Here is a 71,840-nt window from a genome sequence, read left to right on the forward strand (position 1 = left end):
GAAAACAGCCTTCAACAAGCATTTATTAAATACCTACTGTGTGCCAGATACTTGTGCTAAGCAGAAAAGACTAGGCTTAGTCACCCACCTATTCATTCACTAAGCATTTATTAAATGCCTGCTGAGTGTAGGGCTCTGTGCTGGTATCTGGGGATAAGATAAAGTTTAGATAAGATTCTGGGCTTTCATTCCCCCATCCATAAAAATGAAAGGTGTGATTGATTCATATGGTACGAAGAAATGATTGGAGACAAAGACCCAGGTTCCAAGTCCAGTTCTGTGACTTACTGCAGTGTGCCTCTGGGTAACTCAAAGAATCATTGATAACCTTAAAGTCTACCTACTCCAACCCAAGATAGGCAATATGAAATGCTGAAGGTGGCGGAGCCTGGATAGTCCTCCGCTATAAGTACACTTCACTTTCCTGGCCTCAGTTTCCTTCTCTGTAAAAGAAGAGAGTCAGACTACATGATCTTTACCATCTCCATCGATGTTCATCTTACTAAATAATCTCTAAGGAATCTTCCAGCTCTAATGTTCTTCAATTCTGAAGTTTCCATCATTCCATCACAAGACACCCTTCAGTACTCCACTCCAGGCTTCTGTCTGTCATCCCCAAACACCGATCCATGCATCCTGGTCCTCCTTCCTGATGCCCTGAGTCCTCAAGGTGGAAGTGGGGTATACTGGGATAACCTGGTGTCAGATGAAACCTGAGTTAGAATCAAGGCTCTGATGGTCCCTAAGTGTGTGGCCTTTGGCAAATGATCACCTCTCAGAGCTTCTGTTTCTGTATCTTCGAAATGCAGACAGTAATACCTGTGGCACCTGCCCCACAGGGGTGTCAGGAAGCTCAGATATGCAGGTATCTTCTACCTCCCCTACCTCAACTAAAGAATTAAAGAATGCTTCTTTGAATTACAGACATTGTCTATGCCCTGAGATACAAACTTCCTTGGATCAGAAAGGGGAAGGAATGATTGGCCAATCAAAAAAGCTAACTATGCCTCTGGGATCTTTAAATAACTGAGGAATTTCAGTATTTCTCCAGTCTGGAGCTGAACATGGCAGGGGTGGAGTTGAGGATTCTCATTAGAGCCTAGCCCCAAAAAGGACTTGCTTTTGGTGGAAAGGAGAAAGTTTCCTTCTCTTCTTCTCCACCTTTGCTTCCATTAGTCACTGGAGAGAAGGGATCAAAAGGAGACAATGTATCTAACCAGTATCCAACGTATCCAACCAATAAATAAATAAATAAACAAATATTTATATTAAAAAAAACACTCTGAGGACAGACACAAACAAGGACAGACAGAGAGATACAGCAGAATCCTTTTTTAAAAGCTAATTAAGGGGGCAGCTGGGTGGTGCAGTGGACAGCGCACCGGCCTTGGAGTCAGAGGGACCCGAGTTCAAATTCAGCCTCAGACACATACCACTCACTAGCTGTGTGACCCTGGGCAAGTCACTTAACCCCATTGCCTAGCAAAAAAAATTTTTTTAAAATTTTTTTAAAGCTAATTAAGGCTACTGGCTGATAACCAATGGGAAGAACAACAGAACTGTAAACCCAGACCCTCAGAGTTACCTCCCAAAGCGCTGAGAGTAGGCAGTCAACCAGTCCCTTGAGAACTCCTACTCGTGAGTGTGAGTGAGGGTGGGGAGGTAGCGCCGGGGGGTGCAGCCTATGGAAGTGCTGTATAAATGCCAGCTGTTATGAAGGGGTGGTCAAGGGAGAAATGGGGGGCAGCTTGTTGGTGGTCTCTAGCAGAGTGTCTGGCAGAGCTTTGACCCCCAAAGTCAGCCGGACACAATTTCGAAGAAGAGCAAGCTCTCCCCCATTCTGAGTAGCAGAGTCAAGCCCACACTCTGTGCTGTGGGAAGCTGGAGGAACGCCCGAGCCCTGCACAGGTGACCTTCAGGAACGAGGCAAGAGCAACCAGAGAAGACGTCAAAGACTCCTTCAAACCCCCAGGGAAGGGGCAGAGGAGCTGGAACTTGCATTGACACTAGTTTGGTTCAGGCACTCATCACCTCTGGCCAGGACGGTTCCCATACCCTCCTCCCTCACTGGGCTCCCTGCCTCTGGAGGGTCTCTCCTTCTGCAACTCCACGAAACTGCCAACACGATGCTCCTAAAAGGAGATCTAGCCCTGTGGCTCCCCTGCTCATGAAACACCAGTGGCTCCCCATTCCCTCTAGGATAAAATACCAAAATCCTCAGACTGACACCTGGAATCTGGCTCCCACCTACTTTCCCAGTTATTCCATATTATTTCCCTTCACACATTCTCCATCCAAATCAAACTGGGCCATCGTAGGGCCCCCACCAAGGGCTCTGCACAGACTGTCCCCCAGGCCTAAAATTCACTCCCTTTTCAGCTCTGCCTCTCCGCATCCCAAGCTCCCTTCAAAGGCCAGTCATCATCCCATCACACATAGAAGCTGATCCTGGCCCAGAAGAGCAGGGCCTTAGGAGCACGTCCGCCTCTCAGGGTCTGGTTTTCTTTGGTCTGGGTCAGTACTGGCCTTTTGCTTCTCTCCTCAAACGGTGTTTAGCTTGTGTTGATTTGGGGATGGAGCACCAGATAAGACAAAGAAGCAAACATGTTGAACACCACCCCCAACACACTCACACCATACACACACACACACACACACACACACACACACACACACACACACACACACACACTCATACACCTACAAGATCCATACATTTGAAATCTCAGCCAGACACAGTAGCTCAGTCTCTCTGGGCACCAAGGTGACTGGTTAGATCATTTAGGGTTTTTTTCATTCTAAGTCTTTCCTTCCCTCCTTCCCTCTCATCCTCTCTTTGCTTTTCTTCCTTCTATTCTTTTCTTTTCTCTTTCTTTCCTTTTCTGTCTGCCTTTTCTTTTTTCATGCTTTCTTTGTCTCTCTTTTTTTCTTTCTTTTTGACTTTTTCATTTGTCTTTCTGACTTCTTTCTGCCTGCCTCAATCTTTCTTTCTGCCTTATTCTTTCTTCTCTCTGCCTCTTTTTTCTTTCTACCTTTATTCCTGTCTCTCTTTTTCTCTTTCTGCCTCTCGATTTTTCTCTTTACCTTTCCTTCATAAGAGAATTGGTCAAAACAGTGTACCATCATCGAGTCTGATTTGTTGTTACATTCTTGAAGAGGCACCTTGGCATAAATAGTAGGAGAATTGACCCTGGAGTCAAGAAAGACTTAGGACAATCTTTCCTTTGGCACTTCCTAGCTGCATGACCATGGGAAAGTTGTTTGCTTAACCTCTCTGGGCCTCAGTCGCTTCATCTTTAAAATGGAAACAAAAATACTGAGGATCAGATGATCTGTGTTAAGAGCTTCATGAACCTTAAATTGCTCTCTGGATAACAGCCATCTCTGGAAGAGCTAGGATTGCAGACTGTCTCAGACAATTACTAGCTATGAAACCATAAGCAAGTCCTTCCACCTCTGGACCTTCCATTTTTTTTTCATCATTGGGAATGGGAACAGACTTGTGATTTCTTTAGTATAGGGATCTTCCAGTGAGCTTCTCCATACAGGTGACTCTTCTGGTGACAGCATACTTCATCAGAATGAACTCTATCTGCAGAAGCTGGAGACTTTCCAATTCTGCCCTCCCTATCTGTGTGTCCTTAGGCCAGTCATTCTTCCTCCCTATGTTTCGCTTACTTTCTGGAAAATAATGAGACTGCCTATCCCCTCCCTCCAGAGGTCAACAATAGAAAGAAAAGAATAAATATGACAAAATATTCCACCTGGGTAAATTGTGGCATATGAAAGTTTGGGGATGTTATTGTGAGAAATAACAAAGAAGTAGAATTCAGAGAAGCATGGAAGATGTCTTTGGACTGATGCAGAGTGATGTCAGCAAAGCCAGAGGGTGAAATGGACACTCATTACACTCATGTAAGTCCAAACAATGCCAAAAGGCAGCTGGATGTCTATCGACTATAATGACCAGACAATGAAACACACTTTCCTTTTGTTGGGAAAGCGATGGGGGACTCCAGGAACAGAGTGCTAACAGATTCTCTCTGAGACAGTCACTGGAATCTCTCAGTTTTATTTAGATGTTTTTCTTTGTTCAAAGGAAGGGTTTAGTGGGAGGAGATGATTATATCAAGTAATTACTGTGGGATAAAAATCAAAAGGCAGCAATAAAATGTTTCTAATTAAACAACAAGTTACAAGCATTTATTAAAGACCTATGTGCCAGCCACTATGTTAAGTGCTAGGGATACAAAGAAACTCCAAAACAAAACCAAAAAAAGGTCCCTGCTCTCAAGGAGGCCACAGTCGAATGGATACAGTCAGATATACAAAATATAGTCAGGATAAACTAGGATAATCCCAAAGGAAAGGTAATAAACAAAATAAAGTTGGGGGACTGGGCTAGATGATTTGTGAGTCCCCTTCCAGCACTAAGCCTTAGGATCCTAAGAGGACATAATGTGCGAACCTGACTTCAAAGACAATAACATATGAGCAAGTCAAAATTCATCTCAAAAGTGTGGCTTCGAATGCTGTTTTAACTTCTGTTTGTCCCTCAGCAGGGAGGGGCAATATGAAAAAAGCAAAGTTAATTCGCTGCTCAATGGGTGCTCTTTGTTCTGTCTTGGATCAGGACCCGTTGTGCAGGAAATAAATGTGGCCGTGGTGGTACTAGTAGGGCAGTGGCTGAGTACAGTGGGTTAAGGGAGAGACAGAAGATCTAGGTGTGAATCTCAACTCTGCACCCTGCTACCTTTGGGACCTGGGGCTCAGCACATATTCACACATCTCCTCCCTTTAGAGTGTAAGCTCCCAGTGGACAGGGGCTGTTTCTCTTTTGTCTTCGCATCCCAAAGGCTTAGCACAGTGCCTGACAGAGTAAACAAGTGGCTGATCATCCTTCCCTCTCCAAGGCTGTTTCCTTTTTAAAATAAGAAGGTTGTACAGGATGGCCTCTAAGCCTCTAAGACTAGCTCAACAGCATTGCCGCTCCTAGGCCGCTAGCTACCATCTCCTCCCTGTATTTGTCGGGCCTTTTTTTCTCACAGACCCTGGGTCTTGGGGGATTCTTCGGGGGTCACCTTCTTACCCCACAGTCTCCACTCTCAATGCCCCCCAGTGGGCCCCACTCATGACTCTGCGAACCAGTTCTCAGCCCAAATGTCGATTTTTCTTTCCCTCTGTCTGCACACACAGCCCTGCGGTTTGGCTGTTCTCACTTCCCTGCTTGCTCTGATGGCAATTACCAAATACCCAGGACCAACTCGATGTTCACTTCAGCCTCCATTAAAACAAGAAAAGAGAAAAGGAGGAAAACAGCCCAGATGATATTTAATCCTCCCAATTAGCATTTTGTAAGAGCAGACACTCCCTGCCTCCAGACTGTGGCCAGCCTACAGAAATAACAAAGGGCCGGTTACATCACCCAGTGGCTGAAGGAAGCCCTTTGAGCCTGGCCACTGGGGACAGGCCAGCCCTGGAAAGCCAATACATTCAGTCACTTTGACCTACAGCAAAAAGGATCCAACAGCCAGAGTGGGTGGTGGGCAGGCTGGACAGGCCACACCACCAACCTCATCCAGCCCAATGGGCGGACCCAGAAGTTACAGCGGGGGTCCAGGGAAAAGAGCGCCTTGTGTCTGTAGAGAATGGGGCTGCTGAGATAAATAATACATATCCCATAGCAGCTGGAGCAGGATTCTGCTGAGAGATCATAAAACTGAAAGTTAGAAGGGAAAATAGAGCTCATCTAGCCCGACTCCAGCAAATGACATATGGAGAAACTGAGGCCCAGAGAGGGCAGACAATGTGTAGCAAGCGAGAGCACTGGATCTGGAGTCAGATGGCCTGGATTCAAATCCCTGCCTTGATACTGTCCTTGGGATTTCTCTCTGCCTCAGTTTCTCTGCAAAATGAGGTTAGACCAGGTGACCCCTAAGGTCTGCTCCTGTAAAGTGATTTCAGGATTTTGTACCAGACCTGTGATCTCATTGCTATAGAGAACTGACAAGGACACTCCCATAACAATGCAGAGAGCCATCTTCTCTGACAGCCGTGAAAAGGACCCCGGGGTCACCCAGCCAGGGCTTCCTCTCTAGCCACTGCACTATACTGCCTCTCTCAAAGGGCCCGAGTCATGGCTACATGATGCCCTGACTTCAGATCCCAGGATCTCATGCCTGGAAGGGACTTCAGGAAGTCCCTGAGATGTCTCCAAACCCAGGGAGCTGCCCACTGGGCCACCCTCCTCCCTCCCCTTTTTCATCTCTAAGGGAGCCCAGGATAGAGCCTGCAATCTTTTGGGTGGGTTCTGTGATGTCAGTGTGTGAATGGCCCGAGTGTTCACAGTCGGGTAGGGAGGAGGAGGGAACAGGGTCAGGGGAGGAGTTGACCTCTCTGGGCAGCTTCCTAATCTGCCTTTCTTGTATTTTGGGCCTTCTGGACTCTGCCTCTTTCTGCTTTTCACAGGCAGCACCCACCTTCCAGCCCAGGCAAGCTCCCAAGCCTGGAATGCATCCCCTCCTTAGCTCTACCTTACGAAGTCCCTGTTAGCTTCCAAAGCTCAGCTCAAGAATTGAATGCGGGCCACCCTGATCCCCCGGCTAATGGTGTCTCCCTGAGGAAATGACTCATCTTGTATATACTTACATGTACATGTATTGTCTCCCTGAGAGAATAGAAACTCAGGGACTATGTTTTTGCCGGTCTTTGTATCCCTACTGATTGGCACATAGCAAGGATTCAATTAATGTTTGTTGATTGACTGGGTGATCCAGATTCAGCTCCCCCAGTCTTCCCACCCTTTCCCCATTTTTCTCCCCAAGTAAGATCAAACTGTTCCTGACTGTCCTGGGTCCCTCTCTCCCCCAAGAGCTGGATTCTGGGCAACCTCTTGGGAGAGACGGTTCACTTAAGAAAAGGAGAGTCTTTGTGGAGAAAAGGGGAGAAGCTCATTGGTCAGTCTTTGAGCCCTCTCTCAGCTGCCTGATATGAGAGACCCCTAAATCAGTCAGCCTCATGAAGAGAGATCATCAGAGCCCATTGCAAACATCAGAGATTAAGGATGGGGTTAAACCATGGACAAGTAGAACATCAGGGAAAAGAGACATTTCCTTGAACCTATTACATCTCTGGGAAGCGATTTCAGAGCGTTGGGGCCAATTTTGCCAAAAATTCTAGATGGAGCAGCTGGGATGGTTAGAAACACTGCTTGGGCCTGGGCAGAGAGAGTGCCAGCCCTGGTCTGTGGTTTCTTAATGTACTTTCCCTCTCCCAGCTGAAAGTTCAGACGATGTTTCCCTTCTTCCTAATGGCTGGACTCAGAGGCTGACTGTGTCTGGAGGGCTGCTCTTTGGAAGATGACTTCTCCAAAGCCGACCATTGGCTCAATGGCTTAGTCACCCACTGGAGCTGTCAAAGGCCTCAGGATAAACCCCCCGAGCTCAAAGAATCATTGAACAGGAGAACTGGAGCGACATGAAGTGAATCCTCACTAGAATATTCTCAATGAGAGACCCCCAGTGAAGAGGAGCCCGCCGCCATCTTCTTCTGCAAGGAAAGCCTACTTCAACAGAGGGGTGCAATGAGGATTTGGTGGGAGTGGCAGAGAAAACATGTTGGGAACCCGACAACCAGGCTTCAGATCCTGGCTCTGCCCCAGTGGGACTTCAGGCAAGGTACTCTCCGGAGGGCCTCAGTTTCCTCATTTGAAAATGGGGGAGGGGAGGGGTGGGCAAAGGATCTCTAAAGTCCCTTCCAGTTCTAGATTCTCAGATCTGAAGCTGGAAAGAAAAAGACCAAGAGAAAAACCTGGTTTGCAAAGAGACAAGAGGGCACTCCCTGTCAGCCGTGGAGGCACATCTGCAACAGGGGCGTTAACATGTTTTTAAAGATTAGAATGTACAATAAAGGGTAAGAGAGGCAGTATAGCACAGTACTTAGGGAACCAGCCTCCTCACATGGAAGAACTGAGTTCTAGTCCTGCCTTTGATAAACAGACTGGCGGTGTGACTGTGAGCAAGCCCCTTACCCTCTCCATGCTCAAAGCTACTCTCTAAGATGATGGGTTGGAGAGGGACTAACCCACACTGGTAGAGGGTATCTCCTCACTTGCGAGTTCCCTAGCCAGTGAAGCCACTGTGGTCCAAAATAATATAGATGAAGGTTAGAAATGATGAACACCTTAGCAAACAACTCATTAGAAGAAAGATGGCCTGATTCAGTATTTGCAGGGGGTCTGTGATTCCAGCAGCATCGGTATTTCTCCGCCAGTGAAGCTGGTGGCCCCTCCAGGACCAAAGTCTTCTCAAAGTGTCGAGGCCCCCCCCAACAAGTGCATGACCAGGTGGCCCAGCCACCAGGAATAGGGCTTTCTCACTCACCAAGTTCCAGCCTATCACTGGACCTTCTCAGCTCGGAAGGGCCCACCCTAGAATGCTTGGGCCCTAGCCTAGAATGACGGGTGTGGGGCTTAGGAAATCTTTGGGGGCCACACAGATATCCTGTACATGGTAGAAGTGCTAGATGTTTACTGCTGCTGCTGCTGCTGCTATTATTACTACTACTGGTGTTGCTGTTGCTAATTGTTGTTTCAGCCCACACAAGCAAGCCCAGAGGCATCAGAGAGAATTTCAGTGAAGGCATCTGCCTAACCCAGAGGAACTCACTACAGGGGATGACCACCAACCAGCATTTATTCAGCACTTACAATGTGCCAGGCATTGGGCCAAGCACCAGGGATACAAAGAAAGGCAAAAATGGCCCTCAGGGAGCTTACATTCTAATGGGACAAATAAGCGTGAAGATAAGGGGAAACCAGAGAGAGTCATGCTTTTAGATTTCAAACAAAAGTTTGATCACCACTCACGTATCACAAATTGTCCAGCCATTCCCTGATCCCCAGCACCTACTTTTTTTTTTCCAGGTCTTTGCTTCCACAAAAAGCACTTCTATGCCAACCCCTTTACAGGAGTGGGGGACTGTGAGTGTGAATAAAACCTCAGGCTGTTTCAACATCTGTCCTAGGGGACTTTGGCCTGTTGGTGCCTGCCTACCCTCATGCTTGGCGCTGGCCTCTCAGTCTCCTAATTTTACAAAAACGGTGGGCTGTCATTTGACCTTGTTCTAGGACTGACCCTGCACCTTTTCCCAGAAGCTCTCTGGTGATTCTTCTTTGTGCATAAGCTCTGACTGGTAATGTGCCATCAGCCATTCAGAATTACTATGAGTCTCTCCTTTGCCCTTTGGTTGACCCTAAATCTTTAGTCGTCAGAACTTGTGGCACTCCATGGTCAATGGTTATTTAGCATCACTGAATTATTTGTGCTGTTAAAGATTTCTTTTTGTTTTGTTTCAGGGAGAAGCTTGGGGGTCATTAAAAACATCATTCAATTTACCAAATGTAATCCATACCTCTCTTCATCCTTCCTCTTATTAAATTCTGGGTTTATTCATTTTCCACCTTCAATTCCTGTCCAAGATGTTGGAGTCAGGGAAACTTGAGTTCAGACCTTGCCTCAGACAGTTACTAGCTGTGACTCTGGATAAGTCATTTAACCTCTTCCAGCCTCATTTTCTCTATCTGTAAAATGGGGGTAAAATAGCACCTACTTCCCAGGGTTGTTGTGAGGATCAAATGAGGTTTTTACATTGTAAAATGCTTTGCCCACTTTGAATAGCTACATCCTAGCTACTACTACTACTACTACTACTACTACTACTACTACTACTACTACTACTACTATTACTACTACTCACAGACCAATTCTGTAGTCAATCCATTCAACTGCATGGCATAGTCTGAACAATAGACAGTCTTCATCCGCCTAGGTTTTTCTAGTGGATCGTTAGGTTCATCTCCTTTAAGCAGGGCCAATGAATTTCACTGAAGAAACCTGTTCTACTCTGAGGCTTGATACGAACAACACAGTATCATCCACACACAGGAGCGTCCAAAGGACGTCACCACCTCCAGTGGATTCCTCTTGCATCTTCACTCTGTTCGGGGCGCTCCTACCTCCCACAGGAGATCACAGTCTCAGAGGAGCCAAGATTTAAAGCACATTTCCTTCTCTATGGTTGCCTCATGATTTTCCCCAAGAAGGAAGAGTTTCTGTATTCATTTCTCAAGCTAATTCCTCAACTCACCAAACCAATATGGTGGCACATTGAGTCCCATTCTGCATAAGCCTAAGGCACTAACTAACTTCTTTCTTCCTCCTAGTGCTTTCTCCACACCACGTCTTCTAGGAAGACACTCATTTCCTAGCCCATGGGTGATACTTCTTTGATGCATATAAGCTCAAGTTTCAATAGTGGGAGCTCAATGATAAGCCAGTCCTCAAACTGAGGATTTATGAAGTAAAATAAGGCTTAAGTGGACTCAGGTAAAGAAACACATTGAAACAGCAAACACTAAATTAAATTAATATTAATTGGTTGATTGATCTGGTTTGATTAATATGGAAGTAATGAACACATTCTCAAAGACATAGCATCTTTCCACTCCACTCCAATCCTAGTCTGGGACACTGGCTCCCCTAAACTCACAACCCCAGTAGTGAAAGCATGGGCTTAGTGGCCCTTTGTAGCCAAAAGGGACTGCTGAATGGTCCCTGACCTAAAAACTTCAAGGAACGGGCCAATCCAGGCTAGGACTGTCTGCTTCCCCCACTCCTTTCAAGGCACCCAGGCTGGAACCAGTCACTCCCCATATGCCTCCCAGATGTGGTGTCTCCATATGGGTCCCCAGCTCATTCCTTCACTCCCTGAGCAAAGAATACTCTTCCAGTATATGGCAGGAAGATCTCTTCAAGCCTTCCCCATGCATGTCAGCCTTGAGTCTCTCTCCTTTCTGGGCTAGAAGGGAGAAGGAAGAGAAGGAAGGGGCTGCCCTGAGGTCAGACACCCGCTCCACGCATGAGAGCCTGAGTGTGAAAACCACCTGCGATTATCTGAAGGCAGGGTGGGGGAGGAGGAGGAGAGCTGCTCTAGAAAACCAAATGAAATTGAGAACGACATTTGGGAGGCACTAACTAGCCTTCCTGAGCAGTCGCCACGCCCAAGGAGGTTCAAAGCCCTCTGACTTGTAATGTGGAGCTGTTCCAGCTGACGTGGCCATGCAAGAACCTCTTCTGTGCCTGGCATGTCGGTTTGTGTGGGATTCTCATTGCAAGGACACAGTGAGGAAACCCACTGGTGTTTGGCACAAAACCAGGATGAGACAGGGGTACCATCTTGTCACCTACCACATGGGCTGAGGATTTCCTTAGCCTCTTCTTTCTCCTGCAGCCCAGCGCACTAGGGCATGAATGGCGACTAGCCCTTGTTGGTAGAAGGAGCCTTGGGCACAGCAATGGAGCACTGGGGAAGAGGAGGCCCTGGAGGCGACAGAAGCTGTTGGTTTGGGCCTTCACTGGGGGTTTCTTCATCCAAACAGCCTCTCAGCTCCTGTGGGGATGGACCCTGAACAGCAGCCCAGAAGCAGCATGACCAGGAGAGGGCCGTGGCAAAGTGACCCCAGAACATGTCTCTGGGCCCAGATGGTGAACAGGCAGAAATCCCTGAAGGTGGGAAGGAAACCCAGGCTCCTGTGTCTTTGCTTGGGCTGCTCGATGTAAATACTGCTAACTTTACTGCCCCAAACAGCTTGTACATTAGCATAATGATGGGCTTGGGAGGCTTTCCAACACCTCTGCTAGCCGGGAGATAGTTTTAGTTCTCCTCCTGAAACCTGTCAGAATTTGTTTTGCTAAAGCTAACAGAATGATGCAGGTCAGATCAATTATTCCGAACAATTCAATTAAGATGGAGCCATATGCAGCGCTATAAAGTCAGCTACTGCACATATGGCCAGGGCCAAGGTGGTTGGCTGAGGGACAAGGGCCCCCGCACCACACCCACCCATGACAACAAGTCCTTAAAAAGGCTTTTGTCTCTTCTCTCTTCTCCTCTCCTCTCCTTTTTTTCTCTCCTTCGTTTTTTTGATCTCTTTCCCTCTTGTTTCTTCCCTTCTCTCCTTCCCTCTGTCTCTGTCTTCTCTGCTTTCCTCTCCTGTCTCCTCATCTCTTCTCTCCTCTCCCATTATTCTCTCTTCTCACCTCTTCCCTTTTTTCTCTTTTCTTCTCTCCTCTCTCCCTTTATCTCTTTCCACCTTTTGTCTTCTGTCCTCCTTTCGTCTTCTCTACTTTGCTCCTCCTCTCTTTCCCTTTCTTTGTTTCTTATCATCTCTTCTCTCCTGTCTTCTTTCCTTTCCTGAGTTCTCTCTGCCCTCCTTTATCACCTCTCCTATTCTCTTTTCTCTTCCTTTTTCTTCTTGTCTTAATAAGGAAAGAAATCACTCTACCTAGATTGACCAGAAAAGTATTTGTTTACTTTCCCCTGGTAATAATAGCCGACATTTTCAGAGTACTTCAGGGCTTTCAAAGCACTTTAAATTTTCCCATTTGACCTTCATGACAATCCTGGAGATAAGTAATACAAGTATTATCTTCATCTCACAAAAGGGTGGACAGCCATTTTGCAGGTCTGTTATAATGGGATTCCTTTTACTTAGGGCTTGAGCTAGACTGTCACTGTCTGTGGTCTGTTCCATCTCTCAAATTCTGTGATCTCTATTTTACAGATAAGGAAACTGAGGCTTATGAAAGTGGGGGGACTCAGTGGCAGTAACCCAGCCAGCAGGCATCAGAGTAGGGCTCACTTACCCCTACACACCCTGACACTCAGGAAGCATGAAGGATGACTGCCAAGTCCGCTCTTCCATGGCAAGGCCCTGCCAAGCACAAGCTCTGACCTTTCCAAGGACAGGCCCAATGGCGGGCCTGCCCTGCTATGTGCAAAGAGGCTCATGCCACTATCTTGGCCACGTGCTTGGAAAGCCACACCCACACTGAGGACCTTGAGGTCTATTCTGAAGAAGTCCCCAAAAGCCTGGTATAGGGGAAAGAGGATCAGATTTGGCCTGCTGGGGAACTCTGGCTCTGCATCTAGTCCCTGAGAGATGTTGGGCGAATCACTTCCCCACGGCAGCCTGAGTTTGGTCCTGTGCGAGATGAGGGGCGTGAATTAAATGGCCTCTGAGTTCCTTCCTCTGATCTTAAGTTCCAGGTGTAGGGCAGCAGGCAGGGTACTGGCCTTGGATTCAGAGGACCTAAATTTCCAACCATGACTCACCTACTCACCTGATCTGTGTGCCTTCTCCTCTCTGGGCCCTAACTTCTCAATCTCCAAGGTCCCTGCTGGTTCTTAATCCTGTTATTCAATTGGGATTCCCCACAGACAGACAATCAGACTTTGGGGTCTAGAATGTTGGTGCTGGAAGAGACCTTGGATGTCATGTAATCCAACCCCTTCACTTTATTGATGAGAAAATGGAGGCTTCAGAGGGGAAAGGACTTATTCAAGGTCACACGGCTAGTAGAGCGCAGATCCAGTATCATAGCAACATCGATTGCAAAGCCCTGAAGAAGATAGGGAAACATTGGGGAAAGACACTGTTCCTGCTTCACCAAGTATCCCGGAGCTCAGGTCCAAAGACGTCAGTCCTAAAAGCAGAAGGAGACCTCAGGGAGCATCAGTCCCTGAGGCCTTTGTCTGATAACCAGAACCATTGAAAGATCCTCTGGAAAGAAGCCTGAAGGTCTTGAAGCAGTGAAGCAAAAGAGAGAGTGCTCCAGAGCCAGAGGACTTGGATTCAAATTCTGCTATCAATTGGACAATTAAGGTTGGGGGGGGGGAACAGTAACACTGGAAGGAATCTTGGCTTAAAAACCTAATGAAGCAAAGGAAACAGAGGCTGGGTCTTCCCAGCCAAGAAGCTGAGATTCCTGGGTATCAGAAGCTCTACAATAGATCCAAGCACTGTCTTCTGGAAGAAATTTTCCAGCTGAAGCTTACTAGCACGCCTCCTTTCAAATGCACTGGTCATAAAAACAAGGCTAAAGGGGTTTAATGGGTTTTGTTAGTGGAAACAAAACCTAAGAGAGAAGCTGGCCTGACACGCCTGAGTCAGGGAGGAAGGGCAGTCATCTCTAGCCCAGCCCTAGCCATCAGGGCTGAGGTTTTGCTGATGGAAGAAGTACCCTCCTCATTCTCCACCTATGGCCTTTCCTGACTTCCAGAAGTCCCAGATAAAATCCCTCTTTTTACAGGAAGCCTTTCCCGATCCCTCTCAGACCTCATGCTTTCCTCTCTTATTAGCCTCCTTTTTATCCTAGACATAGCTTGTGTGAACATACATGTCTGTGGACTCTCTGTGTCTCCCATTAGGAATGAAAGTTATCAAGATGGTAATTGAACCCCAAGATAAAAAGGTCTGGAGGAATGAGAAGAGGGCCCAGGACACAGTCTGGGGGTGCCCACAGTTGGCAGGTAGGAGGAGGACAATGATCTATCAAGACCGAGGAGCTGTCAGGCCAGCACAGAAGTAAAGTGATAGAGACTTTAGCCTCTCACGAGAGCAAGGACTGGGGCTCAAGGCCCGTCTCTGATGCCTGCTACCTGCACACCCTGAGGGAACTCATCAGCCTCCCTGGCCCACAATTTCCTCATCTGTATATTGAGAGGCTGGACTGGATGGCCTCTGGGCTCCATCCATGATCTGGAGAGCTAAGGGAGCAGGGTCCAGAAGTATCCAGGTGTCAGAGAGGCTAAACAGAATGCAGCCTCAGGAAAGGCTGTGGAATCTGGCAGTCAGGCAGGAGGTCATCAGCAAGCCTGACAGAGCAGCCCCCTTCCCGCTCTGTGCCTCAGTTTCCCTCTCTGTGAGGGGGTTGCACTGAACCCTCTCTAAGAGCTGAGGCAGCTCTGAGTCAGCCCGAGCTGATCTTTAGCAAAGAGGCCAGATTAACTTTGATCAGCCCACCCCCCACCCACCCACCTCCAGGAAGAAGTCACATCTTTGGGCATCTTCTGCCTGAATTGCCTACATTCTCACGTTCTGCAGAGTAGAATAAGGAGAGGGGGAAGTGAGGCAAAGGAAACCCAAAAAGGGGAAGGAGAGAGGCTGTGGGGGTGAAATGGCTTGGCTGATACTTCCTCAGGTGAAGAAGAAGGAAGCCCTGGGGCCGATGTTGCATCAGAAAGCTTCTAAGGAGGAAGTGAGATGGGGAAGCAGCCTCTTAAGAAGCCCAGGGGATCTGTCAAGATGGGCTGCAAATTCTCCTACAAGGAAGCTGCCCAAGGGTGGGAGAGGGGTCTCCCACCTGCTCTCAGCCTCTCTCACAGCAGCTTGCCCAGAGCTCTCTGGGTTCCCAGCTTTCTCTGCTTTAGATCACTCTTATCCGCCTATGTGGTATATCCCCCCAGGACACGGGAAGCTCTGTTCTGTAGGGACTGCGCCATCTTTTCATCTTTATTCCCTCCACCCCCCATGTCTAGCACAGGACCTGAATGTTGTGAGCTCTCTTGTTGCTGCAGGATAGCAGACTGGTCACTGAGGAGCTAAGGAGAAGCAAGGGCCGACACTTGAAGTGGTCTGTAGGGCCACTTCCCCCTCTAACATCTCCCTGGCCTCGTCTCTTTCTAGTCCTGGAGCTCAGTGGGGTCATCAAGGACAATCAGATGAAAGGGCTGAATCGATTCTGCTTGTCCTCAGAAGGAAGGACAGGCAGCAAAAGGTGGACATGCACAGAGGCAGCTCTAGGCTCAATGTCAGACATGACAAGGAGAACCAGTGTGGCGAGGGCTGCGGACGTCTCTAAGCAAAGTCCCAAGAAGTAGACTCAGGATTCATTGGCGGTACAGAGTGGACCAGACGGACCCTCAGCTCCCTTCTGGCACTAAATCTCATGATCCTATTGGCTCATCAAGAGAGTAAATTTCATGTTCCCCCATGCCCAAAGGTCTATCAAACTGTGCATATGATTTGATCCAGCAATATCACTCCTAGGGCTGTGTCCCAAAGAGATCATACAAATGGGAAAAGGAGCCACATGTGAAAAAAAATATTTATAGCAGCTCTTTCTGTAGTGGCAAAGAACTGGAAATTGAGGGCTGCCCATCCACTGGGGACTGGCTGAACAAGTTGTGGTATATGGATGTAATGGAACACTATTATGCTACAAGAAATGATGAGGAAGCAAACTTCAGAAAAACCTGGAAAGACTTGTATGGACTGATGCTGAGTGAAGTGAGCAGAACCAGGAGAATGTTGTACACAGTAACAGCCACAATGTGAGATGGCTAACTTTGATAGACTTAGCGCTTCTCAGCAATGCAAAGATCTAAGACAAATCCAAGGGACTCATGATGAAAAATGCTTTCCACATCCAGTGAAAGAACTGTGGAGTGTGAATGCAGAGGGAGGCAGGCTATTTGCTCTCTTTTTTATTGTCATTGTTTTGTTTTGTTTCTCCTTCCTTATAGTTCCTCCCATTAGTTCTAATTCTTCTGTAGAACATGACTAATGTAAAAATATGTTTAATATGAATAGAGCCTGTATCAGATTGCACGCCATCTTGGGGAGGGGGAGCGGGGGGAAAAGGAGAAAACTGAAAACTCAAAAGCTTATGGAAGTGAATAGTGAAAACTAAAAATAAATTTAATAATTAATATTTTTTTAAAAAAGGAAAAAAATTCCATGTTCCCAGAAATCAATGGGCAGGTGGCTTTTTAGAACACAGAATGGTCTTAAGTTGGGAACGCACTGCTCTCAGTTCCACCACCACAGCTAGCAATATGGAGCAATGGATGGGCCACTAAACTTGACCTGGGTTCAAATTTAATTCAAACTCTTATTAGCTGTGTGATCTTGGCCATGTCACTTTACCATTCTGGTCCTCTTCAATAAGCTGAGATGGCATTGGAGGCAGGTCAGCCAGGAGTCAGATTGGAGACTTCAGCCACAAGGTTGAGGCACGGGGCAAGAGTCCAGTCTCTTGGCTCCTCAGCCCAGTCGCACAAGGACTGAAAGCCTGGGAAGGGGGTCCAGAGGAGGCGTACCCCTGTGCAGCCTGGCTTACAGAATCATGAAATCGCTAAACTGAGAAAAGTCTTCAAGATCACCTAGTCCAACCCCACCCCATTTTACAGCAACCAGAACTGGGGCCCACAAAGATGAAGTGATTCATCAGGGTCACCCAGGAATGAAGTGTCAGAGTCAGGATTTGAACCCAGGTTCTGTGATTCTGTCTATGCCATCAACGTCTGGGCCTGTGCCTGAGACTCTGTACTTGATAGGGGGGCTGGGCAAACCAGGCCTTCGAAGGGCCTCATAGCAGGGCAGAAGAGACAGCATGCACATTCCAAACCACACAATTCCCTGGCAACTGAGGCATGCAAATAGCTCGTCTCCTGACTAGTGTGAGCTCTGAGACTACATCTTCTCCACCCCAGGACCCCTCGATGCTTCCAAGCTGAAAAGCTCATCCATGTCGAAGGTCACAGCTACAGGAAATCACACAAGTAGATGAAAAAAAAATAATTTTTTAAATTAACCTTTAAAGATGTTTTAATTTAAACTTTTAAAAATAATAACAATTCAATATACAGAGAGAAAAGGCCAAGTAATCCCTAGAACAAAGACAGGCCCCATAAAAGGATGGCTGAGCCCAGGGAAGCCAGCCTTGGGAGTTAGCCTTCAGGTTGATGCACTGGCCTTCCTCTACCCAGAGCCAAACCTGAATAGCCGAGCAGGAGCGGGGGAAGGTGAGGAGACCCCTTCTCCTCCCCCTTGGGCGGCATCTTTTCCTGGCTGCCTCATGAAGTGGACACAAAGCTCATTCTCCAACTGTGACCCAGGTGCCCTTGCCAGCCCCGGCGGCAGTGCTGTCCTTCACTGGCCAGCCCAGCCTGCCCTGGCCCACAGAGCAGAGTTTGGGGCAGAGGGATGCCTGATCTTACCTGATCCCGGAGATGCCCCTGGTCAAATGAAGTCGGGGCACCCAGGAGCCTCTGCTTATTGCCCCGGGGAGCTGGACCAGTCATCAAAGCCAGAGAAGATGGCTGGGGAAAGAGTGAGCCCTGACCTACCCGGCATGCAGAGCCAGCCAGGGCTGCCTTCTCCAGGAGGTCCTCCCTGATGGCTCCAGTCCCTCCACATGCCACAGGAGGCAGAGACCTGGGTTCAGATCCAGCTCCGACAGTTCCCACCTGCATGTTCCATCTCTGGGTCTCTGTGCCCTCATCTGTGGAAGGAGGGGGTTGGAGTGAATGACCTTTAAAGGTCACTTCCAGCTCTAAATCACTGTTCCTTCGTTAATTTCATCAAAGTCTGGAAGAGACCAGCTAATCCAAACCCTTCTTTTTACACACAAGGAAACTGGGGCACAGAGAGGTCTGGCGACCTGCCTAAGCGTACACGTCTGCGATTTGAACCCAGACCCTCTGATTCCAAATCCAGGACTCTTTCTCACTCTACCACACTGCCGCCTGCATTTTAGTTATTAGCATATGGGTTTTATCCTTCCCCAGGTCCCTAACAGTAAATGTCAACTCCCAGATGGTAGGGAATGGGACACTTTTCCATCTTTGTGTTTCTCGTTGCCAAGCTCAGGACTCTGCACACAGCAGGTGCTTAATAAATGTTTACTCCTTGCATTGGGCCACTGGTTCTTCGCAGGCTCCAAACTCCAGCCAAGCTAGACTTCTAACCACCCACAAGCCTGCCCTGTCTCATACCCCAGTGAGAAGAGCCCTCGGTGGTCACATCAGAAGACCTGGATTCCACCCGGCCACGAGGGGTCAAGATGGCGGCTCCTCAGAACACCCAGAACAGGGAGGGAACACCGAGGAGTCCAGATTCCAGAAGAGCTTAGCAGGGCAGAGCATAGAGCCAAATCAGGAACATGAAAACTAATAGGGACAGTGTAACGTCTCACAACCAACCAGCTTCTCCAGTTGGGGGAGGAGTGGTCACCCAGCGCTGTGCCCTGTGAGTGGGAGGACCAGAGAGGGAGCACGCTGCCCACCTGCTGGCAGACAGGGCATGGATATGGATGTACAATGAGACAGCCCCTGGAGGCCAGGCCAGCCAGGGCTTTGTTTTACTGGACTATGCACGTCTGTCAGAAGGGCATCTTGTTTGGTCCCCTACTGGAATGTAAGCACGTTGAGGGCAGGGATTATTATTTGATTTTATACTGTATCTACTGTAGCACAGCCAGGGGATACGCCTGGTAAGCAACTGGCAAATGTCTTTTCATCCATTCATTTCATTTCATCCATTCATTCATTCACACATTCATTCATTCACTGGTTCATCCATTCATCCATTCACCCATTCATTCATAAGCAGGAAAGTGTCCAGAGGAGGGCTTTGGGTCCGCACCATGTGACAATGAATGGAAGCACTATAATGGACCAGAGAAGGCCCAGGGGGGACTGTTACCCTCAATTATTTGAAGAACTATCACAGGGACACAGGATTCAGCCCTTGAGGACAGAACCAGGAGTGGGGGGAGGAAGTTGTAAAGAGGTGATTTAAACTTCATGTCAGAGGATCCTGCCAGTTAGGGGTGCCATAGTGCACAGAGCACTGGGCCTGGAGTCAGGAAGACTCAAATCCAACCTCAGGCACTTAGCCGTGTGACCCTGGGCAAGTCACTTCACCCTGTTTGCCTCAGTTTCCTCATCTGTAAAATGAGGAGGAAATAGCAAACTGCATCAGTATCTCTGCCAAGAAAACTCCAAATGGGGTCATGACTGAAACAGCCAAACAACAGAGCCCTCCTATGAAGATCTGTCCCAGAGCAGAACGGGCTTCTACAAGACCTCATGCGCATTCAATCTCTACAGGTCTTCAAGCAAACATTGATTCGTTATGAATCTGGTTTAGTTGCTTCCTCCTTGCTGGCCTCAGTTTCTTCTGAAACACCAGGAGGATGGGTTCAATAATCCGCAAGGTCCTTTCCCTGCAGAATGGGCAGTGTCACACCCTGGCCGGACAGTGGGCTCCGGGCTGGCCCAGAGCGATGAGCAGCCAGGACTGCCTGAGGAAAGGCCGGGCAGGTTGCTTTGACGTAGCCATAGCCTCTGAAGGCTATCTCCTTCGGAGCTCACAGGAAGTCTTGTGTCCCTGGTGCCTAGACCAGTGTCTGGCATTTGGTTGAGAGCTGGGAGATGCCTTAGACGCCGTCTAGCCCAACTCCCTCATTTTCCAGGGAAGGAAACTAAGGCCCAGAGGGGGAACGCAATAACTAACCCACAGGGCCACAGGGAGTAAGTGGCAATGCTGGGATTGGGCCCATCTTCTCCGGCTCCAAGTCCAAGATCCTCCCCACAATGCCATATTTGCCATCTCTGCTTAGGCTACTTCCTGTTCTCTGAGAGAAATCTTCTATTCCCCCGCTGGCAGGAAGCTTCCTCCAGCAAACATCCAGGCCCTCTCACAAATGGAGGCCTTGGGCCCCTGCCCTCTGGCAGGCCCATAGCGCTGGTCACCAGCCTCTCTACAGAGTCCCATTTGCCCAAGAGGGCAAATGCCATCCCATTAGCAAGAAGTGGGTGTCGCCATTGACCCATTCCAAGAGCTCGTATTCCAAATACTGTGCTCGCTCCACATGGTAGGAGGAGGGGTGAGATAAGCCAAGCAGAGCTCTCTGATAGGCTCCAAAGGAGCCTGTAGACTCACTTTGTCCTAGCAGATGGAAGGCACGGGGTCACAGACCATTGGATCAGAATGGGACCTAGAGACTAATTACTCCAACCCTTTCATTACAGAGAGGCACATCACTGAGGCACACAGAAGGGAAGGAACCTGCCCAAAGTCAGATAGTAGTAGATGGAGGAATCAGGATTTGAACTCAAGGCCCCTAGGCTGCAGGTCCAGGACACTCTCCAATGGGCCACCTAGCTGCCTCACTAACAACTAGGGAAGAGGCAGGGATGGCTCCATGTTGAAGAATCTGGATACCTGGAAGGATGCTGGTAGCCTCAACAGAAGCCAAAGGAGAAATAAGGAAGTGGGGGTGGGGGCTACAGGGGATGCATGAACAGTGAGTTCTGGAGATTTTGAAATTGAAGGGAAGTCATTTACTTAAGATTAAAAAAAACCACAAGTATTAAGTAGCAGAGTCGAGGTTTGAACTGAGGTCTTCTGACTCCCAGCCCAGGATTCTTCTTCTGTTTGCCTGTGGTAACGAAGAGGACCTTGGTGTGGAACGAAGCTGGACCAGTGACTCCAAGCCCCTCTCTCTACAGATTGGAAAGTTAGACCCCAGAAGCGATTTCACTGGGCCACGGCTACATAGCCAGTTAGCTGAAAGAGCCAAGATTTGAATCCAGGTCACCTCTCTCTCTCAATCCAGGGCTCCTTAGATGGCACCACGAGGAAGTTTTGTAGAGAAAGAACCTGGACCTGGAAACTCATTAGGAGGTAGGCCAGTAGCCAGGGGACCTAGGTTCAAATGCTGACTTCTGACCTACCACACTGCCTTCTGAGATGATGGTCAGTGGGTGACTTTCATTGGTGTTCTCTCATCCCCTTCCTCCCCAGATGTCTAGTGCAGTTAAAGTTTTGGTCAAAATTCAGAGCTTCCCCACTGCACCTCCTCCACCCACATCCCCCGGCAAACTGAGTAGCACAGCATGGTTTGGTGGCGAGAACACTGAGTGAGCTCAGGAGTTGGGGGATCTGGGTTGGAATCCTAGCTCTCCCAGAAGATGAGCCAAGCTTAGAGCCAAGGACCCAAGTTCATAAATGACCTCAGAGACCATGCCCCTACAGAATTTGACAGGAAGCTCTGGGGGCCCTCCCCTAGTGCCTAAACAAGGGTCCTGCCCAGGGTGCCTCTGACAAAGGTCTGTCCGACCTCTGCTTGAAGACCTCCATGGTGCAAGAGGACCCAACACCTCCCCAGGTATAGTATCCATTCCAGGCCGGCACATCTCTGATTGTTCTCCTGATTGTTAGGGGAAAAGAAAAATGTGGTGCCCCTTTTAGCCAATCACAGGACTGGAAATATGTGTTCTGCTATCACATATCTCTCATGACAGCCTGTCCATGCCCTGCTTGTACCTTCATTAAGGATGCCCTCGACACATGGGGAGGTCATTCCCATGGCTGAGAATACAAACTCAGAGTGAGTGCTATTAAGAAGGCAAAAAGGCCATCTGTCCAAAGTCATTTAGAGCAACATTATATGTCAGTACCAAAAATAAAAACCCTGGAAGCACCATGAGTGTCCAGCAGGATAGAATGGGTGAGTAAATTGTTGTACATCGGTGCAATGGAATGAAGACAGACGAGGAGGAGGGACATGAAGAAAGAAAGACCTTTACAGAACAGTGCAAAGACACAAGAACCCAACCAGGGAGAGTACACACTGCCCCGAGCCGGGAAAAGGCAACAGCCTGGGAATGGACATGCCCCAAATTTGTTCCACTTCACTCAAAAAGGGCATGTTATGCTGTGTTATGTTATATCATATCCTACCATGCATATCATGTCACATCATACCGTGTCACATCCCATTACATCATATTTATTGTTATTAGATTATGTTGTGTTATTTATATTAATTGTAGTGTTGTCATATCATATCACACCATACATATTATATAATATCACATTATATCACATCTCATTACACTATATAGCATTATGCTATGTTATATTATGTTATGATGTGCTGTGGTATGCTTTATTATATTAGATTTTGTTACATTTTTGTTAGATTGTGCTTATTATATTATATTATTATGTTATAAAATATCATATCACACTATACATATTATATATCACATCCCATTGTGTCATATTGTATTATGTTATTATATTGTGTTATACTATATTGTATTATACTATTATGCATATTATGTTATAGTGTGTTATTTCATATTATAAAATACCATACATATTACATCACATGTTATTTCATATTATAATATACCATACATATTACATCACATACTATAGGATGTGATGTGATATTAATTATATTAGTGTTGTGTTATATTATGTCATGTTTCATGCATTATGTTACATTACATTATTAATGTTCCCAGCACTGTGTTAAGTACTGAAGAAGACAAAAATGAAACCATCTTTCAAAGAGCTTATATTTTACAGAGAAAAATGGGCTATCAAGTGTGTAAATACAGAGTATTTGTTTGCAGGACAGAGGGGAAGCACTAATAACTCAGGGAATCCTGGTGGGCCTCTTAGAAGAAGTGGTCCTTCTACCAAGTCTTGAAGTCAAGAAGGGGCTCTAGGAGTTGGAAGTAAGGATGAAGGGGGGGGGGTTGCAGCAAAGGCAGGAGGTGCGAGGTGGAACACACTGAGTGGGGAATGTCAAGTGAATCAGTTCCAGGGAGCTGGCCATAGCATGTGATGAGAGGCATAAATGTGTTGTCCAAGTGAGAAGACTTGGCCATTGATTAGATAGAGGAGATCAATGAAAATGAAGAGTCCAACATGACTCCAAGGTTGCAAACCTGGGGAAATGAGAGGAGGGTGGTATCTTCCACAGAGGAGTTAAATTGGGAGGTCAGGTAGTCTTAGGAGGAAATATAAAGGGTTCTCCGTGGAGCACGTTAAGTTCAAGAAGCAAACAGAACATCCTGATGGAGATGTCCATTAGACAGTTGGTCTCCTGGAGCTCAGGAAAGAGACAAGGGCTAGATACAGAGATCTGGGCACCATCTGCATGAAGATGATAATCAAACCTGTGGGGACAGATGTCATCACTGAGAGGGGGCGGCTATGGTGGGTACCTCTGGGGTATTCTGATGGAGACACAGAAGAACTGGAGGAATTGTTGTGGCATTTTATGCACTGTGATTCATTGATCTAAATGTAAGTCATTACAAAGCAAATTTATCTGGTAGAATTGATGCTTAATGTTATGTTCATAATAAATATTTTAAGACTACATGAAAAAACTTAAAGTGAATATCAGTAAGAAAAGTGAGATTTTGGAAGTCTTTCAAGGAAGCTCCCTTCCCAAAGACCATAAGAACTTTATCATTAGAAGGCTCTAAAGACAAGTTCAATGAAGCATTTGCGATTACTCAGCAAAAACAAGCCTTCTCATTGAAATGATGTATGTAATAACTTTTCCACCTTTACTAAGATTCCATCATGCAGGGGCTAGCTATTATTTTAATGAAAACTCATTAAAAAATACAACTGATTACCAAAGAGAAAAGCCTCCTACCCCAAGTGTAAAGAGCTGATTTTGTCTCTGGGGTTAATTTATACTGGATCCCTTTGGGTCCGCCCCATTCCTCTGTTAGCCTAATTGTTCATAAAGAGAAAACAAAGTCAGCTTCGTGTTGGTGTCTCCAAACAGGGATGCTCCCAAGCTGAAAATCCACAAAGTATCGGCTAGCCACCGATCCTGGTCTATTAAATCCTTCTAAGTCACGAGATCATTCTCGACAAGTAGGTCCTGGGTGATTCTTCACCATGCAGGGAGTGATAGAATGGAAGCTCCTTGAGGGGCAGGAACTGCTTTTGTCTTTCTTTTACAGGGAATGTGTGTTGTCTACGAGGGTTGTGTACGAGTCCACTTGGGTTTGTCTAAAAATGGCTTACAGAGATCTCTCCCTGAAGAAACCCTGGAACCTTGTGTGCCCTCTCCCCAAGCTGGAAGCCAGAAAAAGAAGCTCTCTTGAGCTCTTGCTAACTCCACCCCTCACACAGGTACTGAGCAATAGTAATTATCCTTTCTGCCAATGAAAAGTCTCATGCCAGTGCTCTGGCTCGAGCCCAGGGTTACGCTTTAAAAAAACAATAGCTAACATTTACATAACACCTGCTACATGCTGAGCACTATGCTAAGCACTTAATAATTATTATCCCATTTGAACCTCAACAATCCTGGGAGCTGCTGTTATTAGCCCCATTTTACAGTTGAGGAAACTGAGGCAGACACAGGTTCAGTGACTAGCCTGGCGTCATACAGCTAGTAAGTGTCTGAGGCCAGATTTGACCCCAGGCCTTCCTGACTCCAGGCCCAGGGTTCTGTCCCTGTACCCCCAGCTGCTCCTATGTAGCGTTGATATCCCAACATCTAGCCCAGTGCCTGGCACATAGGTCCTTAACAAATGCATCTTGATTAATTACTTGACCTATTACCATTGGGGAATCCAGGATTTCTGGCAGTTTGCAAAGTCATCTCCTCCACCACCCATCATGAAGCCTCCAAGCACCATGACTTTGTCCAAGGTGCAGAACAAATTACTCTCCACCAAAATGCAGCCCGCGCCATTCTTCCTTTCCAGTAGGAAAACCTCTGCCCTGTCTTCCTGACAGAACAAACAAAGCCAGAGGTCATTTAATCCAGCTACACCTAAGTAAGATTCTCCATGTAACATACTCGACAAGAAGTAATCAATTTCTCTCCCTCTCCCCCCCTTTTCCTCCCTCCCTCCCTCCCTCTTCCACCCTCCCTCTGCCTCTCCCTCTCTTCTTCTCTCCCCTCCTCCTCTCCCCTCCTCCATCCCTCCCCCCTCTTTCTCTCTCTTCCCTCTCCTTCTCTCCCTCCTTCCCTCTCCCTCTCTCCTTCTCTCCCCTCCTCCTACCCTCCCCCCCTTTCTCTCTCTTCTCTCTCTCTCTATCTCCCTCATTCTCTCTCCCTCTCCAGGCAATTCATTCCACTTTGAGATAACCCTAGGTTACAGAAAGTCTATCCTTATAGAAATCTACTTCTACCCATTGCTGCTATTTGCAAAGAGCCTTAGCAGGATGAATTTAATGCCCTCCCCACCCCATTCTGCAAAAGTGATTTTTCTAAAAGTTAAATCTGACCTTGTCCCCACAATCCCCCTGCTCAGCAAGCTTCAATGGCTCCCTAGTCCCTCCAGGACCAATTATACACTCCATTTGACATTGAAAACCCCTCCTAACCTGGCCACTTCATATCTTCCAGTCTTCTAAATCATTAATCCTTGTTATATACAGTGTATAAATATATGTGTGTGTGCACACATACATATACACATACATGTCCACATACATGTATATATATGTTTTAAATCTCTCATTCTTTCTACACGTGTGTATATATATGTATGCACATGTTATGTGTACACGGCTGTTTGCATGTTGCCTTCCCCAGTAGGATGTAAACTCCCTGAAGGCAGGGGCTGCTCATGCTGTTTTTATGCCCTCTGCTTACCACAGCGCCTGGCACACAGTGAGCTCTTAGTAAATGACTGAATGTTGCTGACTCTCCCACACTGTCAGCCAGTCCTTCAGATCCCTGGCACGTCCCACCTCAATGTTCTCTTTTTCCAGGCTTATAATCCCCAGTTCCTTGACCATATCCTCATGAGGCCTGAGCTCAGGCCTTTTGCCCTCCTGGCTGCCTGTCCAGCTTATCATCCTCCTTCCTCCCCCACCACTGACCACACATTCTCCTGGCTGTTATCAAAGGCTGTCCTGTAAGGATAGAATGGGGGGAATGACCCAGCAAGAGTTATTTTAAATACTTTCCAGCCTGTTGTAGCTAAAAATTGTTTTAACAGAAACTTTTTCTCTTTGAAATAACCTCCATGTCATCTTGAAAATTCCCCAAGGAGCAATGACCCAAAGGGGGAACTTCCAGACATATGGAGAGTTCACTGAAAAACTAGGGAGACCAGGAGATTCCTCGGCGAGCATCGCCCCTCATGCCTGGCCGAGCAGACTCCCCTCAGAGTGGAAGCATGGAAGATTCCATGCCCACCTCTTGGCATCCCTAGCTGCCTTCCCAGCACAGATCAGGGCTGCCCACACAAAACCTTTCCCAGTTTCCTCCCTGTGAAATTACTCTGTATTAACATCTCTCTCCACACACTAGGCACCAAAGAATCATAAGAGTTGGAAAGACCTCCGATGCCATCAAGTCCAAATCCCTCTCCCATTCTACAGATGACAAAACTGAGGTCACATAGATAGTATCAAAAATTAGGATGTGAACCTGTTGTCTGACTGCAGAACCAGTGACTGCCACAGGGGCATGCAGACTCCCTACAGCCTGCGCGAGCCTCGGGGGAAAGGGTGGCCTTGTCTGTGCATGCTCCACAGCCAGTACAGCACCATACATGTGGTAGGTGTTCAATCAACATTTTCTGAATTGAACTGAATCCCTTACCTTCTCCGAGGCACTGAGCCTTTTGAACCTGGACTGATTCCATTGCATCAAAGATTCACAACTGTCCCTCTAAGTTCACTCTCTCAAATATATCCCCTTTGCCACAGAGGAGGGGATCATTGTGATATGTTTTGGATGAACAACACAGACCACTTATAACCAGTCTCCCTGACCCTAGCAAGGCTGGTCCTCAGACTACAGCCACTCATGCAAGGTTGTGTCAGGTCAGGATTAGAAACCCTTTCAGTACCTCCCAGAGGGGCCGTTCTGCTGGAGTTGGCCTCAAAACCCAGGACTATTGCCGTCCAAGTGAATGAGGACTGGATTTGGGAGTTGGAGGATCTAATCCTGGCTCTTTCTAGGCCTCAGTCTCCCCTTCTGTAAAATGAGTGAAAGGAAGGAAGGAATGGAGGGAGGGAGGAAAGGAGGCAGGGAAAGAGGGAGGTGGGGAGGAAAGAATTAAGAGAAAGAGGAAGGCAGGAAGGAAGAGAGGGAGGGGGAGAGAAGAAGAGGAAAAGAGGAAAAGGGAAAGAGAGAGAAAGATACAGAGCCAGAGCCAGAGTGAGGGAGAGACAGAGACAGAGACAGAAAGGGGGGTGGGGAGAGAGAGAGAGAGAGAGAGAGAGAGAGAGAGAGAGAGAGAGAGAGAGAGAGCAGAGTCAGAATTTTGAAAGGTCTAGGCTAAATCAAGGGTCCAATCTAATAAGCTCAATTGTAATAAGCAACAAGTCTCACACTTGAGGTCAGGAAATTGATTTCACAAGTACAACATGAAGGAAGTAGTGGCTTGACAGTAATAGCCTGAAAAAGATCTGTGGGTGTTAGTGGACCACAAGGTCAATACCAACCAACAGTGTGTGAAATGACTACCCTAAATCCTAACGGTTACCTTTGACTCCACTGAGAAATGCTAGGAACCTGGCCCTAGGGAAGGGATCTTCCACTGTCTCTGCCCTGATCAGACCCCCACGGGAGTGTCTCTTCAGTGTGAGTACCGTATTTGGGGAAGGACACTGCTGAACCGCAGCACATGCAGCAGGAGACAATGAGGATGAGCCTCGTTGAGGGGCCATGACAGCTATCCTCAAGTACTTGCAGGGCCCACGTGTGGAGGTGGGACTACATTCTTTCCTGGACCCAAAGGAGAGAATCCAAAGCAAAGAGCTGAAGTTCCAGAGGGGCTCACATGCCCTTGATGTCAGGAAGAAAATCCTAAAAGCATCCCTTTTAGGCAGGGAGTGGGCCTCTTCCTGCGTTAGTGAGCTCCCTGTCACTGGAGGATTCCCCCAGAGGCTGGGAACACCATGGAGGGTGTTCAGGTGCAGGCCATGATACACCCGCGCCCCTGCCCTCTCTAAGATTCCAGAGTCCTGGGCTTGGAGACCAAGACAGAGCAGAGCAGGGAGAAAGCAAAGAAGAGGCTCGGACCCGCGGAGGAGCCTCGGGAGGGAGCTCCGCGGGGGGAGAACAGGAAGAGTCCTGCGTTGGTCGGGTCACATCTGAGGCCGTGGCAGGACGTCCAAGAGGAAATCAGCCCCAGCTTTGCGCGCCGTCCAAAAAGAGGCGCTGGGAGCCGGGCCTTCTGGGAAGGAGGACGCTGCGTCACTTTCCAAAAGTGACGGTCTGGGTCATTTTTTTTTTCCCGCTGAGCACAAATTCTCCTAAAACTATTTTGTCTCGTGCATACTAAGTTGCCTGAAAAACAGTGATGGAGAAACCAAAGCTGATCTATTTTGTGTGTGTGTGAGTCATTGTGGGGGATTTAGCAGGTTCTGGGGTTAAGGCTGGAAACGTCCCCGGAGGTCTTGGGGCCCAAACCCCTCCTTGTACAGCTTAGGAAGCCGAGGAAAAGAGAGGAAAGTGGGCAAGGTCCCACGGAAACTAAGAGCCAGGATTAGAACCCAGCTCATCTCACTCTTACACCCTGGGATACCTCCAGGCTCAGTTTTGCCTTCCTTGGGCAGGGGAAGGGGTTCTGAGGAGCAGGCCCATGTTTCGCTTTGGGGGAGGGAGGAGTAGAAAAAAGAAACAATTCTCCCTCTGCTCCGGCCCCTGCCAAGGTTCTTCAGTGGTCTAGCCTCCCTCCCTGGATGCTAAAAGGCCACACTCATTTTGGGGTCCACACCACCACCCAAATGGCCATCTACTCCGTTGTAAGCCTGCGCTTCAAAACCCTTCCTGTCTCTGCCAGCTAAATGTGAGACACTGCGGAACTGACCAGCTTCCACCCTCTTTCGTCGAGGGCCCGCATGACATGATGAGGCCCCCTTCCCCTAGATCCTGGCTCAAAGAGACCTCGGTTCTCTGTCCGCTTCCCTCTGGTCCTCTGGAACTCTGGCAGAAAAGGAAAGGTGGTGGGATGTAAAGGAGTGGGTGGGGCCCTCAGAGTGACGCCTTTGGGGCAACTCTACTTGAGGAACTGCAGCCTGGGTTCTGGAATGCCTTTCCAGCCTTCAGTCTCCCTCCCCGGTGTCTTCCTGCTGAAATTCACCCGTGCCTCCTCCCTCCCCGGCCTGACTCCTTCAGCCCAACTCCCTTGGGTCCCTTGAAGCCTTCCCTATCTCCCTTCCTCATCTGCTCCCTTAAGGCACTGGTTTGCACCAGGCTAAGATACCCACCGGTTCGACTCTTTATTATACTGATTCGGAGGCTGGATCCGCCTCATCCTACCTCAACGACTTTGGCCAAGTCACTGATTTCTCTCCGGGCTTCGTCGGAGGATTGAGGGGATGGAGTAGGCAGGCTCAACGTCTCTTCCTCCTCTAGACCTGGCTAGGGCTTCCATGGTAGCCTAAGATTTACAGAGCACTTTACAAACAACATCTCATTTTATCCTCCAGGCAACCCCGGGAGGGAGGTGCTATTCTTATCCCCACTTTACAGGTGAAGAAACTGAGGCAGACAGCGGTCAACTGACTTGCCCAGGGTCACACAGCTAGTAAGTATGTGGTCTTCTTGACTCAAGTCCAGCACTCTGTTCTCTGAACCACATTGCTGCCTCCAAGAAAGGAGCCCCTGCCCCAGCTGGACCCCCCCCAACACTGTTATCTCCTCAAGGGCCGAACTTGAGACACAGCCAGAGGACCTGGGTTTGAATCCCAACTCAACCACTTAACCACCAGACTCCAAACCTTCATTTTCCGGTCCTCAGTTTCCTCATTTGTAAGATGGCAGTGTTGGACTGGAGAGTTCTTCCAGCTCATAAAATCTACAAGCCCATCTGTAATCTACCCATCGCCTTCACAGCCCAGCCTAGACCAGCAGAAGGTCGAGAAACGTTTGCTGAAGGAACAAGTGGATGGCAGTTTGCCACTGGCCCATGCAGTGAGAAAGGTGAGAGCTGGAGGCTTGAGCCCAAAGGGGCCTTGCCGGTCCAGCTTCCTCATATTGCAGATGAGGCCCAGAGAGGAGTATGGGGCTTTGAGGAAGGTGGCGACAGTGGGAAGACACAGGACTACACAAATAAAAACAACCCCGAATCAAACCTAACCCAACACCACGCCCTTATTTTTATTGAGGTCGCTGAAGGCTGAGGAAGCTGAGTGGTTTTGATCGGGGTCACACAAGTAGCAAATCCACTGGGCTTTTCCAATGTAGTACCACACTGGGTTTCCTGGCTAAGGCTGAAAAACAAATTTTCCCCACTTGTGACTGAACAGAATGGGGGGGGGGTTCATTCTGCTGCAGACAAGACGATTCAGACGAGCTCACTGTCCCCAAAGAACGCTAGGCACATCCTTCCTCTTAGACATGAGATGTCACCCCAAGTGCAGAACATCGGAAGCTGTGAAATAGGCCCTTTCAAAAGATAAGCTCCTGCCTAACCACACGACGGCTGATGGGTGTCCTTGCCTCACTTGAATCTGAACTTTCGGGCACCTGCATTTCCCGGGTGTGGTTGATGTGTCGTAAGTGCCTGAAAGGGGTGCTACGAGGACCCAAGGAGGCCCCAGCCACTCACATCACTTACCTGGAAGAGTTCAAAGAAATCCTCATGAGAAACAGTAAGAACCTTATTTGGGTTGCCTGGTTGGTTTTGTGATGTGTGTTAGCTTTCTTTTCTCCGCATCAGCACCATCTTCTCAACCTGGAAATGTCTTCATCTAACCATCATCTCATCAGAAGCTCATCAGAAACACATCTGTCCTTCCCCAGATTTGCATCTCCACATTGACCAACGAGACATTTTCTTAATCTCATGGTCTCCTGCTTCCCTCCCAGACCTCGATCCATCAGTTATCCCCTGTATCCTATATAACACCTCCTCCAGGGCCACTCCCCCACCTCCCACTCACATTGGCAATCCCAGTTCTCAGAGAGTGGCTGCTGCTACTTACCAGGGTTAGCCCTGAGAAAGGTAGGTTTCTAATACTGTCATTCACGAGCCCCCTTGGGTATGCTCTCCATTTATTATCCCCTAGTACCTTCAATACTCCTTTAGAGAGAGACTTTAATGAGAAGATAGAGTAGGCACTGTCTCTTTCCATCTGCCTCCCAACCAAATCTGCTCTCCCATAACCACCAGAGACAAGGCCCTTTTCTCAGTCCTGCTTTTGTGCACCATTCAATGTCATTAATATGCTTCTTCTTGAAATATTCTCTTTCCTTCTTTCTAGGATACAGCCTTCTTCAGGTTATCACCATTCTTTTCTCTTTCTTTCAATGGATCGAAGTCTTTCTTCTGACTTCTAAATCTGGGCAAATCACTCACATGCAGTCTTCTGAACCTTCTACCAAATTTCCTTAAAACTTCTTGAGGAAAATTCTCTCCAAAGGCTCAATAAATCATTTCTCATGGATTTCCCTAATAAAACACTCAATTTCTAAAAAAAAAAATTATCAAATGCATTTAAATTCACCTAAAGATGGGAAAGAGCACAGCACCACAGATCTGGAGCTTGAAGGCATCTCAGGGGCCATCCGATCCAACCCCTACATTTTACAGTTGAGGAAGCTAAAGCAAAAAGAAGTTAGAGTTGTACAGCTAGTCATTGTCAAAGGTAGGATTTGAACCCAGGTCCTCTGACTCTACAACCAGAGTTCTTTCCACAGTGAGACCTCAGGGGCTCTCTAGTCTGACCCCTCATTTTATAAATGACTCGCAGATTCCACAGGTATTCAGTGGCAGAGCCCAGATTTCAACCCAAGTTGTCTGCCTTCGACCCAGCACCTTTTCTACTCCACGAGGCTGCAGCTGTCTCTGTTCCCATTATACTTAGCACCAGAGGAGCCTCTCCGTGGCTCTCATTTACAAATTCAGCTGATCCTCAGACTACATCGAAGCTGGGGTAGACAACCCGGGTGATGAGAGGACCCATCAATAGATGGGTATTATATGGGTCAATAGACTCATCAATGAGATTGGCTGAGAGAACTAATATTTATCCCAGAGGAGAGAAAACCGAGCTGTCTTCAGGTATTAGAAGGGCTGCCCTATGAAGGAGGTCTTGGAATCAGGGGGGCAGAATGATAGGAGCAACTGGTGAAAGTCATAGAGAAGCAAAGTCATCAGCGATAGCTTCCTAACAATTAGCGCTGTCCAGAAGCTGAACGGGCTGCCTCATCAGATAGTGAGTTCCCCATCATCGGAGGTATGCAAGAAAAGGCTGAATGACCACATAACAGTGTGGAGGGGATTCTTGCTCAGATGTGGGCAGACTGGATGGACTTTGAAGCTCCTTCCCACTCTGAGATTCTGTGATTCTATGATTCATTCTAATACTGTTTGAAGATGATTTCTGGTGCTGTTTTTTTTTTAATTTTGTCACAATCCTTTAGGGCTGCTTCAATGGCCATTCTTTTTTCATTGTTTCCTAATGCCCATGGAGAAGAAACAACAGGATTTGGTTCCTAGGAGTTATATTCTCCGGAAGTTAAATTTTAGAAGAAAAATGTAGAAGAGAGCAAGATGTCACCAGTTGTGGTAACTCAGTGCTGGAAACTGAATGATGCATGGTGGCTCTCCAAGGGGTTCCTGAGAGAGGCTCCTGGACGAGGGTGTCCACAGAATCAGCCAATCAATAAGCATCTATTAAGCACCAACTGTGCACTAGGCACTGGGCATATGACAACAAAAGTGAAGCTGTTTTTGATGGAGAATTTGATACGGATTCTCATCTTGGAGTTAAGCCCTCTTGCTCCAAATGATCCTTATCTGACATGGCCCTAAACATCTGTAAAATTCCACAATCCAAAGGCCATGACAGTAGAACTAACTGACTTCTAAAGTCCTTTCTACCTCTAAATCCTGTGGGCCTTAAAAACTAGGGACTCAGCAAGTGATTCTGGAGGAAGACGAGCCGGTCTTGGCTGTCGTCTGGCCCATACGTCTCTAGAATGTTCACTCACATGAAAAGAAAGGTTAGTGATTAAAAATTACAAAAAACCTAGCTTCAGGTTTCTCTCTATCAACCCAGCGACATTTGGCTCCTGAGCCCCGAGAGATTCTGGGTACCTGCCAATGAGAAAAATGCCTGTGAACTGCTCTTTCCCCAGTTAAAAATAACCTTAAACCCAACATCAACATAAAAGAAGGTGTCTGCATCAGGTTACATGTTAATGGTGTTTAGGGAGGCCAGGGCAGGGCTGCAGCTGCACCTGGGACCCCTTACACACATCAGCATCCCTTCCTACCTTGGGCCAGTGTTCTGTCCTGAGGCTCACAAGAAGTACTTTGAAAAGAAGTGGGGAAATCACACACCACCCATTTCCTGGCAGTAAATTAAGCCAGTCTTTAAAACATGCCAGAGCTGTTCACTTGCCAGTCCCAGAGCCCAGACACCTGCAGTGGGCTGGGCTTTCAAGGTTGGGGTTTAAAGCATCATAACATCATTAACTCTTTTGAAAATACCTCCCCTCTGCCTGAGTTCATGCTGGACAAATTCAGCTTTTTCCACTTACAAAAGAAGAAAGAAAGAAAGAGAAGAAGAAAGAAAGAAAGAAAGAAAGAAGAAGAAAGAAAGAAAGAAAGAAAGAAAGAAAGAAAGAAAGAAAGAAAAGAAAGAAAGAAAGAAAGAAAGAAAGAGAAAAAGAAAGAAAGAAAGAAAGGAAGGAAGGAAGGAAGGAAGGAAGGAAGGAAGGAAGGAAGGAAGGAAGGAAGAAGAAAGAAAGAAAAAGAAAGAAAGAAAGAAAGAAAGAAAGAAGAAAGAAAGAAAGAAAGAAAGAAAGAAAGAAAGAAAGAAAGAAAGAAAGAAAGAAAGGAAGGAACGAAGGAAGGAAGGAAGGAAGGAAGGAAGAAAGAAAGAAAGAAAGAAAGAAAGAAAGAAAGAAAGAAAGAAAGAAAGAAAGAAAGAAAGAAAGAAAGAAAGAAAGAATGACTTAATCTCCTTGGTTGCCCCACCCAGAGAGAAAAAAAATCACTTCCCTCTCTCACAAGATCTCCTTCTTCACTGGGGAGCCTCTGGAGCCTCAGCCCCTTATTAGGGAGAATGTCCACAAAACTGAGTAGATTCAGATCTCAGAGCACAGAATGAATTTTTAGAATACACTGATTTTTTCAGAAGAAATTTCTCTAATAAGTGAACTCCCAGGATGGGGGAATGGACTTGGAGTCAAATCCCACCAGAGTCATGTACTGGCTGTGTTACCCTGGGCAACTCACTTACCTTCTCTGGGTCACCATTTCCTCAGCTATAAAATGGGGATAATAATCCTTGCAGGGTTGTTGTAAGGCTTAAGTAATAAAATGTCTGTAAAGTGCTTTGCAAACCTAGTTTTCTTACTTTCAATTTTATTAATCTCTCCTTTGATTTTCAGGATTTCTAATTTGGTATTTAATTGTTTTTTTTAAATTTGTTCTTTTTCTAGATTTTTAAGTTTTATGCCCAATCCATCAATATTTGGTCTTTCTCTATTTTATTGATGTGAGCATTTAGAGATATAAAATTTCCATAAGTACTGCTTTGGTTGCATCCCATAAATTTTGGAATGCTGTCGCATTATTATCATTCTCTTTGGTTAAACTATTGATTATTTCTATGATTTGTTGTTTGACCCACTCACTCTTCAGGATTAGATTATTTAGTTTCCAGTTAATTTTTAATCTATCTTTCCATGGCCCTTTATTACATGTAATTTTTATTGCGCCACGATCTGAAAAGAACGTATTTACTATTTCTGACTTTCTGCATCTTATCGAGAGGTTTTTATGCCCCGATATGTGTTCAGTTTTTGTGTAGGTACCATGTGCTGCTCAGAAAAAGGCACATTCCTTTCTATCCCCACTCAATTTTCTCCAGAGGTGTATCATATCTAATTTTTCTAATCTCCTAATTCGCCTCCTTAACTTCTTTCTTGTTTATTTTGTAGTTAGATTTATCTAGTTCTGAGAGGGAGAGGTTAAGGTCCCACGCCATTATAGTTTTATTGTCTATTTCCTCCTGTAGCTTATTTAATTTCTCCCTTAGAAATTCAGGTGCTATGTCATTTGGTGCATTCATGTTTAGTATTGATATAAATTTCATTGTCTACAGTATCTAGTAATCCATCGACAAACAAGTATTAAGCACCTACTCTGTGGCACACATCGTGTCAGGCATTGAGGTGCAAAGAGAAAAGTAAACCAACCCCTTCTGTCGTCTCCAATCCCTCCTCCACACAGATGCCAAGGTAGTGTCTCTAAGCAGGTACATGACTGCATCACTTCCCTGCTCAGAAAGTGTCCATGGCTCCCTATTACCGCTAGGAGCAAATACCAACCCCTCAGTTGGGCATTTAAAGCCCATCGCTGTCCGGCTGCCGATTACCTTCCAGCTTTATTACACCTTGTACTTTTATACTCCAACCAGACCTCCTGGCCAGTACCAGTATACAGCATTCCATCTCTCACTTCTGTCTTTGGATAAACTCTCCCCCACACATGGAACACCCTTCCTCCTCTTCTTGGCCTCCTGGAATTCCTCACTTCTTTCAAGGCTTAACTCAGGCACCACCCCCAGAAGATGCCATTTCCTGCTGCTGCTCTGGTCATCAATTGTCGCTCTGGCTGAAGGATTCACCCCCTCTTTACCCACTTCACCTCCCACCCCACGGCCAAGAGAAGCCTCTCTGAACTCATCCAGCCTGTTCCTCAGACAGTGGGCCTTAGGGTCCATCGTCCAGCCTGCACTCACAGACAGATTTTCAAGGCCAATGGGACCTTCCAGAGTTTGCCCTCCATCAGCACAACCTCTGAGAACCCAGGATCCGCTCCATGACTTGGTAAAGCATCTGTGGAAAGTTCTGTGTTTATTTGTTGAGATTTCTTTTTTCCTTTCAAAGAGGTTGGATTTTAGAGGGTGTGGTCTGTATGTGGGGGCAGCCTGCTCTTTCAGACCAATGTGGGAAAATTGAGACACATTTGTTGTTCTGGGCCCAAGATCATTAACCCTTCTGCTCCCCACCAGCAAGGTGGGAATCTTCTTGGGCCACATTGACCCATTGGGACCATACCAAGAAAAGGCCAATGAGTCAGAAACCGCCTGTGGGAAAGAATGCCAGCTCAGAGCCAGGCTTCTCAGCCTCTGCAGACCTTGCGTTTCCCCACTGGGTTTACTAGAAAGTTCCCCATTTAACAGATTAATTGACAACCTGTCTTGAGCTGCCAAATCATTGCCCAGTAGACTGTTCCTATTTCCCCTGTCCTGCTCATGGTGCGTGGTCTATGGCCTCCTCTGTGGAGAGAATCAAGAAGTCTCAATCCGGGCCCACGTTTGGACCCCCCAAACACAAATAATCTTCCTACTGCTCACTAGCCATATTTGGCAACTGGCAGGGACATCGTAGGGGGGAGGGGGAGGGTCATCAGATCATGACAGCAGGAGCTTGGCGGCTCCATTTATGAGGTCAAACATGAGCTCTTGCCAGAGAAAGGCTGAAACAGGAAATGGTTTATAGTAAATCAAAAGTCTTGGCAGTTAGTGGCAAGAGTAGAATGTAAGCCACCGGAGGGCAGGCTTTGTTTTTATTGTAGACTTTTTGGAGAGTGGTTCAGACCCGTAGCTTCATAGATGCAAGGAACCCCACCAAGGAACAACCGACCTATCCTGATGTAGTTTCTGGAGGCTGCTGGGGTATGGTGGAAAGAATGATGGGTTCAAAGTCAAATGATTTGGGTTTGAACCCTAGATGCTTCATCAACTACCAGGGAGACTTTGGGCAGGTCACTTAACTGCCCTGCGCCGCAGTGTCCTTGTCTGTTAAATGAGGATACTGAACTAGACAGCCTCCTAAGTCTCTTCCAGCTCTCAGGCTAGGATCCTATGAGCCCAGGTCTTCCTGAATCCAGAATCAGCCCTTTAATCAGTACAATTTCATGGTACACACCAGAAATGTTTGCTGGACTTGGAATCAAGGGACCTAGAAATGAAGCTTGACTTTGGCCTGAAATCCTGTTTTTAAAGTTTCCAGTGGGGCCTTCCAGAACCCAGGGAGCCCTCCATAGAAGGAGAGAGAGAGGATAGGGGACAGAGGGACATGGTAGCAGAATCTTAATGGATGAACTGCCTTTTTTTTTTTTTCATTTTTAAGCAGTCTTTTAGAAAATGTTCTTTACTCCCTTGCTCTCCTCCCCACCATCCACCCTCCCCTTCCTAAGCCTGCCCCCACCTCCCATGCCACCAGCCTGTAGAAGGGAGAAGAGCTGGCCCAGGCTCGTTTCCCGTGGCGGCCTGCTGCTCCAGCTCACGGTTCACAGGGACATTGGGGTCACTCAGTACCTGAAGACCCCAGAGATGAAAGTTCTCCCTTCACTTTTCATCCTCTTGTGTCTCAGACATCAGAGGCAGCCATGGAGACCACGAACAGATGTTGAGCTTGGCCTGGTTCCCTGGAGAAGCCACATCTGCTTGGCCCCCTCCCAAATCTGTTGCTTGGCTTCAGGGCTAACTCCGGGGAGATGGGGGAGCGGATTGCTGCAGGATGACCCGGCGGCTTCAGCAGGATTATCCAGATCCTGGATTGTCTCCCCTTCTGGCTTTCACTGGGCTCACTGTGTACGCTGCTGTGTTGTGAACATTTCTAGTTTCCCTCCCCAAGACAGGGGCATTGCCAACAGCCAGGGCAGACTGTGATGGGGGAAGGAAGTCCTGACATCCCTGAATGCAGGTGCCCAGAAGCTGAGGGCCCAAGGAGGCCAGCAACCTTGGGGGACTTGGAGCTAAAGGTAGATGGAAGCTTGGTTACAGCAGAAGAAGGCACCTGGAGAGAGGTTAAGGCAGGCAGCCCATGGCAGTAAGTGGCTTAACTGCCATGTTAAGGGTGGCTTGAGTTCGGAAGTAGGATGGAACTCAATTTTTAATTCAGCAAGCCTTTATTAAGCACCTACTATTTGCCAGGCACTGTGGTGGGTGCTGGGGAGCCCCCCTCCTTAAAAATGAAAGTTTGCCAGCCCTCAATAAACCTTCATCAAATACCTCCTATGTGCCAGGCACTACATTGGATATGAGGAGACAGAGAATGATGAAGCAGTCCCTGCACCCAAAGTGCTTACATTCTACAAATCAATCAATCAATAGGCTTTTATTAAGCACCTATTTTGAGCCAGACAGCTAGGCACTAAAGATAAATACAGATACAAAAATGAAATCATTCCTGCCCTCCTGGAGATTAAGTTCTCCCCAGAAAACAAAATGTACACAGATAATTAACTACAAATTATATACATCCGGGGGAAGGGGCGAGGGTGGGGGGTGGGGAATAGAAGGGCACTCCCAATTTGGGAGAGGAGAGGATCAAGGAAGACCTCCTGTAAGAGGCGGCCCCTCAGCTATGCCTTGAAAAAAGCCAGGAGTTCTACGAGGGAGAAGTGAAGAAGGTGGCCAGAAAATGAACCCCAAGGATAAGTAAGGGGTGTCAGCCAGACAGCCGGAGCTGGTACCCACAAAATTACTCGAGTCACCTTAGGAAGGTGTCCTCGGACGCATTGCCTGTGCAGGATTTGGAAGAAGAGGACAGGAATCGGACCAGACGAGGAAGCTTTCGAAGGGTAGCAATCTGCACTCAGGGAGGGTTCTTTACATTAATGAGATCCTTGATCCTTTAAAGTGGGGAAGTTCAAAGATAAGCCAGCCGATCTGATCATTCCCCTGAGAACAGCCCTTCCCTAGAGCCACCGGGTACGAGGAGGGTGGTGCTGGAGTCAAAGGGCTCAGCTGGGCCTTAGGATCCGGGAGGGAGAAGCCAACGACTGGAGTGGGCTGGGGGGGGGCATTTCTGTAGCTGCCCCTGGGAGCCCCTGGTCTCCTTCAGGGCTCAGCTCAAACGCCACCTTCCACACGAAGCCTTTCCGGATTCCTCCGGCTGATCTCTACAATTAGATATTCAGTCTGGACCAACTGAAGTCCATTAGAGTGTGAGCTGTCGGAGGACAGGGGCAGCTTTTGCTTTCCCTTCTTATCCCTAAGCTCGGTGCCTGGCGCGCAATAAACGTCCTAAGTGCTTGTGATTGATCTTTTTAAGCCCATTTTACCGGTAAGAAACATGAGGCTGAGCTAGCGAGAGAGAGAGAGAGACGAAGTGACAGCTCGCGCAGGACGGAGGCAGGATTGGAACCTTTCGTCTGCCCGACCTCAAGGCCGATGCTCGATCCACGGCGTGCCGCAGCCTCTCCAGAGACCCTCTGGGGCTGGCCAACGCCCAGGAGGAAACTGATGGCCAGAAATGCAAAATGCCTTCCATACAGTAAGCGCTTAATAAATGTGTGCTGGCTTGAACCAACAAGAGGAAGCATGGCGTAGTGGATAGAATGCTAGGCTCGGAGTCAGGGGGACCTGAGCTCAAATCCCAGCTCGGGCATTCACTAGCTGTGTGACCCGGGCGAGTCCAGGGACTCCTCTCCGCCTCAATTTCCTCATCTGTACAGTAAGGAGGTTGAAGTGGGTGACTTCTGGCTCTAAATCAACGATCCTGAGAATGGTCATACAGCTAGCGAATAGCAGGGAGGGCCAGGATTAGAACCCAGGCCCTCTGAGTCCAGACCCAGGGTTGGCTCCACTGCACCAGGCTGCCTCGGGAAGAGAATCGGCCGCTCGCGAACAAAGCCTCTGCTCCCGCCTCGCCGAGCTGCTCCGAGCAGCTTCCAGCTCCGTCCTGGGGTGTCACTGCTGAGCGCTCCGGTTTGGTCTGCACAAGACGCGCCGGGAACTCGCAGCCAAACAGATGCCGTCACCGCCCGCAGCCAACCCGCTGCTGGGGATCGCGAAGCGTTTCTCCCCGCGCGTGCACCGCAGGTGCGGGGAGTGGAGGGGGCACGCAGCCGGGGGGGGGGGTCGCCCTGGGGAGGCCACCGAGGAAACTGTCGGGGGGCATGCATTGCCCGTACAGCCCCGTAAAGGGGCTTGGCATGAGCTGGACTTCGGGGTAATAGATGAAGCCCCAGGGTGAGGGGGGCGCAATACACTGCAGACAGCCCTTGTGCCTCGCTCATGTCAGGTCCTAATCTATTAAACGTATGCCAAATGGAACTGGCGGAGTTGGGGGAAGAGACCTGGGTTGAAGTCGCTGCTTTGTCACGGAGGAGCCTCGAGACGTTGGGCAAGTCACTTGCTCTGGACCTCACGATAATTCTGTCAGGAAGGCAGGCACCAGACCTGGTATCTGATTTACGGCAGACTCGACAAGCAGCCATTCAGTCTTTGTTTAAAGACCCCTGCAGTGAGGGGGATCCCCTACTTGGAGATAGTTCTCCTGATGAGGAAGTCTTTCCTTACATGCAACCTACCTCTGCCTCCCAAATGCTCCATCCGAGACCGAAAAAGGGGGAGGGGGGGAGGAACCACAGAAAAGCCCTTTAAAAACTTCCATGCGGCTCTTTTATCCCCACCCACCCTATCTCCTCAGGCAGCTAGGTAGTGAAATGACCACTCGGACTTGGAGTCGGAATGATCTGAATTTGAATCCTGTCCCAGGCACTTACTGGCGGTGGGTTCTGTAGCAAGCAACAGCCTCTCAGCCTCAGCTCACCCATCTGTAAAATGGGACTGATGATAATAGTGTCTACTTCACAGAGATGTGAGGATCAAACGAGATAATACAAGCAAAGCATTTTGCAAACCTTAGAGCATTAGATAAACGCCGGCTCGTATAATGCTATTCCTCTTCAGGCTGAACGTCTCCGATTCCTTTGAACGAGCCTCACGCGGGGCTTTCACGGTGGTGGTGGTTGCCCAGCTCTGGATGTTTTCCAGACTACTAATGCCCTGCTTAGAAGACGGTGCCACGGCTCCTGGGGTGGGCTAACCAGGCAAGCTAGAAGACGCAGCTCAGCCCTGTCCCCGGCACCCTCCGCTCCTCCCGAGGGCTGCCCCAAACCTCATCGCTTTTGACCCGCTGAGCTTGGAGTCCACTAAAACCCACTGATCCTTTTCATACAAACTGTTATCTATCCAAGCTCTCTCATCTCGTACTCAGGCGATTGACTTTTTTTTTTTAACACAAATGGGAAACTTTATATTCATCTTAATTATATTTCATGCCTTTCAAGTTTAGCTCAAGGTACTTGTCTGCTGGGACCTTTTTAGATCTTGATTGTCTTCGAACCCATCAGCTACCCCTCTCAGATGTTTGTCATCTGCCTATTTGATGGCTGTGCCATTTACGCCCTTAACCGCATATATATACATACATGTCAGTACAGAAGCATTTATAGATCCCTGAGGCCCTCGAATGGAGGCACGACCTCGAGCCACTAAGGACTCTCTTCTCTTCTGTAAAAATGTAGACAACCTTTTGCCCTTCTCCAGCCCCAAAATTCACCACCAGTTCTCTATGAAGAGGGATTTCCCCATCAGTTGGGAGACCTATAGATGCTCTTGTTTGTGAATGGCGTTATACTGGTTGCATGAGGCCCTACAACCTTGCAGAATCTCCTTAATGAGATCCGTGATCGTTCAAAAGAGACCAGCCTAACAATCCACACAGAAAATGCTAAAAGGACAACAAATGCCTCTTTGTCCAGATGATGCTTAGATAACTGGATGGCTGGTCCATTGAATTAACCCATCAAGACAATGGGGCAAGCTCAGAATTGAAGATGAGGAAGAGATCAGTCGGGGTTTTCTTTGAGAAGTGGGACAGCACTTTCAATAACCCCCAGTGTCTCCCAGAACATAATCCTATCCTTGTGCCCCAAATATTCTCCCTGCGAATTTGGGCATGCCACAGCCTCTGAGAAATCAGCCGCAAGTGACCCAAAGGGCAACAGGGAGATGCGTATTGGATGCAAACAATGCACAGTCTCACTCCAGAGATGACCCGCATGCAGAAAGGGGAGTAAGGGACACTGAAGAAACATAAGTTTAGCCAAGGAGACCAGCCACTTCCACAGCAAGAACTCAAGCCCAGGGGCTGCCCTGGTGCCCATGAAATGCCCAGCACATCTGCACCATCCTCCATGGAGACTCTGTGGACCAACATGGACAAGAATCGTTCAGGAAGAGAAGGCATGGAGATATGGGCCCCAACAACCCAGCGAGGCGGGTGCTATTATTATCACTCCCATTGTACAAATGAGGAAACTGAGGCACAGGCATTTACCCTTCAGTAACTGTGGCCTCGGCTCCGAGCCTCAGTTTCTCCATCTGTAAAATGAGGGGGTTGGACTACGTTATCGCTGGGCTTCCTTCTAGCTCTCAATCCTATCCCTCTGATAGGATCATGACAACAATCATGAAAATCCAAGCTGGCGCCCATAAGACATTTGGAGGTTTGTAAAGCCCTTCCCCCAGTCCCCAGCCAGAACTGGCCTTTTCTTTCTTGTGTGAATTTCTCTTCTTCCTGGTTTGGGCCAGCCCCTTCAAACCAGAACAGTCTGTCTCAACGTTTCAGCCCTTCCGTTTCCAGGCCCAGGAAAGAGCAGGAAATGGGGGGGGGGGAGGCCCGTGTGAAAATTTGGAGAAAAGAAGACTTGACCGAGCCGTCCCAAAGACAGGCCTTGGCCTCAGAGGCTCCACTTCTGGCTTGTGGCCAGCTGGGTGTCCCATCTGTCACCTCCATGCCCTGGCCCCGGCAATCCTTCCTCCTGGGGAGGAGGGGAGATTGTTTCATTCATTGTACTTGTATCCCAGAGCCTGGCACACAGGAGGCACTTGGATGCCCCATCTGGGAATCCTTGGCTTCCTTAAAGGCTCACTGCGGAGGCCCCCACCCAGCCCAATCGTTGGTGATGTCTCCCTCCCCAAAGATTCCCTGTCTGAGCTCTTCCTTGACTTCTCCCTCCCTCCCTAGCTGGCATTTAGCTGGGCACCTGCTGGGTTGGGGACCCAATCAAATGTAAAGTCCCCGGAAGCTCATTCACCTCACATGCCAGTACCCAAGAAGACTGTCTAAGACTGTAAGGTATGAGCATTTGTATTTGGTAGAGGGAGTTCCCATGCTGGGAATTCTCAACACTGATGAAGTCACAGGTCTGGACCAAAGAAAAGTGTGAGGTATTTTGGGGGGCTCTCAGTGGCCACTTGGGATCTTTACTCCTTTGATGCCACAAACATTTGCTGAGCGTCTACCAGAATAGGTGAAGAAAGTTCAGATGAGATGTGGGACATAAAGACCAGGAGGGGAATAAGGGTCCCACACACATCTCAAGAACTCAAAAGATCATGCCTACAGAACTGCTATAGAGGGTACATTCCTTGAGGCCAGGACTACTTCCTTATTCTCTTTGGGTCCCAGAGGCCTAGCCCAGGGCCTAAAGCATAGTAGGTGTTTTATCAATGCTCATTACATGATTGGTTGATTGATTACAGGCTCAGTGAGGTCCTTAAAGAGTCATTACCTATGAGAGACCAGGGCAGGGTGAATGCAGGACAAAGCATTTGAGTTGGGCTTTAGTGGGTACATAGGTTTTCATCTGGGGAAAGGGAGGAGGGGGACAGTCCAGTTACAGGCTTCTAGATTTAGAGACAGATTAGGCCCCCAGAAATCATCTGGCCCAACCCCCCTCTTTTTGCCCAGGAGGAAACTGAGACCCAGAACCGCCCAAGCTCACACACATTTGTAGGAAGCAGAACCAGGATTGGAATCGGGGCCTTGGGACTCCAGATGCAGGGCTCTCTTCAGCCACGTCTCCAGCATAGGGAACACACTGTGGCCGACAGGAGGACCAGGCCTGCTCGGACGGCCTCCCGGACCCCAGACACAGCTACCTCGAGTGAGGGGGGGGCAGGACCAGCAGGTGGGGTTCTAGGCTGCTGGCTCCTCCATGCAGCATCCACCAGAAACTCTGGCAAGAGGAAGGATGTTTTCTCTCCCAGTTGTGGCCAAGGGGAGGGGGGTGGGCAGCAGAAGTGAATCAGGGTGAGTAAGCAACAGCAGACCAAGGTGTGCATGGACTGAGGCTCCTTGAGCCCAGGAGCACAAGGTAAAGACAAAGACAAATAGGGGAGGGAGGAGGCTGTTTCCTCTCCCTGCCTTCCCAAGCCAGGAAGGAGGGACCTTTGAGACCCCAAAAGACCTCAACGATCACTCAGGCCAAACTGAGGCCCAGAGAAAGGAAGTGACCTGAGTGGTCATATAGCTACTAAGCATTAGAGCCAGAATTTGAACTCCGGCCCTCTGACCCAAGGCTGCACCCATCATGCCTTCCGCTTTCCTTCTTTCCCCCAACTTAATCCCCCCCTTTCATAATGTGGGGTCTCTGCTTTTCCTTCAGTTAGGCCTTTCCTGGGGTCCAGTCCCACTTCTGAGCCCAGGAAATCCCCTGCCATCCCACAGCTAATGTGCCAGGGAAAGGCCCTCCCCCTTCACCCCACCTGGTCAATGCAGACACACCTGGGACCGAAAATGAGGAGGCTGGATTAAGAGGCCTTGAAGGTCCCCCTCCCCTTCTAAATCTATGACCCTCTGACCTCTGAGCCTCAGTGTCCTCATCTGGAAAACAAGGGAATTAGACACGGCACCCTCTGAAATCTGCTTTAGCTATCAACCGCACAGGCCTCTAATTGTGGAGAAAGAGGCATGAGGGCATGGGAGACAGCAAGAGTCACTGAAAAGAGAGCCCCAAGTAGAGGGCCACGGAGGGTTGGCACCTGGACACAGCACTTTCCTGTGGGAAGTCAGGGAAGAGTCTCTGGAGGAGGTGACATCAGCATGGAGCCTTGAAGGACAGTCAAGGCAGCAAGCATTTATTAAGTGCCTACTATATACCAGGCCTCAAGTAGAGGGCCAGAGAGGCTTGGCACCTGGACACAGCACTTTCCTGCAGGGAAGGCTCTCTGGAGGAGGTGACATCAACATGGAGCCCTGAAGGACAGTCAAGTCAATAAGCATTTATTAAGTGCCTACTATGTATCAGGTGCCATGCTAAATTCTGGTGATACAAAGAAAGATAAAAAAAAATACATGTCCCTCCTCTCAAGGAGCTTACAATCTAATGGGGAAGGAAATATGCAAACAGCTGTGTAGGAACAAGCTATCTTCAGGGTTCTGGAATGTGATCAAGAGAGGGAAGGCACTAGAACTAAGAGGGGCTGGGAAAGGCTTCTTGCCAGCACACCAGGCAGGTGGCACAGCCAGGGAAAATGCCTGGAGTCAGGAGATGAGGAACAGCCAGGATTCCATCCTACTAGAATGTGAAAGTCAGAGGGGACCTCAGGGACTGGACCCAGACACTAAAGGAATTCCCTCTACAACACTCTGGAGGAGTGGTCTTGCAGCCCAAGCTGATGACCTCCAAAGAGGGGAGCCTGCCAGCTCTCTGGGCAGCCTCAGACAGAATGCGCCCCCTTGGTTCCACAGACAGGCAGCCATCTGCCTAAGGTCCCCCAGCTGGGCTCCTCCTCGGACCTCCAGGCCTTCCCACAACCCTTCTGCATGAGATGCGCCCTAGCATCACACTAGCTAGTCACATTAGCACCGGCTGGCACACAACAATTCAATCGAGAGTTCACCCAGCCTCGGGTTTAGGAAGGAAATCGCTGTTAATCAATTGCAGTAAGCACATGGGCCTGAGCCAGCGTAGGGGAAATCACTTTAACGACCAAAGCAGATGTTGCTAAACTCATTGCAAAAGTCGAGCGAGCCCCAAGCCAGGCCTTGCATGAGGGACGCTGATCCGGCCTCCTGAATGGAGAAAACAGACCAACTTCAGAAACGGATCTCGGGGCAGGGCAGAGAGCCCAGGGCCAGCCAGGGAGGGAAGGAAGAGACTGACCTGGAGCTCAGACTCCTGCCTCGTCCTGGCTCTGAGCCCGTGACGGTGGCCGAAGGGCTCTGGAGGATCCGGCATGGCCGGCGCTTCTGGGAAGAGCCGCTGCAGACCCCAGATGGCCCATTCCACCCGTGCCTGCTCTGGCTGTGACACCTCTCTGAAACAGACATTCAGCAGCTTGAGTGGCAGGCAGCCCAGAGAACTGGGCTCAGAGTCAGGAAGGCCCAGGTTCAAGTGCTGCCTTTGACATACACTGGCAGTGTGACCCTGGACAAGTCACTGGTCTCTCAGTCCTTTAGTCAACTCTCTAAAACAATAAAGGACTGAGAAAGCACTGACTTGTATTAGTAGAGAGTTCCCTCACCCAGGAGTTCCCTAGCCAGTGAAATAACATGCCTGGTCCCAATCCCTGTTAGATTAATGTCTGGTACAGTAATAGGTCAGAAGTGGCTTCCAGAAGGTTCCAAGGACCACACAAGGCAGTGCAAAGACACCAGAAGACCTGGGTTCAAATCTCAGCTCTATGTGACTTTGGGTAAGTCACTTCCTTTCTCTGGGACTCGATTTCCATATCTGTCAAAAGTGGGCATTGAACAGGATCCTCTTTGAGGTTCCTTACAGTTCCAAATGGGAAACTCTATGACCCGTCTTCAGATAAAATCACAAAGCAGTTCTCACCTCCTGCTCTCCTGAGCCCTTCCAAACCCACTTCAAGTCCTGTGTCTCCAACACAGAGCCTTCTTCCCTGGCAGCTTCAGGCCTCACAAATCTCTTCCATCTCTGAGGACTTGGACTTCCCATGTAAGAGCTGGAAGGGGCCTCCATGCCACACAGTCTAATCCTCTTATTTTACAGATGAGAAACCTGAGGCACAGAAAAGTGAAATGACCTGTGCAGGGACACACCTGTAATAAAAGGCAGTCAGAATTTGAACTCAACTCCCCTGACTCCAAAGACGGGAAGCACCCTTTCTACTGTCCCACACTATTTCTATCACTTCATTGTACCTGAAAATCATGAAACGGATTGGTCTAGACCATCTCCATGGTTCCTTCAGACTTTCTTATGATTTCTGCCCTTTACATACCAAAGTCAAGTCATCCCCATCGTCCAGAGACCACGGGTCACTTCCTACGGAGAGCCCCTTGCTCAAAGCTGCAGCTGGGTGAGCCGGGCCAATGGGCTGGTGGGGGCTCTGGGAGTGCTGTGTTTACCAGTACTGAAAGTCAGAGCTCAACACGCAGGAAATTCTGGCCTTGCTCCACGGGGAAGGAGGTAGCCTCCTCAGCCTCAGCAGCAGCATTTTTATTTTTTTATTTTTTTATTTTTTTGTCCAGCGGCGGCTCCATGCTAATGTCCTGAAGTCAGAGTCGGAGAATAAACAAGCCTGCCAGAGTTCACATTTGTTTACTTTTGGCAAAATGCGAGTTCCTGTTTGAAAGCAAGGGGCAGCTAGGCTCTCTGGGAACCGCTGGGATACCGGCCTCCCCTCCCCACCACTGACCAGTGAGGCAGAAATGAATCAGACCCGGGCAGCGAGGGCTACCCCCTCCCTTCCAAAGTCCCATCATTTTAAGAATGGGACGTCTCAGCAAAGTCAAATCGAGTATTAGAAAAATGTTGGTCCGCTCCAGAAATCCCAAACAGGATCCCTGCTTTGTAGACTGTTGCTTGTTCTGGAAGCAGGAAAAAAAGACCTACCAGAGGCTGTGTGTGTGCGTACATGTGTGCGTGTGTAGTCTCCCCAAATCGGCCCTCATACTCTGTTAGAAGGCTGAGATTTCAGTTGCACAGAAAGCCAGAAATAGGCAGTTTTCCCACACTCCACTTTAACCATATCCCCTAGGAAAAAGATGGCAAAGCCCTGCTTTGGCTCGAAGGCTCGAAGGCTTCTCGGATGCCGATGTACCTGGCCCTCGCTCTCCCGAAGCTTTTTCCCAACGAAGCTCTGGTGCCTGACCGTGGAGGTCTCGGAGGAAGGAGGTACAGGCTGAGTCTGTCCCAGCCTTTACAAAGCACTGGAAGGAGGCAAGTAGCCATCAGCCACGAGCCAGGAAAAGATATGCGTGCCTCCGCCCTGACTGCCCAATGAGAATGTCAGCTGCTTGAGGGCAGGCCCCCGTCTCATAGTTCTTTATGTGCGGCATGTACATACAGCCGTGAGAAATGTGTATGTCTGTATGGGCTGGCTCCCCGGAAGGCATAGATAGATATGATCTGAGGTCTGGACCACGTCTCTGGAGAAGAGAGTCAGCTAGCAGCTGCAGGCTGGGGAAGGCAACGCCCAAGCCTGGGGGGCTGGGTGTTTGGTGCTCTCTGCCCTAGTTTCCAAGAGCAGGATGGACTAATATATCTATCTGCCACACTAAATACCGTTGGTCGAGGTTCAAAACAAAAAGCCGCTTTCCTGATCGATTTTAAGGGGAGGGGATGGCCCAAGCTTACACCTGAAGGTTTAACTCTTTCCCACCAAATAGTGAACAGCAATGAAAACTACTTATCCAACCAAAAAGCAGAGAGAAATCAGAGAATTTGAGTATTCCAGAAAATACACAGAATGAATGAGCTCTGTAGTAAAGAGTCTAGACTCAACCAAGAAAGAGGCCCCAATTTGGGTTATATTTGTGCCCCCCCATAGTGCCCCTATCTTGGTACTTTGACCTTAGTTAAGTTCTCCATAGCAATTCAACTAATTAATTGATTGAGTAAAACTGTATTAAGTCTGTACCATACACAATGAACTCTCTTCAACACTGAGAATGCAAAAGTTCGATTTGTTTCAACAAGTATGTGATTAACTGCATGAAAAGGCTCTTATTAATTTACTATTTGCCAAATATTTGTGTTAAGTGATGGCGATAAAAAAAAAGAAAAAGCCATACAGACCTTGGTCTCAAGGCATTCACAGTCACAAAATGGGGGGTACAATACATATTGAGTGTCTATTATGTTCCAAACACTATGACAAAAATTACGCAGTCCCACCCTCAGAAAGCATGGCCACAGAAATGTATACAGAATATTTAATCTGGGGGAGGAGGAACACGATCAACACAGGGGCTCAGGAACAGGTCTGACCATATCACTGCCTTTCTCAAGAAACTCCTCTGGCTCCCTAGCGCTTCTAAAAACAAGGGGACAGTCTTTTCCTTGTCTGTACCCTGAATTCTAATATGACGATGAACTTGACCTTGCCTCCAACCAGAGGATGATCTGACTGCCCACCAAGAGCTGATTGGGAAATGACCCAAGCACCAGGAACAGGTCACTTCCTCTGTTAAGACAGAGGGGATCCATTTTCAGGGATGCTATGTGGTGATCTTGCACTTGCAGACCTCACCTCCTAGATGCCACTTCTCCCTCCACGAGCTTTTTGGGCCGACTATTTTCATGCAGCTGGTGCTCCTGTCCAGTCCTCTGCCCACCCTGCTGCCACACTGCCTCCAGGCAGCAGAGCAGAGACATTTCCTGGTCGACTTCTCTCTCCCCTGGGCCCTCCCAGGCACATAGGCCATTCACAAATGTCTGTAGAGTCCCTGCAGGTCCAAAGGGGTTTATGACACAGTCCCTACCCTCAAGGGGCTTGCAGTCTCAGAAGGGTACTAGGTCAGACACGTGGAAGGATGGAATAATGATGCCAAGTAGCCAGTGAGAGGGCGGGACGGAGCAGCTGAAGTTTCGAGGAGGGAGAGCCTGTAGCTGGGGCAGGCAGGGAGCCGGGGTGGGGGGGGGAGAGGAGGATGTGACTTCTCAACAACCAAAAAGAAGTGAGAAAACAGAGGTAACAAGGTATGAATCCAGGTAGGGAGGAGGATGGGGATGAGAAAGGGGCTGAGGGGAGAAGGGGAGGAAGAGGAGGGAGAGAAGGGAGAGAAGGGGGGAGTAGGAGGAAGGGAGGAAATGTGCCAGGGAGGGGGAGGCGGAAGGGATGATTGGATCAGCCAGACTGAAGTGAAGGATTTGTGGAGGGGAGTGAATACACTTAGAGCTGCTAGGAACCTTAGACACACTGGTCTAACCCCATCCTTTTACAGAGGAGGAAACTCAGGCCTAGATGAGGTCACACAGGTAGTAATCAGCATCGGGGCTAAGATTTGTGGGCGATGTGGCCAGAGAGGCTGTGGAAACTTGGCGTCTGGCCTTGATTCTGTGGACATCAGGGAGCCATCGAGGGTCTTAGAGGGTTTGAGGAGAGAAGGCAGGGAGGATGCTATACCCAAAGCAAATCTTTCTAAGTGTTAGAAAAATCAACATGATCATGTGTTAGACAGATTACCTGCCACCCACTGCTGGGTCATGACAAAAATGACCTTGAATCCACTCACAAAACTCTATACAGTAAGGACTGTACGTATCATCATTCCCCCATTTTACAGATGAGGAAGCTGAGACTCAGAGGAGTTCAATGACAGTCACACAACAAATAGGCCTAGAGCCCTTGGGCCTGATGCTAGCGGACTTCACTCCTCTGTGCACAGATGCCCACAGAAACGCACCTATGGGAGGCATCCTTCAAATCGTTCCATGACGCAGCTCCCTGAGCTGTTCCATAGCCCTGCTTTATAGGGGGCCTAGTGGGGTGAAGGATCATGGTTCAACTTTCCAGCTCTGCCACTTACAAGCTCTCACCTAACTCCTCCGGGCTTTCATTCTCTCCTCTTTAAAATAGCAGGGTTGGACTCTCAGCTCTCAGCCATGAGCCCATGACCAGATCCCTTCAGTAGGTGGCGCAGTGGGTAGAGCACTGAATGCCAGGAACTAGGAAGACCTGAGTTTGAATTCTGATAGCTATGTGACCCTGGGCAAGTTATTTAAACTTTCTCACCTCCCAGGATTGTTGTGAGGCTCAAATGAGGTAACATTTCTTTTTCTTTTTCTTTTTTTTTGGCAATTGGGGTTAAGTGACTTGCCCAGGGTCACACAGCTAGTGTCAAGTGTTTGGTCTGAGGTCAGATTCGAACTCAGGTCCTCCTGACTTCAGGGCCAGTGCTCTATCCACTATGAGGTAACATTTATAAAAGTGCTTAGCACAGTAGCCAGCACACGGTAAGTGCTCAAGAAATCCGTTTCCATTCATTCACTCATTCATGGCACATTTCCTGACTGATTAATTAAAGAGAGCAAATAATGGAAAAGAGGTGGGGGGCTACTGGAGCACGGTGGCGTACACGCTGTCAGGTGACCTCTGATATATATCAGGTACTTCTTTTTCTCGTGCTACAGTAGAGGGTTTAGTACTGGGAGATCGTGTGGAGACATCCAGAAATGACAGAGATATTAAGACAAAAAGCATCCATCACACTACAAAAAAAAAATAAACATTCTTAGATCAAAGTGTGCCAGGACTCCCCAAGCATGAAGCTCAGACCCTCTGTCCTCTCCCAGAGATCTCTCCTGTCCTGTACCAAGCCTTGGGAGCCATTTTCCACTTCAGAAATTCCTCCCGAGGTTTTCGAGAGCTCCTTGGCATGAGCTGCTTCAACCACAGCTACGGCCATCGGTGCCTGCCTCTGCTGCTGCCCAAAGCCCAGGCAGGCTATCCCACAGGCCACTAACGTTCTCATTGTTTGGAGGCCTCAGAACAGCTGTTTAAACAGGCCCGACCATATCAAAGCCACACTAATTAACTTCCTGCTTCTCTGGGACTTCAAAGTCTTTTGAAAAAGTTTTAAAATGGGGGTTTACAGAGAATTTGACCTAATATTTGAAGAAAAATGTGCAAGCTTGCCTGAGAGATGCCCCTCTCTCCTCCCAGCCTCCCTCTTGCCCCCTAAAGCCCAAAGGACTGGAGGATTAGCCATGAGAATGCAGGAGGAACAGGGACTGCCCCCCTCCCCCTCCCCAAGATAAAACTCTCCAACCACAGTACTCTCGCTCAGCTCTGAGAGCCCCGCTGACGCCCCCAGGAGCACAGATTTAGAGGGGGGTGGGGGGCTCCGAGGCTGGCCAGTCCAACCCCTTGGTGTCTGAGGCAGGACGTGAGGCCAGCTCTTCCTGACCCAGAGTCCGCTTCGCATCCCTGCGTCCACGCCACGTCTGGGCTTTGGCCAATAGAGTCACGCTGGCTGCTGTGAGTTGGCGCTGACTGGCCTGTCCCGCTTGGTGCCAGGGTGCAGAAAGAAGAGCAACGGGAAAGCTTGAGAAAGGGGAGGATTCCTAACCAGCAGAGCTGCCCAAAGCTGAGTGGGCTGCGAGTGCCCCTCCACCGGAGGCACGTCAGCAAACGCAGGCTGACTGGGGATCTCGGAGAAACGGTCAGCGGTGGGCACTGGGCAGACTAGATGGCTTCTGAGGGCCGTTCACCGTCCTGTCATCGCACCGAACAGTAGTTAGAGGACTCTGCCTAGGGACCCAAGGTTCAAGCCCCTCTCGAGCTTAGACCCAGATGCAGAATCTCTGGGTGGGAAAGGACACGGGAGGCCGTTATGTCGGACCTGCGACTGACCAAGGACCCCTTCTAGGACGTGGCCCCGAGTGGTCATTGGGCATCTGCCCAGACAAGGGGAACCTGCATCTTTTGTGAACTCTTCTTACCATCTGGGGCCAAGGGACTCCCTCTCCCCCGTGGTTGCCCTTCAAATAATTGAACGAAGCCAGCCCATCCCAGCTCCTGGGTGAAACATCCAGAGCCCTTACCCAGTGCTAAAGAGCATATGCTCAGAGCCCGTCCGTGTCTGCTCCACGTGGCAGCCTGTCTGTGCTTTTCCTAAACCATAGTGCCCATCGCTGGACAATCCTCCATGCAAAAGCTGACCAGGGCAGAAACCAGTCAACAAATGTGACAACAGTCCCTTACTAAGCACTGTATATTAGGCACTATGCTGAGTTCTGGGGACACAAGGAATGACAAGAACCCAGGCCAGTCCCTGCCCTCCAGAGCCTCACATTCTAATGGAAGAGATAAGCACACAAGTAGCACAGACAAGACACGGACAGTGCAAACTGGGGGCGATTTCAGAGGGTAAGAAGTGGACCCGGGGGGACCAGAAAGGCCTGCTGCACAAGGTGGGATTTGAGCTAGGTTCTCAGGGAAGTGGGGGAAAGAAGGCAGGGGTGAGGAGGCATGGCGGATGGCCAGTGAAAAGGTATGAGGACCCACAGGAAGGCCGGTGCTGCTGGATTATAGAATGCAAACGCGGAGGGGAGAAAAGAAGACTGGAAAAGCAGGAAGAGAGCAGGCTCCACCCTGGCTCTGGACCTCCCTTCTGTCTTGAGGAAGCCTAAGATCAGGGAGCTTCTAGGTTGCTGCGGCTGAATGGCCCCCATCCGCCCAATCATGAATTGATGAAATTACTACTGCTTCTAAACCCAAACGGACAAATTGCCCTTATTCACTTATTTATTCTTATTCCAGTCAGCCCAACATTCCAGCGGACCAAGATGCTTTTGGATTTGGTCTCCCACACATTAGCTAGAATGACAACTGTGATTTTTGTCCCACTCTAAGGTCTGCAAATCACTTGTCAGGGGGATGGACCAGCCTTGAAGCATGGGTAGATATCCCCTGCCTTCCACGTGACAATGTGGAGCAAGTTTCTGGCCATAATGACTCAGGGGTTAGTACTTTGTGGTGACAAAAGTCTTCTAACTGTCCACAGGGCTGGAAGGAGTGATAACTAAAGCTGCTGAGCTAGAACTAAATGTGGATATGAAGGGGCAACTGTCCCCTTCATCACGCTCTTTCCTTTGTGGCTGCAAATGAGTCAGGACTACTTTGAGCTGGTGGAGGAGGGACATCAGCCCTCTTCTTACTCATCCATGGTGACTGGAAGATGTGGCCACTTGTGTCTTTTTGAGTTTTTTCTTTCCTAACATTGCACAAAAATCCTGAAATGGAAGTGCCCAAGACAGTAAAATTCCACTCGAGTTTCCTCTAATGGCTGAAGCTAAATTGTGGCAGCAACACTGGAGCACTGACTGGAGTCTGCTGGAGCACGCACGGCCAACTAAGGTGGGCAGGCGAGCGGCCTCGTTCCAAAGCAGGCTGGCCCACGCGAACAGTGGAACGACTTGTGTCTTCCTAACTTCACACCCCAAAACCAAGGGAACAGGTGAGGGCGGCTTCCAGAGCCACAAGCTGGGAGGTCTATCTGTGCTCCATATCATTTCTACACGGGTCCTCTCTCACTGGACTCTGTGAATACTATTGGGAAGATACAACACCAGGTTTTGGGGGAACATGTTTTGTACCAACTAGTCTTGCTAAACCTTCTTAGTAAATCCCTTTTCTAAAAGCAAATTGATGTCTATCGGCTCATTGTTAATGAGGGAACAAGGTGGCAGGGGCTCAGGAACAGCAGTGTGACGTCTGGGGACAAAGGCCCTGAGCTCTCCTCCGTGACCTCTGAGTCTCAGCTGGCAGACCAGCTTCCCCATTGCCTGACACTGAGAAGTGAAGGAACGACCAGGCAGGGAGACTTTGAAGGCCCAACTCGCTGCCCCTCAATGAAGCCATGTCTACACATCTCGGGTCTTTTTTTCTAGATCAACTCCAAGTTCATTCCTTGTACATTGACTCCTCCCCGCCTCGCCTGTTTTTAAAAGCTGTTCTCACCATGCACTGATGGCGAGCCTCAGTGATCACAGTGATTTCCAGAAGAGAGGGCCAAGTGGGACTGAACGGACCACTCATACTCCATTGGCTTATCACCAAAGTACTTATGAACTCAAGTCTGATCTAACTCTTCTGGACCTCAGTTTTTCAAATTGAAAATGGGCAGGTTAGACTAGATGAGCCCTAGGGTCCCTTCCAGCTCTGAACCTATGGCCCTACTGTAGGATAAGGAGCCAGGAGGGGCACTATCTAGTCCACCCCCTCATTTGCCAGCAGGGACGCCAAGCAAGAGGGCAAGTGACCTGGCCCCCGCCCAAGAGGCCGGCAGAGGAGCTGAGATTCAGACCCACAGACCCGACGGCCGGCGCAGGGCTCCTTATGCCCCATCATCCCCCACTGACTTCTCCTGGGAAAGCAGAAGCCAGCAAAGCCTGGCAAGCATTCGGGCAGGTTTGCATGTTGTCTCTCCCTGACATAATCCAAGCTCCTCGAGGTCAGGGGTGGTCTCTTTCTGTCTTTGCATCCATTCCCAGCACCTGGCACATAGTAGGTGCTTAACACAAGCTGACTGATGGACTGAGGGAGTGAGGAGGAGGGGCCCTAGGGCAGGGCAAGGGTTCCCCAGAAGCCTGTCTTAGGTTTCTTTCTCAGGCGTCTGTGTGTATGTTCAGTAATTCTCCCCTTCGACGGCTAAAAAGGCCTTTTCCCACATATACCAAATGGCTTCCAGTTGAATAGCAGGCAGCCTCCAAGCTGAGGGCCTTTCTTCCAGCCACAGTGGGAATCCAGAAGAATAATACCATGTTTTCCCTTATCTCCCTGAAACCACAGTCTCTGGAGACCACTCTCCATCCCCCAAAGTTGTCCTGAACGATCCCAAAACCAAACACACACACCATTGCTGTGCTTTGTTTCATGGGGAATTTTTCTCCCTCAGAAATATTCTTGCCACCAAAAATAGAACATTTTCCATTCCAAGGAACAAGCAGCATCCATGGGAATTAGAGCAGGGCTTCTTGCTTGTCCAGAGGCTCCTTGCCAAACGCCCCCACTCACTCTCAGCCAGCCTGAGAGGACTCCCAGGAGGTGCGGAGGCGGGCCACTGGGAACGAAGATCTGGCCAGTGCTTTCTGTCTAAGACGGCGAGCCAGGGAAGGCCACTGAGGTGCCTCCAGGAAGCTGGATGGGGAACCTCTACCACCCCTCCACTGGGGAAGAACCAACCAACCAGCCCTTCAGGCTTCCTCCTCATTCTCTCTCTGGAATTTCCCTGAAGTCTGAATGGTCTAAAATCCCGGAGCTTCCAGCAGTCCAAAGTTCACAGCCTCCATTCCAGTGAGCATGGCGGGTGCTCCAGGGGCAGCCTCATGGCTCAGAGCAGGGCAGATGGTCATGAAGTCGAGAGTCATCCCGGGATGTAAGGAGGCAGGGACCCTGAGTAAGGTCCACAGAACGGCAGAAAGCTTGTTGCTCCAGATGCACCCAGCCCATCCAGGCTCATTCCTCCCCATGACTTCGCCAGACAGAATGGCCCACTTCGATGTTCCTCATGGTGAACAGTCAATCTCCCATCTCCACGACTTTGCACAGGCTGTTTCCATCTTTTGACCAGACGCATCCTATCTTTTATGCAAAATTACAGGGTTGGTGAGTGGACTCTGACACACCCATCCAGAAGTAATGGCAGAGTTAATCTGATCAAGCTTCATGATTCCAGGACCGGGGAGAATTTGGGGGGGGGGAGTGGAGAGAAGGAAAGTAGAGAGAGACAGAGATGGGGAGAGAACATTTATTAAGTGATTACTACGTCCAGGCACAGTTAAGTGCTGGGGATACAACTACATGCAATAAAGATAGTCCCTACCCTCAAGAAGTTTACATTCTGACAAGGACAGACAAGACAGAAAAGCTGGGAATGGGGAGGGAAGAGAAGGCCATGGCTGCCACGGAGGAGGTAGCAGTCCATCGAGGCAGGAGTGGAGGTGGGACAGAAGTCCATACAACTGAGTGGTTGAGGGGCTAGCCTTCACGCCTTTGGGGGCTGCTCATTAGCCTTCTTATTTCCACCGAGTTGGCTGCTGTCCTTCTGTTCTCTAAGAGAACCAAAATAACACCACTACGTTGGGGTCAAGGTACAGTGTGGCCGACAGTGGCTGACCAAACCCATAGAGCTCCAAGGCTCCACCACAGGTCGGGCACAGACAGTTCGTGTGAGCATTTGAAGTGGAGATGGCTCTAAATCTGCGTGTCTCACGTTTCTTTTGAGCTACTGTTAATTCTGCTTCACTCACAGAGCACAGTGCCTTCTTTGAAGTGGGCATGCCATGCTGGGCAGTCCAATGCCAGTGTCTCCCGTGACCAGTCAGTACCACTGCCCCACCAAGTTCTATTTCTCTCTGTGGGCAAGTGTTCCTCTCTTGGGCCCTCTGACAGCCACGGTTTCCACTGTGGCTGCTCTAGTAGTCAATACTCCACTGCTTGGGTACCTGGGCCAGGAAAGATGTCAACAGCCTGTGCAGATCTCACAAGGCCCTGCATCAAAAGGCAAAAAGACACAAGCAGGAGGCATCCCAGACACAGGCTTGCCAGGAGGCCAACAGGAGGGAGAGACTGAGAAGTGAAGACTGGCCCTTTAGCATCTCCATGGAACCCCGGCTCAACAGCCAATTGAATGAATGCTCATGGTAGGCTAGAAGTGGTCAAAGGAGACAGACCCCCCCCTCCACCACATAAGCCCCGGCGGGGGGGGGGGGTGAGGTGCCATATGCTCTGTGGAACAAGAGGAACAGAGAGCTTCCTGAAGAAGGAACAGTTAGGAAGAAAACTGCAGAATTAAATTAAGGGGGGGGGAGACTCTGAGATAAGGGCATATGTTTGTGCGTGTGCACACATGTGGGGGGAGAAGAGAGAGGGGGAGAGAGAATGAAAGAAAATGAGAATGTTTAAAAACTCGCTACATTGTGCTAATAATTAGAAAGGCAGGATCTCCTGTGCTTCGGGCTCACAATCCAGGAAGAAGGTGGTAGATTTGAAAAAGAGAGTAATACCAGCAAAACGCTGTATCTACACATAAGAAAAAGAAAGCTCAGAAGAGGGCTGAAACAGGGCAAAGCTATTACTGCCGTGTGCGACTTAAAATGCTTTTTAGAGCACCACACATATGAGCTCCCAGATCCACAGAGGCTCCTCTCTTTTGTTCTCTGTACAGTGAAATGCTCCTCTTTGTTGTTGGTGGTGGTTTTTTGGTAAATTCTCAATGAAAAAGGAAACTTTAAAAACAAAGCAGATGCAGGTATGAGAAAGGAGGACAGAAACTAGTGAAAAGAGCGAAGCAGCGAGGGGCCAGTGATCAGGGGAGAGACTGGAGCCGAATCCCAAGTCCCATCAAAACTGGAAACTTTCCATGCCTTTCTATTTCATCAGCTGCCCTGAGTTCCCTTTCAAGAAAGCCACTTCTAAATGAGGGGAGGCTGCGCAGATGTGGGCCTTGTGAACCACGCACGGGCCCTCTCCTTGGTCTGTTTAAAAAGTCGTATTTTCTAGCATTTAAATAGAAGTGGTGAGAGTTCACCCATTCCTCACTCACTATATACAACTTGGATTTATGGAGTTTTGCTTAAATGGGTCATAGAAATTTGTCCTCCGCCCCCTTCCCCCCAGCCCACTCTCATTCCTCCATACAGCAGTCACCAGACACTGAGTGCAGAGAAAGGCACTGGAAGGCTTTCTGCCTTAGAGACAGCTTCAAAGGCAGATTTTGTCTATGCACAGAATTCTCCTCACCTACCAGTTCAGTAATCCCATCAGAAAAGGAAGCAATGTTGGTGTGTAATGAGGTGCTCTTGAGGAAGCCAGACTGGCTCTTGGCAGTCACCATTTCCCATCCTAGACACTGGGACTCCACCTGGAGAAGGGCATTTCTAGCCCCAGCCCCAAGCTTCCTTGGTCTCTGGATGAAAAGATCAAAGATTTAGACCTGAAGGTCATCATCTGGCAGGGTCTCTCAAGGACTGCTTCTTAAGAGCATAGATGGAATTAAAGAAGCTGGTGTGGTGGAAAGAACACCAGATTTACAAACAGGTGACCTGAGTTCAAATCTCAACTCTGATTTACACTTGAAATAACCCGGGACAGACAAGAAGATTGGATGGACTGAGCCCTAGACGGACTTCCAGATCATCATATCCTGTTGTTTTGTTTTTTGGCTTCTTTTTCTTCCAGTTAAGAGGCAAAGTGGTACAGTGGATAGACCTACAGACTTGGAGTCAAGAAGATCTGGGTTCAGATTCCACCACAGACCCTTTCTCGGCCAAGTGACCCAGAACAAGTCACTTCGGCTCCAGTGCCCCCATCATGAGGAGGCTGAACTCAAGGACCGTTGAGGTGCTTCCAGTTCTAATTTGATGGTCCTGCAATGGCAGCGGATGGCCCTTCTTCCCGAGATGACGTTGTCAGGAGCTCATGGCCTCTGGTGAGTTTTTCTTCTTGTGCTGGTGAATGCCACAGAATGTCTGGCTGGAGAAGGACCCAAGAGGTCGTCTGGTCCAACCCACACCCGAGCTGAAACCCCGAGATGGACAGAGCAGGAAGAGGGACCGGCCAGCCCAACCCACGCCTGACCATGCATCCCCACTTTCCCATCCCAACAGTGAGCAGCCACCTCGCCCCACCAGGTAGCCGTAGCTTCTTTCTACTTGTAGATCTCTGAAGATGGCAAATACTCTACTGAAAATGAGATAATGCATACAAAGTGCTTCCAGATAGCTCCCCCTTAGGCTGTTTCCAACTGGGAGGGTTTTCCAAATCCCCCAACCCCAAGTTGGTTGTGCCGCCCTTTGGGGCCAAGCAGAGGAAGCTGCCACCCTCTTCTCCATGAAAGCCCATCCTGTGGTTGGAGCCAGCCATCTAGCCACCCTTCAGGCTGCCTGTCTTCAGCTAACAATAGCCTCTCGGGCACAGTCCCTATTGTCTCCAGCTGGTCACTCTCTTCTGCATCCCTTCTAAAATGTGAAACGCAGAGCTGAATGATCTGGTTAGCCGCTCCACCTCCTGGTCTCCCTGTCTTCCTTCAAGTCTCAACTAAAATCCCACCAACCCTGGTCCTCCTTAACACTGGTACCTTCCCTCCAAGACCACCTCCCATTCACCCTGTACCTGTCCACGCATACATGTGTACAGGAGCTTGCATATTTTCTCCCCTACTAGAATACTATTCTTTGAAGGTATGGACTCTTTTTTTCCCACTTTCTTTGTACTGCCAGTGCTTAATATAGTGCCTGGAATATAGTAGGTGCTTAATAAATGCAAGGTGACTTGTGAACTAGTTGGCTAGCATCCTTCATTCGGACACTCTTTTTCTCTTGCTATTTCCCATCCACACACACATTCACCCCCGCCTCCTGGTGAACAATGCATTGAACATGCAGTGGTTGGCTGGGGTGGGAGGTCCCAGTGCAGTCCGCATGCACAGATTGCACCTCTACTAAACCCACCTCCATGGCCACAAGAGGCTAGCTAGAGTCATAAGCTGAGCCTCTCACTGAGCTAAGCAGTCATGAACAACATCTGATTGGTTCCTCTTCCTCTTTGCAAACTCAGCCTAGCAGAAAAAGAGGGGTACTCGATCTCACATAAGGTGCAAACTTACTCAGGGGATAGGTGATTTGAGGTTAAAACATGGCACACTTGACCTTTTCCTCTGATGCCACAACTCAGAAAAATAAGTTAGCTGAAGGATCTCTACTACTTTTCTTATCTTTATGTATAAGATCCACTGGGGACACAAAGCATTTCCATGTGTATTGCGTATCTCTCTTGTGAAGGCGGAGAAGTCTGATGTGTTTGTGGAAACTCTTCCAAATCAAAAAAATGCTGTAATAACACCATCATTTGCCTTGGAATTTCAGCAAACTGAAGCACAGAATGTGATCTGTTCTTAGACCACAGTTCTGCTGCTCTCTGGTCGAGCTCCGTATGGAGTCTCGTTTTCTGCTCTGGGAGCAGCTGCTTAAGGGGGTCCTATGGAGGGCAACCTGGAGTCTCTGTCACATGAGGATCGCCTCCCACCCCCAACCTACGACAATGAAAGACAATTCTCTTGGCGAGCACCTGTGTCAAGAGGAGACTGACTCACCCCACGCAGGGAGTTCGAGGAGCTGCTAGTGACCCTTAGGCTGGAGCAGAGAGCATAAAGGAGGACCAGGAGAAATTGGAAAGTGATAGCCCAAACATAGAAGGCTTGAAATGCCAGGAAACCCCAGGCTTCCCCATAATTAGGAACCTTGGGTCTTAGACATGGATGGTCTTCTGGCCCAGAATGGAAGAGCAGCTGGTCCAGGGTCACAAAGGCAACAGATGACGGAACGGGGATTAAAACTCGGGTCTTCTGGCTTGATCTATTGCTGTTCACTCTTAGGTCTCCTCAGCAGTGAACCAGCCAAGGAAACTCCAGGCCCACCCACCCCAAACCCTGCAAAGACTCCACCTGGCTCAAGCCTGGATGTGCCAAGCACGAAGCTTGACCCCTCAGGGAATCAGACCAGGGAAGCAGGGTCTTTGGGTCCATCTGGGTTCTCAAAACCCCCAACTCTCATAGACCAAGAATGCCAGCCCGTGCCCAGGTCACTGGGAAAGCAGGAAAAGGCTCCTCCCTTAGCCCGGAAGCATGCTTCACTTCGCATTCTCTTATAAGGAGAGAACTCAGTACCTCCTCGGGTCCCAAGCACTTCCTCTTCTTTACCCTCCAGTATTTGGGGGGTACTGCAGGCAAGAACTATACATGTTCCCATACCCAACTGACTGGCTACAACAGTGGCACCCACATAAGAATGAAACAAGACTGGAAACAATCACCCACCTGAAAAAGCATTTAAATTCACCAACGGCAAGAGAAGAGTGAACTGAAACCACTTATTACATAGCCCCTGACACCACTTAAACGGGCAAAAATAGACACAAACGGGAAAATCCAGCCCTGGCAAAGCAGGGAAGAAATAGGCACACCGGCACATTTTTGGTGTCGTGAGTTGGTAGAGTCATTTGGAAAGCAAAATGGTGACCTAGAGATTCAACTTCCTGGGATTATGGCCTGTGGACATCACTAAAAGGGTAAAAACCCAGAGCTATTTGTACAGAAGCCTTAATCAAAATAGCCTCAAATAACAATAACACAAACCACCCACACTGACTGGGGACTAGCTGTAAAAAAACCAAGGCTCTGGCACATCATGGATGGTATTACTTCATACAAAATAAGAAACAGGAATACAAAGAAACACAGGAAGACTTACATGAAGAGTGAAGAGGCCAGAAAGGAGAATCAGAACTTTGCCCACTTTGATAATGACCATGATAAATACCACCAGAAACAAATTTCCCTAAAAAAGCCAGAAGAAAAACAAGACACGCAAGCAACTAGGATGTTTCTATCAATTACTTAATCTATAACTTGGGAAGCTGTACGGGATGTGGAGTTTATGGCTTTATATGTGATCTTTTAACAGAGGGTTTGGGGTGATAGAATTAAAACAACGGTTAAAGAGCAATTTTTTTAAAGAGGAGCCACCACTGTCACGAGCGATCAGATGGTCACCCAGGATCTAACGGAATATTGGTAAAACACTAAGCACAGTGCCTGGCACATAGTAGGTGCTCAGCAAACGCGTGTTCTCTTCATTTCCTGACCACCTGCCCTGCCTATGACAGTACCAGGAGGTTCCCATTAGCCTTTTCCTCAGAGCTGAAGAGACCATCCTGACACCTCTAATGAAAGCATCTCAATGCTCCCACTCCTTCCTGGACCGAGGCCATTAAGTAATGGTCATATGTGCTTGGCCACTCAAGGTGGCTAGAACAGAAATAACTACCCAGGCATGCCTCCCCCTGACTTGTGACAAGTTGTCAAGAAAATAGTTTCTGTAAGTGCCATCAGACACGAACCCCGTCTTCCCCAGCCCTGGGAGCATTCTGCACATGCAGAGCAAGGGATCAGTTAAGATGACCTGTGGTCCCTTCGGTGGGGCGCTTCTCCCAGGGGTGGAGATGTCAGGGGATTCGTGCCCCGGCTGCCAGCACAGCATGGGACTCTCGTCCACGTCCTCCCATCACCTCTTGGGGTCCACCCAAGAAGCCTAGAGTGCCTTCTTTCTCTCTAAACATTACAGGCAGGGGGTACCAGAGCCTGTGGACCCCATCTGGTGAGCCTGACTTTCTCTACACAGCCATATCCACTTTCATCTGATACTTGAATATTGTTTCCTGCATATGCCCTTCAATATTGGTGCGCCTAATAACTCGCTGCAACTATGTTACGTCCGCCACCCATCTCTCCACGACCGCTGGTCATACTTCTGACTCCCTGGGAGATGGCATTCTATGATGGGCAGCCACGCCAATCAATCAACCAGCATCTGTTAAGTGGGTACTGTGTGCCATGCACTGAAGATGCAAAGGTCCTCGCCCTCAGGGAGAGTTCGCTTTCTAACCAGACATAAGAAGTAAATAACAGGTGCAAAAAGCCTCCCTGACAGATACCCCATCAACTTAAATGCTTCAGCAGCTGTGGGGATCGGGGAAGGACTCCCGCTGAAGGATTGGAGCCTTGGAGCATGGCCGGGGGGGAGGGGGGGGTCAGCAGGGGCGGAGAGGACAATGACCTTAGGCTGGAAATAAACAGGAGGAAGAGAACAGGTGGGACTGCATTTGGGAAAGTGTCCGGTGCATTTCCCCCAATAACCTTTATTAACATCCTTTATTTCTACATCACTTACATTTCTCAATGTATTCCCTCCCAGAGATCCATCCCACACACCCTAGAATTGAAGAAAAGAGGGAAAAAAACAATTCAGCAAATCTAACCAAGATACCAGAAAAGTCTGACATTATCTGCACATTATCTATGGGTATATGACAACACCCACAGGCCCCCACCTCATCCAGAAAGGGAGAACCACCTTCTCCCAAGTCATGGGGGGAGGGGCAAGCTAGATCATTCTAATTCCCCAGCTCTTCTGTTGTTTCCCATTTGCACGGTTATAGTGGTTACGGCTATTTACCGTCCAGCACTGTCAACCATCCCGTAAATCTCCTTAAACAGTCCCACTGTTAACACTGTTCTTCCTCTGCTCATAGACTCAGACACATATAATTGTATACATATACACACACACACACACACACACACACACACACACACACACACACACACACACACACACACACACATATATAGTCTACAAGCTTACAGACAAAAACAAATAAAACATACCCACAAGCAGGATTACTACCATTCCCAAGACAAACTTATCTCGGGAACAATATTCCAGTTCACTGAATTTACAAGTTAGATATCCAAATAATTCACAAACAGAATATACTGAGTGCAAAAGAGATATAAAATGCTATGTATGAGAAATCTGAGACAAGAGTATTTCACCGAGGTGACATCTAAAATAAGCCTTGAACTGAATTTACTGAGCATTTGTTTAGCACCTGCTGGGTGCCAGACATCGTGCTAAGCACCAGGCGTACAAACACAGAACAGTCCCTGACCTCAAGAAGGTTGAATTCTAGCAGGGGGAAACAGAGAAGTAAACACAAGGCAACTGGAAGAGAGAGAAAGAGCACAAACTGTGAGAGGTAATCAAGAAAGGCTTCCTGTAGGAGACAACACCTGGGCCGAAACTTGACCAAAAAAGGACTCCAGTGAGAGAGGGCCTCCTGAGCAAAGTCACAGACACAGGAGGGAAACAGTGACTTGGGGAAAAGGGAACGAGTCGGTTCGTTTGGCAGGACCGGAGAGCACATGATGGGAAGTAACAGGGAATAAACCTCGAAAGGCAGGCAGGCATCACAGGCGGGACAGCTTTCAGCACTGCCTGACTTTCTCGGATTAGAGGGAACAGGGAGCCACTAAGGACTTCTGAGCCGAGGAGTGACGCGGTCAGGGATGCCGTCGGCCGAACGGACAACAGCCCGAAGAGCAAGAAGCAACCAAACGCAATGAAACCGATGAGAAAAATACTGCAAAAGTCTCAGGAAGAGGCAGTCAGGTCCTGGAGAGGCCGTGAGAGAAAAGAAGAGGCACATGGAAAAGGCCGCACACGCAGGAGCAGAAGAGACAAGGTTTTATGAGTGAATACGTGGAGCGCGAGGGGGAAGTCGAGAATTAAAGTAACCAACAAGTATTTAGTGAGGGCTCACTATGTGCCAGGCCCTGAGTACAGAGGTAGAAAGGAGGAAGCAAACAAATGAGCTTACATTCTACAGGGGGAAGCAAGGACAAGGTCAAATACACAGCTCTTTTGGATGTTTTGATAATCTGAGGAGAATAATGGAAGAGGGGAAGAATATACTAGAGTAAACAGGGAGAGCAATGGTGGAGAAAATCACACATCCAGGGTTCCTCAACAAGTATCAAAGGAGGAAGGGGTAAGGGGCATCAGGCAACACTAGAGAACACACACACACACAGAGTCAGGCACAGAAACATGGCACGGAACTGGAGGAAAAAGGGGAAATGGAGTAGGTGTAAAATAAGATGGAAGGTAGATTAAGCGGGGAATTAGTTCTAAGCAAAACAAACTAATAAAAGAGGGTTAATTTTGAAGATGAATTTTAAAGAAAAGAAGGGATAACAACTTGGGATTAGGTGCCACTTTATGAAGGAAAGAGAAGAGGGGCAGGGGAGCAGAAGCAGATTTTACCCAATCTAAAGCCCCAGGGGTAGAAAATAAATAGAAAGGAAAAACATAAGAGGACAGAGGGAAACAAATTAAGAATAATCACTGTTGATGTCAACAGTGTGGACTCACCTACAAATCTGAAGACAGAATGGATTAAAAAGCAGAATTCAAAAATATGTTGTTTACAAGAAGCACATCTGAAGAAAAAAAGATTCATGCGGAAACAAAATAATGGGCTGGAACAAAATCTATTATGCCTCAGCTGAAGTTAAAAGAAAGGGGGGGCAGGTGTATTGATCATAGCCTCAAACAAGAGATAAGAAATAGGCTTAATTAAAAGAGATAAATAAGGGGTGCAGCTAGGTGGCACAGTGGATAGCGCACTGGCCCTGGATTCAGGAGAACCTGAGTTCAAATCTGGCCTCAGACACAAAACACTTAATAGCTGTGTGACCCTGGGCAAGTCACTTAACCCCTACTGCCCCCCCCAAAGAGATAAATAGCAAAATACATTTTGCTGAAAGGTACTGTAGACAACGAATACATGTCAATATTAAACACACACGCACCAGAATAAAAAAGGAAAAGTTAAATGAATTGCAAGGGAAAAAAATAAAACCATAATAGTGGGGGGCCTCAATTATTTCTCCCTCCTTTCAGATCTAGATAAAATGAACAAGAAATGAAGGAAGGAAGGGAGGAAGGAAGGAAGGAAGGAAGGAAGGAAGGAAGGAAGGAAGGAAGGAAGGAAGGAAGGAAGGAAGGAAGGAAGGAAGAGAAAGAAGAAGAAGAAGAAGAAGAAGGAAGAAGAAGAAAGGAAGGAAGAAAGGAAAAAGAAAGAAGAAAGAAAGAAAGAAAGAAAGAAAGAAAGAAGAAAGAAGAAAGAAGAAGAAAGAAAGAAAGAAAGGAAGAAAGAGAAAGAAAGAAAAAAGAAAGAGAGGAAGAGAGGAAGGAAGGAGAAGAAAGAAAGGAGGGGGAAAGAAAAGAAAGAACTTAACAATACAAAGAGAATTTTACAGAAGTTACACATGATAGCCCTCTAGGAATTTTTAAATGACAATAGGAATATGCATATTTCTCAGTGGTCCATGAAAGCTTAACAAAAATAGACCATATATTAAGGGTATAAAAATCTCACAAACACAGAAAAACAGAAATGCTAAACACATCTTTTACAGACCAGTGTAACAAAATAATTTTTGATAAAGAATCACTGAATAAATGATTAAAAATTAATTGGAAACTAAATAACTTAATCCTAAAGAACTGATAGGTGAAAGAACAAATCATAAGAAATAATGAATAATTTCATTAAAGACAATGACAAAAATTAGACAACTTACCAGGATTCAGGAAATGCAACCAAGCAGCCCTCAGGGGAAATTTTATATCTCTAAACACTTTTGTCAATAAAACAAAGAGCTGGCCATGCAACTTAAAAAACTAGAAAATCAATCAATTAATGACCCTCAATTAAACATCAAAATAGAAATCTTGAAAATCAAAGAAAACATTAACAAAACTGAAAGCAAAAAAAAAGCCTATTAACAAATAAAACTAGGAGCTGCTTAAAATATATATAATAGATTAACCATGATTTTTTAAAAAGAAACAAAACCAAATTACAAATATCAAAAATGAAAAAAATAAATTCACAACCAATGAAGATGAAATAAAAGAAATCATCAGAAACTATTTTCTAATTCCATTCCATTTCCAAGTATATGCCAATATAACTGATAAGGAAACTGATTAGGAAAACTAAGAACATAATTGACCATACTAATAATGAGAAAAACAAAAATCAAATTGCAAAACGCAAAAAAAGCTTTTGACAAGATACAACATCCATTCCTGTTTTCAAAAAAATAGAAAGTATGGGAATAACCAGATCATTCATTAATATGATAGATAATATCTATCTCAAGCCAAGAGCCAGAATGATCAGTCATGGAAAGTAGAGGATTTTTCAATAAGAACTGGGCAAAACAAGGATATCCATGATCACTGTTACTACTGCTACAGTGCTAGAAATGGGAGGTGTAAGTGATAATGGGAGTGATAAGAGAAGAAAAGAAATTGAGGAAATAAGCAGAGGCAAAGAAGAAACAAAATACAGCCTTTTGCAGATGATTTGATGGTTTGTTTAAAGAATCCTAGTCAACGAAAAATTAGTTGAAACAATAACTCAGCAAATTTTCAGGCTATAAAGTAAACCGACAAAAATCATGAGCATATCTATATTTCCAACAAGAAGAGAAATTCCACTTAAAAAACTACAAAAAGTATAAAATACTTGGGAATCCACTGGCCAAGACACACACATATACACAGGAACTATACGAATACAACTATAAAACTCTTCTATAAGGAAAAAGCATAGCGCTAAATAGTTGGAGAAATTTTAATTGTTCATTGTTAGGTTGAACCAATGTAACAAAAATGAAAATATTCCCTAAATCCATTTACTTATTCAGTATCATATCCCCCTCCCCCCACTTAGGGGGAAAACCCCCAAAGGACTGCTTAATAGTTAAAAAAAAAATAACAAAACTCATCTGGAGGACCACAAGTTCTGGGATCCCAAGGGAAATAAAAGAAGCAGAAAAGAAAAGGGTCCAGTAGTACATCTCAAACTATGCCACAAAACAGTACCTGTTAAGAAGCAGAGGCGGATCAGTGGGACAGATTTAACACGTATAACACGCAGAAGTCAATGAGCACTGTAACCTAACCTCTGATAAATCCAAAGACTGAACTTATTGGATCAAGAACTCAATCTGACAAAAATTGTTGGGAAAACTGGAACTCAGTCTGGCAGAAACTAGAAGGAGGTCAACATCTTACACCATATACCAAGACGAGCTCCAAATGGATGTATTTAAGTGAAGGAAGAGGAAAGAAATTATCTACCAGAGCCATGGATTGGGAAGAGTTTGCGACTAAACATGAGAGAATCCTAGGAGGTAAAGTGGACAGTTTTGATTATATAAAATTAAAGTTTTTGCAAAAATAAAACCAATGTGGCAAAAATCAGAAAAGCAGAAAACCGGGGGAAATCTTTTCAATAAGTTTCTCTGATAAAAGTCCCATTTCTAGACATGTAGGAAACTGGTTCAAAATTTTAAAGCTAAGAGCCATTCCCTAATTAAACAATGGTCCAAGGAAATGAATAGGCAGTTTTGAGAGGAAGAAATCTAATATATTAAGTCATATGGAAAAAATTCTTTAAGTCATCAATTAGAGAAATGCAAATTAATATTCTGAGGGACCACTTTCACATCCATCAGACTGCCAAAGCTGTCCAAAACAAAAAAAGAGGAAAATGACAAATACTTGGAGGGGTTGTGGGAAAACAAGTCCATTAATGTACTATCAGTGGAACCATGAACTAGTTCTGGAAAGCAATTTGGAATTATGCCCACAAAGCTATTAAATTGTGCATACCCTTCAACCCTGTGATACTAATACTAGGTTTATACACCGAAGAGTGCAAAGAGGAAAAGCACCCATACGTACAAAAATATTTGAGCAGCTCTTTTCACGGTCTCAAAGAATCAGGGAATGGCTGAACAAGTAAGTTGTGGTATATGAATATGATGGAATATATTTTTGTTCTGTAAGAAAGGAAGGGAGGTTCCAGAGAAACCTAAGACTTATATGAACTAATGCAAAGCAAAGTGAGCAGGAGAACAATTTATACAGTAACACCGATACTGCAAAGACAACTTCGAAATATTTAGGAACTCTGCTCAAAAAGATGAGCACCCACAATGCCAGGGAACTGACGATGAAACATGATCTCCACCTCCACAAAGAGGTGATGGATTTGAGACCTATTTTTGTGGCTGCTGTTTAGGCAGGAGGCTGGGGATTTATTTTACATGACTACATATGTTTGTAACATTTATTTTTTGCTTTCTAAATGGGGTTCCCTCCCAATTTCCCTTGTTCAGAAGGAATTCAGAACTGAAAGTGACTTTAAAAATAAAGCCATTCATTTCATTCACTGTATCATTTTTTTCTTCCCATGAGATCACAGATTTAGAGTAGAAGAGGATCTTAAAGGTCACTGAGTCCAAACCTCTCATTTTACAGATGAGGAAACTGAGGCCCAGAGATGTATGCCATCTTGCCCGGGGTCACACAACTGGCAGCGTCCGGCAGGATTTCAACCCAGGTCTTCCACACTCCATGCCTAGAACTCTTAAAAGGTTATACCACACCACACTGCTTCTCTCTTCAAAAATATCGCTTCTCTTTTAAATGCACAGTTTTAAGAAGTTTGCTCCATTTTAAAGGTCTTGGGGGGGAAATCTTTGTGGGAGTTTATTTACATTTTTATTCATCACCGGGAAAAATGAGACTGAACACACCATTTTAAAAATCACATTTTGGCTTTACTCAATTTTAAAAATGCATCGAATACATACATTCAACAACTCTAGATAAGAATCACCTAGCACTACCTCAAGCGTGTAGTATCTATGACCTGCAGTTCATAGGCCAACTAGGTTGGGCTAGCTTTACTTTTCATTTTTAAAAGTTTTTGTTAAAAATGTCAACTTTACCCGACTATGATACAATGCAGAGCATCAAGCTGGGAAGCAAAAGACCATGTTAAAATACCAGCTTCGTCTCTTGTGAATGCAGTCTTGGTTCAGTCACTTAACCCTGACAGGCCTCAGTCTCCTCAGGTGAAAATTAAAGGAGGTAGACTGAATGATCTCAGGTTTTCTTTTTGGGTCTAAATCTATAATCCTTGATCTGTGGAATTATAACTCAGCTAAAGAAGCCAAGTTCCTAGATTCAGTAGCTATCACAACTCAAGATAATCCTAAATCTAGTTCTCTAATCTTACTGCATGTCCTCTAGCAGTCATTGATTAATAAGAGAAAAATGAAAGGGTCTAGAAATTTTAATCTATGTGCATGGATAGAGGAGCCAAAACATCCTTATCAAAAAGAATTCCACAGTAGCAAACAGAAACACGTCTAAGACAAGCAGCATAGAATGAATATATGTCATGTCTAAACTTTAAAAAAAATGTGTAAATTCTGAACCAGCTTTATTAGGGAAGTCTGTCAAAGCTCAAAGACATTATGATACCTACGACATGGGCATTCAGGTATCACCTTTACCATAACAAAAAGTGTAATAAATTTGAGGGCTGGAGGAAAGTAATTCATTTGAAAAACATTTGTTAATGAAGTTTTAAAGTGAAATAGGAGAAGTCACTTAAATATTAGGATGACTGGAACTTAAGAATATCTCTAAAAATCAAGTTGTGTCAACTGATAATCAGGATGAAAATTTTTATTTCAGAGAAAAACTGTAGTATCACTTGTAAAGTCCATTTACACACAAAGAAAATATTTATCACCAAATACATTTCTTTTCCATTTGAGACACTTTGTCCTTCTAGCCTATTAGTGTGATAATCTAGCTTATACTAATTTCTTTTGAAGTTGTAGGAGGAAAAAAAACCTTCCTGTACATGAAATCGTTATATATTAAACAATTATTTGGGTTTTTAGAAAAGCAGAAGAGCTGAACTTTTATTTTTTCAAGTCCATGGAAAAAAAAGAAAGGTTGAAGTGAACTGTTAATCTAATACTTTCAAGTTTTCCATACTTACCTGGCTGAAAGTTTAATTTTTTGTTTAAAAATAAACTTCTAATCCCTAGCAATAGCTGTTAAAAATTCAAAAGCACAAATGATTTTGTTCTTAAAAAAATATTACATAAGATTGAAAAATTAAATGCAGAACCATTAAGCTTCATTTTAAATATCTAGTTTCTGGTACTAGCTGTCATCCCGACAGCATAGCAAAAAATCTTCACCAACTGCTCAAAATTAGCCTGTTTAAAATGCAAAAATCTCCAAACACAGCAAGATTTCCTTAGCTTCAATAACCAATAACGAAATCATCAAGTTTCTCATTACTCGCCCAACTAATCTGAGAAATCCCAATAACCCTGCAAGAACGAATATGAAGATCAGAAGGTCATGGGAAAGCATCCTTAAGACAGAAGCCAGCCACCCTAAGAACCAAGAGATCTCTCCTATTTATGATGAGCTGCCATCATTACACTGCTGTCCCATATAAACACCCAGACTCTGCCACTTCACTTTACCCACAGCTAGGATAATTCTGTTCTCAAGCGTTGGCCCCAGTTGTGAGAGTGTAAGAATACAACCAAATACGTGGGCATGTGTGGCACACACACATATACCTTTGTGGGAGGGGCCAGCAGAAGTCTGATAAGCTAACAAAAATATTTCTGGGCTAATGGAAAAATAGAAAAGCCATGGTAAAATGTGGATTTACATTCTAAACTTTAAAACTATGAATTAAACATTGTATTAGTCTTTCATTGGCTGTGAAGTAGGAAGGTGGTATCACAAATCTACATATTTCATTGTGTAATCAGCATCTAACTAGATTTCTATTACCAGTTTCATTT

At 47.4% G+C, this 71,840-nt stretch overlaps 2 long non-coding RNA genes across 2 annotated transcripts; both read right to left on the reverse strand.

The window, feature by feature from the left end:
• Positions 1 to 22,984: 22,984 nt before the first annotated feature.
• On the reverse strand, positions 22,985 to 25,277 carry LOC144456167 (uncharacterized). The gene is made up of 2 exons (XR_013485080.1): positions 25,019 to 25,277; positions 22,985 to 23,604 (listed from the first exon to the last, which is right to left on the reverse strand). It is a non-coding gene; the product is annotated as an uncharacterized LOC144456167 (long non-coding RNA).
• Positions 25,278 to 25,483: 206 nt separating this feature from the next.
• LOC110199948 (uncharacterized) lies at positions 25,484 to 30,629 on the reverse strand. The gene is made up of 3 exons (XR_013485145.1): positions 30,149 to 30,629; positions 29,236 to 29,808; positions 25,484 to 28,712 (listed from the first exon to the last, which is right to left on the reverse strand). It is a non-coding gene; the product is annotated as an uncharacterized LOC110199948 (long non-coding RNA).
• Between the last annotated feature and the right edge of the window lie 41,211 nt (positions 30,630 to 71,840).

The sequence above is a fragment of the Phascolarctos cinereus genome, unplaced genomic scaffold (genome assembly GCF_003287225.1).
Source record: "Phascolarctos cinereus isolate Bilbo 61053 unplaced genomic scaffold, phaCin_HiC Scaffold_3;HRSCAF=262, whole genome shotgun sequence".
NCBI classification, from domain to species: domain Eukaryota; kingdom Metazoa; phylum Chordata; class Mammalia; order Diprotodontia; family Phascolarctidae; genus Phascolarctos; species Phascolarctos cinereus.